The sequence below is a fragment of the Hyperoodon ampullatus genome (genome assembly GCF_949752795.1).
Source record: "Hyperoodon ampullatus genome assembly, chromosome: 7".
Lineage (NCBI taxonomy): Eukaryota > Metazoa > Chordata > Mammalia > Artiodactyla > Ziphiidae > Hyperoodon > Hyperoodon ampullatus.
Genome location: NC_136920.1, coordinates 90661059 through 90732708, shown reverse-complemented (window position 1 = coordinate 90732708; position 71650 = coordinate 90661059). Strand labels below are relative to the sequence as shown.

Genomic DNA, 71650 nt, shown 5'->3' with positions numbered 1-71650 from the left:
TATGGAAACTGTAAATACACGGTTGAAACATTTTAGAAAAAGACCAGAGGCGGGGAAGGGAATGTAACACCAAACACAGATCGGTTTCTGGGAGAGAGCCTGGGCCCAAAGCAAAAATCATCACTGGGACAAAGAACACTATGTAGGAGCAGCAACCGTATCTGAGTCTTGGGGGCTCCATTCCCACCCCAAACCACAAAATGAGGGCCTTCAACACATTTAAGCAATCTCCACCCAAATTCCACACCAATTACATGGGGGACCTGCTCCACAGCCCTCCTCCTCTCCGCCACCCCACCAAAAATACTTTATTAATGAGAGGGCAGCATAAAGCCACGGGACTGCATCTGCTCGGGGACAATCCAGAGGGCAGCCTGGCACCAGCCCCAGCTGACACCCGACCCTCCTCCAGCGAGGACCCACTAAGCTATGCCTCCCTCTAATTACCAGGTGCCTGGCTCAGGGCCTGGCCAGTTATTTAGAGAACCAGCGCCCATGCCTCGCACAGATATCCATGAGGCCAGGGCTGCAGGCACCATCTGCTGAAAGCCTGCTGCCTGAAGCTGCCACCTCCTGACTCCACTCTCCTGGGACCCCTCCTGCCACCCCCGTGCCCAAGCTCGGGGCATCATGTCGCTTGCACACACAGCTGCAGAGTACATGCTCTCGGACGCCCTGCTGCCCGACCGCAGGGGCCCCCGCCTCAAAGGACTGCGCCTGGAACTGCCCCTGGACCGCATGGTCAAGTTCATAGCCGTGGGCTTCCCCTTGTTGCTGATGTCGCTGGCATTTGCCCAGGAGTTCTCCTCTGGTAAGTGGCTTCCAAGACCCTGAAGTGAGTCAGCCCCCACTGTCTAGATCACATGACTCGGGCCAGGCATCACCCAAAAGGCAGACTATCCATCCGTTTTGGGCACCAGCAAAGCAGAGGTGTTAAAAAAACTTTGAAAGTCATTTCTAAAATTTTCCAATAAAATATATTTGTCTTGGGCTTCCCTGGTGGTGCAGTGGTTGAGAGTCTGTCTGCCGATGCAGGGGACACGGGTTTGTGCCCCAGTCCGGGAAGATCCCACATGCCATGGAGCAGCTAGGCCCGTGAGCCATGGCCGCTGAGCCTGCGCGTCCAGAGCCTGTGCTCCACAACGGGAGAGGCCACAACAGTGAGAGGCCTGTGTACTGCCAAAAAAAAATATATATATATATATTTGTCTTAATTTCAGTACTTGTATGTTCTGTGTCATTGCAATGACTAAACTTTTATTTTGATTTTCATGTGGATGAAAGAGATTAGGATCCTATAATCTATCCAGGACTTATGACCTCTAAAGGTCTTAATTAGCCAAGCTTCAGATAACTCTCCTATCTTCTTGGAGTCTTCTTCCTACTCCCCACCTCCAGGATTATTGACTTGAGAACATATTAAGTGCCTGACAGAGTCTGGCGCATCATAGGTGCTGAATGAATCCACTCCTTCCTCTCCAAGAGCCCCAGCCCCATGCAAGAGCACTAACAAACACGTATACCCAGTGTTCTAGGTGCTAGATTAACACAGCAAATCTACCACCTCTATTAAAGACAACGTAGACTTTCCCAAGAACTGGGATTGCTGGCTTTCTTTTCTGGCTGTGTGCTGAGTTCACCACCTTTCCCAGGGAGGTGTGTCAGCCTCCCACTGCCTCTTCATCCACCCACAGTGCAGACCCAGAAACCTAGGGCCTGGGAAGAAGACAGTGCCTGCCAGATTCAGAAATGGCCAGAAAGCTCTTAGCTGATTGTCCCCTGGATCTCCATTCCTCCACCCCAACTCAGGGCTGCCTCAAAGCTGTGTTCCTGTTCCAGGGTCTCCCATCAGCTGCTTCTGTCCCAGTAACTTCAGCATCCGGCAGACTGCCTACGTGGACAGTTCCTGTTGGGACTCACTGGTTCACCACGAACAGGATGTGTCTGGCCAGCACAAGACGAAATCCCTCTGGCCTCACAAGGTAAAGTGGCAGGGGCTCTGTCAAGCCTGCCTCACGGCTGGGTGGAGGGGGGCAGAACTGCATCGATAGGTTCTCTCCTGCCTGCCTCTGCTTTTTTATTTTGGTCATTGACTTTCGCGTCTCTGGCATTCTTCAAATATCTGGTCATATTTGCCCACCCACTTTTATCTGATTGGAAGTTTTGTGCCTAGGGCTGAGGCTGTCAGTTCAAAGTAATCCCTTTGGGCCATTTCATTGGGAAAACCCCAGATATCAGTATCTGCAATCTGATATTCTGGGCTGGTCAGTTTTCCCAAGAATCATTCAATCCCTAATTTGGGTGGAGGCGGCAGCATGCAGTTGGTATCAAGCTCGTCTGCCAACCCTCTGGGAACTCAGCCGTGGGCGTCAGCATTCACTACTCATTCAGCTCACCCCCGTTCTCAGTAGGTTCCCCTGCCCTCAATGGACCCAAGTGCAGAATCTGTCTGGTTTAACGTTTCCAAAGAATAAACCACAAGGGCGGTCGGCTGAGTGCACCATGTTTCAGAAAGGATCTGTGGGTCTGTTTTCTCAATATCCCTGTTTCCAGCCCCACCTGCACCCCCATTTTCAGACACACCCGGTATCTCCCATCCCTGAGTCTTCCTGGTTCTGTGGTGAAAACAACCTGGCTGTACCCACCTCAACTCCTCATCCTCTCCACGGGCTGGTACCTTCTATCACGCAGCTGCTTCCCAGGTTTCAACACTTTGTTACTCTTGTCGCCTATTTTCTTTGTCCTTATAGGATTATGTCTTTTGGGTCCCTTTATTGTCATTCTAGTGGGGTTCCATGAGGGAGCAGAAGTAATATGTACGTCCAAGGCACAGTTTTAATCAGAAGTCACTCATAATGTTTTCTAGTTCTGACAATTTACAGGGCCTCAAAATGCCACAGTTCTAGGACCCAGACAAAACCAGAGACTTAATGGAAGGAGTTCATGAGGTGTCTGTCCCTGGAAGTGTTCAAGCAGGATCTAGATGGTAACAAGTTTAGAGTACTGCAGAGGGTATTCATATGTCAGAAAAGAGTCAAATTGTCGATCATCAGATGGCCGGAGTGCTCTTTAAGCCCAGATTCTCTGGCTCCACTTTAAGCCTACTGAAACAGAAGCTCGAGGGTGAAAAGCTCATTTTCAAGAAACATCATTTCTTAGACAGGAATGAAAACATTCTCATTTGCTCTCGTGGTCTAGTATACCTTTCCTAGCCTGCCTCTCTTGTTCAGAAACACACACACACACACACGCACACACACACACACAAATCAAATAGCCTCCCTCTCTCTTTTTCTTCAAACTCTCCTCTAAAAAAAAAAGCATCTATGGTTCAGGAGAAGTTATAGTCCAGTATTTCTTTTTTTTTTTTTTTTTTTTTTTTTTTTTTTTTTTTGCGTTACGCGGACCTCTCACTGTTGTGGCCTCTCCCGTTGCGGAGCACAGGCTCCAGACGCGCAGGCTCAGCGGCCATGGCTCACGGGTCCATCCGCTCTGCGGCATGTGGTATCTTCCCGCACCGGGGCACGAACCCGTGTCCCCTGCATCGGCAGGCGGACTCTCAACCACTGCGCCACCAGGGAAGCCCTCCAGTATTTCTTAAGGGAATAAGCTCCAAAATTGGATTGCCTGGTTCCAAATCCTGTTCACTCACCTGCTAGACATGTAACCCTGTATTGGGCACTTAACATTTTCATGCTTCAGTTTCTTGGTCTATAAAATAGAGATACTGATAGTACCTGACGAAGAATGAATAATGCATGTTCAGTACCCAGCAAAAATGTGGCTTAACTGAGCCTCTACGAGTAGGGTTTTTGCTGTGGGCAAAACAGTGGGTCCAACCTGTTAAGTGTGGTGAGTATGATAAGAAACATAAGGAAAAGTCCTTTATCTAAGGTAGCAAATAGTGTAGCGGAGGACGCCAGCTTTATGCATAGCCAATGTCAGTTTACACAAATACAGACCAGAAACAGCCCCCAAGGATTCCAAGACAGTGCCTGATGGCGTAGTTTGGTCTTACCAGGAATCCAAAGATGAGAAAAGGCCATTGCCCATGAGAGAAGGCAGGGCAGGCTATGTGGAGGAAATGGGACCTGACCTCCTCTCTGGAGGGTCACAGTAAAAGTCAGCCATGCCAGGGCCCCTGGAAGGACTTGGAAAGCTAATGGACTCTGGATGTCTGGAGCAGTCAGAGAAAGAAAAGTGGAAGATTGAGAATGAAGATGCTCTCCCCTAGCATGCCATGACTACCATTGGCCATGACCTCTAGTTAGCTACCCAGGCTAACATGCATGGAGAATGGGGACAGGAAGCTAGCGCTCCCTCTTGCTCTCTTTCTTTTCCTTCCTTCCTTCCTCCCTTCCTTCCTTCCTTCCTTCCTGTCTCTGTCTGTCTGTCTGTCTCTCTCTGCCCTCCCCTTCTGAGGCAGGAACCGGGGAATGAGAGCCCCTCACTCAGCACTCTGTCTGCAAGGTTGCAAGGCCTCGGCACCCTGGACCTCCCTCCTCAGCTCGCTCTCACCCTGCAGGCCCTCCCCTACTCCCTGCTGGCCCTGGCCGTGGCCATGTACCTGCCGGTTCTGCTGTGGCAGTATGCAGCCATGCCGGCCCTCAGCTCAGATCTGCTGTTCATCATCAGCGAGCTGGACAAATCCTACAATCGCGCCATCCGCCTGGTGCAGCACATGCTGAAGATCCGGCAGGAGGGCTCGGACCCGCACGCGTTCTGGGATGAGCTGGAGAAGTGAGTTGTCTCCTCCACTGCTTTCTGAAAGACGCGGTCGAGCCCTAAAATGGGATCTTGCAGAGTCATCTTTAAACTATCCTCTGCGCCATAGAGAATTCAGCGTTCTTAACACGTCACCGCATTGACTTTCTATCATCTCTGTACAGGGAGAGGGAAGGGACTCTGCCTCCAGTTTATAGGTGACTCCACTGAGTCACAAAGGGGTTAGCCTCTGAAAGACCACTTTTTCAGAACCCTGAATAGCTCCTCCCAGGCCTACAGAAAAAACATCCCAATCCTCCCAAATACTTTTCCTAGGCCCTCCACCACTGTCATCAACTACTTCCTCAGACTTCTGTCGAACAACTAAATGACAGAAACCTTCCACTCCACCTAGGCAGTCTCCTGCTTTCCTCCTGAACAAGCCATTCATTCATTTAAGCATTCATCTGTCATTTAGGAGCACCAGACACAGCTCTGGGTGCTGTGGATACGGGTGTGTGTGTGTGTGTGCTGGGGGCACGAGCTTATATTGTATTGAGGGAAAACAAACAGTGAATTAGCATAACACATAAGAAAGTTATATGGTAGAGGATAAGTGATACAAAGAAAACTAAGATAGGGGAAGGGGCTCAGGAAAGCTGGGAGGTGGAGGGGGGTGCAGTTTTAAATAGGGTGGCCAGGGCAGGCCCCCTCAGAGCACAGCTGAGCTAAGGTTAGAAACCATATTCTGCCTCAGGTTTGTGTACGTCTCTATCCTCTGAGAAAAGCTCCTCTCCTGTCTACCTTTCTGAACCCCATCTACCTTTGGAAGGCCAATCTAGGACATTATTCTCCATAGAGGTTTCTGAACACTCCAGCTCACACTGTATGTCTCTCTCCTAACTTTTACAACTACCGTGGTTTGTATCCATCATTTGAGCAACGGAACGAGCATTATTTTTATTCCCTGTTTGCATGTTTCATCTGCCCTTCCCTACAAGCCAGACTGCAAGCTTCTTCAGGGCAGAGACTGGACTACATCTACCTGAACACCACAGCTCTCAACAAACACTTGTTAGCAGATTTATTTCTATAAAATGAATGAACTGGCCTAAAAAAAAATCATACACAAAGGAAACAGACCAAGAACCAGAACGTGGTTATTTAGAATCCCAGTCCAGTGCTAAGTTAATAAGTCTTAATGCTTCTTAAGGATCCTACTTCAGCTTAGAGATTTAGTCTGCCTTCCCAGGCAGAAATCCAGAGTGATCCTTCATTATTCGCTGATCATTCACTGGGTTTACTGCATTGCACTCATGTCTTGGAGAATTAAGATACACTCACACACCTCTTTTGGGGGAAAGGAGGGGTTATGCTCAAAGAAGGCAGATATTCCTGTGAGCCAATAACGCCGTGTTGCATACACAGATGCTGTTACTTCCCCACGGGGCTCTCTCAGGATACAGTTCTAAATGGTCCCTCCTAATCTTGCCTCCTTTCTTCCCCTGCCCAGGGCTCGGAAAGAACGGTACTTTGAATTCCCCTTGCTCGAGCGGTACCTGGCCTGTAAGCAGCGCTCACACTCCCTAGTGGCTGCCTACCTCCTGAGGAACTCCCTCTTGCTCTTCTTCACCTCAGCCATCTACCTATACCTTGGCCACTTCCACCTGGATGTCTTCTTCCAAGAGGAATTCAGCTGTTCCATCAAGACAGGGCTGCTACATGATGAGACCCACATCCCCGATCCGATCACATGCAGGCTGACCTCTTTGTCTGTCTTCCAGATTGTTAGTCTCTCCAGTGTAGCAATATACACCCTGTTGGTTCCAGTGGTAATATACAACCTCATGCGGCTGTGTCGGTGGGACAAACGGCTCCTATCCATCTATGAGATGCTCCCGGCTTTTGACCTCCTCAGCAGAAAGATGCTGGGATGTCCCATCAATGATCTCAATGTGATCCTTCTTTTCCTCCGAGCCAACATCTCTGAGCTCATCTCTTTTAGCTGGTTGAGTGTCCTACGTGCGCTGAAGGACACGACCACCCAGAAGCACAACATTGACACAGTGGTTGATTTCATGACTTTATTGGCTGGCTTAGAACCCTCAAAACCTAAACATCTCACCCACGGGATGTGTGATGAAAATCCATAATTAAGAAACCATGAAGCAAGAAGTTTTATGGAAAGTAAAAATCTCTCCCCTTCTTCACAAGTCTCACACACTAATATACAAAAACACCCACTTTAGGATTGCTAAACTTGCATTTAGCTGAATCGAACATCCTGTATTATGCTATCCCAAAGGTGAGAAGATATAATCAATACATGGAAACAAATCTGAAAGTTGGAGCCGATGAGGCCAAAAGCTAAAAAAAATTAGATCTAGAGCTTAATATGAAGACAAAATATGAAGAAAAACTAAGACTAAAATTAAAATCTAGGGACTTCCCTGGTGGTCCAGTGGTTAAGACTCTGTGCTCCCAATGCAGGCGGCATGGGTTTGATCCCTGGTCGGGGAACTAAGATCCCTTATGCTGCACAGCATGGCCAAAAAATAAAAAATAAAAGTTACCATTATTTTAAAAAATTCAAAAAAAAAATTAAAGTGTAGACATTGCACAAAGGGAGAGGTCTGTACAGGCTATTAAATGGAGGCAGTTTCTTCTCACTGTATTTATGCCATGGTCTTTGTAGGATACACACTCAGTTTAGAGCAAGTGGGGTAATCTGGTAAGAAAATAAAGATATGAAATCCCTGGGAACCCTGTGGTGTGGCCTCAAACCTTAGGAATTCGCCCAGCTTGTCTTGTGGAAGTCACCAACCTTGCCCAGGGATCCTGTGGCCTGCAAGATGGGCCAAGAGATGCTGATGGCAGGAATTTGTCGTGTGCTCTTGGGGCTTAAGGACAGCATAGAACAAGGCCAGGGCCATGCATCAGCTGTGGGTGGAGCCTTGAGGTGTACAGATATGCTTTTTCATTGTGTAAACCAGGGACTCACTTCACCAAGGGCTGGGATTATGGGCTGCAGACTCCATAATTCTTGATGGGCCCAGATATGCTTCTAATACCCCAGGGGATGCGCTACCTCCACTTACAGCCAATCACTGATAGCAACCATTTAGAACTAACCAGGATAAACAGTAAAGTGTTGTTGGACTCCAACTCTCTCTTACCCATCTTAGCTTCTAACTCCTATTGCTATATTTGGAACCTTGATCTGACTCCAAAGGCCATGCTCGGACCACAGTACCATGCTGTCTCTCATTTGCTATTTGTAGAGCTGCACATTATGTATTTCTTCAGAGGATTTTTGCATAAGTCATTTAGACCCCCTTCATATAGATAAGTAGAAAAGTTAGGCAAAATCAGATTAGTTTACCTAAAACGAGCAAAGGGGTCAATATACCGACATTCATCAATGGCTTCCTGTTGTCGCTCGGTAAGAGCCTCACTCTTCAGTTGGTACACAAAACCTTCACAATCCAAATCCTGCCTGCTCCTTCAGTCTCTCCTCTTGCCTCTGTCCACATACATCTTCCACTCTGATCAACAACTTGCAGTTCCCACACTTCTCACGATGCTGAGCCTGTGAATATGCTGTCCCCACTGCCCAGGAGGCCCTCCTCTGTTCTTCACTGGGCCGACTGCTAGCTCTCCTTCAAAATCTGCCCAGGCATATTTCCTTCAAGAAGCCTTCCCAATCTCCTCCCTCCTTCCCTAACTAGGTGCTCTCATATCATCCAATACCTACCTCTGAGATAAAACGTATTACACGTAATAATATTAATAATATTAATATAGCCCATGTATTTGTCTTTTCCTCTTAAATAAGTTTCCTAAAGGCTGTGTCATCATAGGCACTAATAAATATTCTTCTGAATACATAGTGAATGAGTTGCTCAGGAACATTACATTGTCTGGAGAACACAGAACCAGCCACTAAAATACCCTGTATTGAAAAAGCTTTGTGCACAAACATGCACTTCACAGCAATTAATGACCAAAAAGTCAATCATGGAAGTAAATAATTATGTAAAATTATTATGCCGTAACTGGAATATTAAGCAGCCATCTAAAATAACATTTATAAAGAACTTATAATAGCACTACAAAATGACTATGATAATGGTAAGTGAACAAAAGAGGAAACATTATGTTCGGTATGATCTATATAAAATGCGTTAAAATATTAAACATACAAACTACTACATATAAAATAGATAAGCAACAAGGATATATTGTTTAGCACAGGGAATCACAGCCATTATCTTGTAATAACTTTCAATGGAGTATAATCTGCAAAAATACTGAATCGCTATGCTGTACACCTGAAACTAATATTGTAAATCAACCATACTTCAATAAAAAATTAAACATACATGTTAAAAGTGATTCACTTCGTATGGCAGCATTATGAATTTTAAAAAATCTTTGCACTGTATTTTCTAAATTTTGCATGAAATGTTTTAGAAATTGTAAGGAAATGTTTCTAATGAAATAAAGCCTGCAAGGACAAAATACAGCTGAACAGCAAATAAATCAGGCAGTTAGCAAATAAGGGTTAAAAAAAGAAGAAGAAAGAAAGAAAATCTGTCAATCAGAACTACCTATATTCAGGTTCCAAGGTAAAGTGCCAGTCTATAGTATGAAAGGCATGATTATGGATATTTTGTAAACTGAAAGTATTCCTGGCAATTTCCAAAAATGAATCTACATGGTTGCCTTGAGTATGCTTGCAAAAGCATACTGGAACCGTGAGTTCCAAAAGGACAGCTTTCAATATGAATGGACAAAAAGGACTCTCGTAGTCTTTCTCTCTGTGTTAAAACCATTTTGTCAAGACTCTTGTCACTGTTCTTACAATTCCAGAAATGAAGTACCTGGGTTATCGATTCTAAACCTCTTTTTTTGAACTGATTGTAAGTTACTTATTTTGGCGTTAGTTTTTTCTCCAGTAACTTACTGAACTTAGTGTTTTAACTCTGTACATATTTTCCTTAATTTCCGTATACAATTCTAGAAGTCTAAATTTTGAGTATATACAATGGTAATTATGTATCAGTAGAGTACCTTTCAGTTTATAACTATCCACCTCATTATTCTAAAGACTATATTCAGTTTTGAGAGGAAAAACCTGTGACCCAGAGGCTCACTCAACTAGTTAGTGGCATTGCTGGGAGAAAAATGAATACTACAAGCCTTCTGCCTTCCAGCCCAGCTCATTTACCAATACTGCATTCTAAAGAACTGTCTATTTATTTGATGATTAGACAGAACTTGGTTATAAAGTTAGAGCTATATACATATAAGTTCAGGTACAGAAACATATTTTTGGTTTCATTAGGCAAATATTTACTCAGTGCCTACTTAGTGCAAGCATATTATTAAAAGTGCCGGTTAAATCTTCCATCTTCCCTACTAAATCCTAATCTGAGAGCAGAGGACTTTTTTCTATTCACCACTGTAATCCCAGCTCCCAGTAAAAGGACAGTGTAACAGGCCCTCAAGAAACATCTATGCGAGCTGTATAAAGAAAGGAAGTAGGGAAAGCAGCAGTCCCAGCAATGCGTTGGCGTGCATCCTACAGTCGGGAAGGCCAGTCTGTATAAAGTGTGGAAAAGTGGTGCTGAAACGCAGTGGGTGGGCTTCGGAAGCGTGTATGAGATTGGCTTCGGGAAGATTTTTGTGCGTCTTTAGCTCAACAATAACACGCCTCAGCTAAACACACACAAGCGAGTCTCAAGGAGTCCTTTCCAGCCGCCCTCCTCCTCACCGGGTTCTCCCCTTCCCCTTCCCCCTTCCCCTCCCCTTCTCTTTCCCCCCTTTTCCCCTCTCCTCCCCTTCCCTTTCCCCCTCCCCTCCCCTTTACCTCACATTCCCCTTCCCCCTCCCATTCCCTTTCCTCCCCTTTCCCCTCCCCCTTCCCCTCCCCTCCCCTCCTCTTCTCTTTCCCTTCCCCTCCTTTTCCCCTCCCCTCCCCCTTCCCTTTCCCCTTCCCCTCCCCTTCCCTCTCCCTCCTCCCCTTCCTCCCCCTTCCCCTTCCCCTTCTCCTCCCCTCTTCCGGAGCCGAGGATCCGCCGGACCCGGAGGACCCAGTTCCCAGCCCCGGAAGTTACGCGCAGCCGGCGCCGTGATGTAAGTTCCGGTCACGGCTAACTAACGAGGCAGACGCGGAAGTGCAGGGAGGTGCCGGGAGCTGGGTTCGGTTGCAGGATTTGTGGCCAGCCCTGCGCCTCGTGAATGTTCTAGAGAGGACGATTCCTAGCGGCCCCATTCCACCAGCCCAGACCAGACGTAGCCGGCGCTAGGGGCCACTCCTCGGCCGAGGAGCTGATGCCGGCCGCTCCTTGGAGCCCCCGTAGCGGGGCTGGACCATGAGCCTGTTGGGCGGCCTGGCCTCCTCGCCGCGGGCCCCGCTGCAGTCCAGCAAGGCCAGGATGAAAAAGCTCCCGAAGAAGAGCCAGAACGAGAAGTACCGGCTCAAGTACCTGCGGCTGCGCAAAGCGGCCAAAGCCACGGTGTTTGTGAGTGTGACCGGCGCTCAGCCCTTCTCAGCCTCGAGCCTTTCCTAACTCGCGAAATCTTTCCCCGAACTGTTCCCCTTCCCAGAGTGACAGTATTAATATAGTGTTAGGTTTTACATTGTACATTACTTCTTGTTAGCCTCGTGCCTTGGACAAATTACGTAATTCCTGTAATCCTGTTTCCTCATCTGCAGATGAGAGCTAATAACTGCCTTGCAGACTTAATGAAGATTAAATGAGGAAAGTTAAGCGCTCGGTACCTAGAAGTTGTGCTAATAAGTTTTAGTCATTATCGTTATTACCGCAGAACTCTTGGAAATGCCTTTGAGCCTCCAGAGAACCCTGAGAATGAGGCGCTATTTTTAAAGTAGCAGCACTTAAGCCCCGAGAGATGATTTGCTCGAGGGCACTATGTCAGAGCCATGGCTCCAATGCAAACACCTGATTCTAGTTTCTTTAGTACTTCCATTACGCACCCTGTTTCCCAAGCACCCCGCATACCCATAACTGACCCCTTCCATGAACAGGCACATGAAGCTTTCAATATCCCCCCTTCTAACCTCTTTTGAGTCTTCCCGATCTTTTATTGTAGAGGCACTGGGTTTACTGAATGAATGAAATGGTTTTCCAGCCACAACTAAGTGTTACAATATTCTGGCTTGCTCAGGCTCACCTCAATGCTTGGAAATAGCAGGTGTCTCAAATATCTTCCCACATCTGAATCACCACTACCTTACCTCTTCTTCTACCAAAAGCTAGAACATCCCTCAGCTTTTTTGGAAGCATAAGGGAAGGTTTGGAAATCAGAGCATTCATTCCGAAAACATTTATTTGGCACTTGCCATGTACACTGGAGAGAAATAAGAAAAGCAGAATTAAGAGGATTTAGTATCTAATTATGTTACCTTTCTTTTATTCCCTAAATGTCAAAGGTACCTAAAGCTTGGCACCTATGTTGTTAGGATACTGGTTCCACCACGTCTATGCACAAGGTTTTGTGAAGAAAAAGGATATTGTTTTGATCATTCAAAGTTTGAGGTCCCAACTATGGAGCATCCAGATTGGAGCAGTCCCCTCAGGACTCATGCTTGGGAACTAGATTGAATCGTCAGTAAAGAAAGCTGATGCTTGAATACACATAAATAGGTTATGAAATTTAAGAATTTTATAGACTAGACTTGATTTTTTTCCATCTATATTTTCTCTTTAAGATTCATACTGCATGGGATGTTTTGGGTTAGGTTCACTTTGTAAGCTCCCCAAGAGTCAAGGCACTTGGGAATGGACCTTCCCCATATTTACAGGGGTTGAGTTTAAGCATCTATGATTTGAGCAGTATGCCCTTTTCTTTGCTAAAGGCTACCCTAATTAAGGTGACCATATGTCTTGGTTTGCCTAGGACAGCCCTACTTTGCCATATTGTTCTGGCAAAATCATTAATAGCTCCCCCTTTTCACGTGAAGGTGCCCCAGTTTCTATAAATTATCTAATTACTCTGCCCACATTAGAACTTGACCCTACCTTTACTTATAGGTTTGTTTACAGTTTCTCTGCAAGGTAGACTAGCACTTCCTTCTCACCCAGCAACACAGACTTCTTTGGTTTGGAATATAGCTCCTCTTCTTAGTATAATACTTTGATCTTTTATTCATTTTGTGTGACTATGTTCAAAATTTTCTTCAAGGAAAATGCTGCTATTTGTGATGAAATTGCTCGTCTTGAGGAAAAATTTCTTAAAGCTAAAGAAGAAAGACGGTGAGCTGGTTCATTTTGTGTTCAGAATTACATTTTTTGGTTATTGATATGGTGTTTCTGCTCCTAAGAATTTTCCTCCATCGGGATTTTTGTACTTTGCCCAGCCCACTGGCCACTAATCTGGTACAGAGAAAGTCACAACCTATGGTATTGGTTCCTGTTTACCCAGGTCGTGTTGGACCATGATGATGAAACAGCTCTATTCATCTCTCTGACAAAACCCTCTTGCCACATCTTATAAGTAATTTTATTATAACTCTGCAGTTATAAAAGCCAAGGGATAAAAGAAACTGCATTTCATTCTACATATCTTTATTCCATATGTAGTACTCCGTGAGTATATGTACATGTGCAGTTCATGGTATGTGCCCTTCAGAAGCCTAACACCTTCCAACATCCAGTTAGAAGAGCTCTCCAGATGCAAAAGAGATACGCTATAATCCTTTATCCTTAGCTTCTTGAAGTATTATTCTCTGGAGCTTTGTTTTTCCCGGGGTCCAATACGAACCTTATTTTTGTGAATGCAATCATCTTTGTATATGGTTCTGGCTTTTCCCAGTACTTGAATAAAATATGGAATTGTGATAAAACAAAAGCTCATACCTCTGCTCCCTTTCCTTCCCGACCTCAGGTACTTGCTAAAGAAGCTCCTTCAGCTCCAGGCTCTAACTGAAGGGGAAGCACAGGTTGCAGCTCCTTCCCACAGCTCCAGTTTGCCCCTGACTTACGGTGTGGCCAGCTCTGTGGGAACTATCCAGGGAGCTGGGCCGCTTTCTGGGCCTAGCACTGGAGCTGAGGAACCATTTGGGAAGAAATCCAAGAAGGAGAAAAAAGAAAAAGGCAAAGAGAACAACAAACTGGAAGGTACCTTGGGGAGAGGATATCAGTTGCCCCAGTGGCTCAACGACTAATGACGAAGACCTGGTACTAGCTGGTAGACACTCAGCCACAGAGATGACTTAAACTCTCACCTGGTCCTTAAGCAGCCCTGGTAGCCCTTGAAAACCAAGTGTCTTAAAGCCACTCCAGGTGGAGGAATTGCAGTTAGACCTGGTTAAACGTGATGGGAGCAGGCCAAGGCCTCCCCCTTCTCCTACACACCCGACTCTCTGAGTGCCTTCAGTTCAGTCTTTCCTAGAGGCAGGGAAATGGGCTTTGTGGCCTTTTGAGCACACAGATGACTTGGGAAATTGCTGACCTTATAAATGAAGTCAGAGGCCTTAAAAAGTATAAGGCTTTTAGATACTAAGCACTGATACCAAAATTGGTTACTGCCAGGTGGGTGGGTTAGAAGGATACTCAGGGCTTTGGGGAAAAGTCCCATGTGCCCATTCAGGGCGTGTATAGAACCAGGATTGGCTTATTGCTCTTAGCATCGTCCAGTTTTCCCTTCCCCTCAACACTGGGAAGGGCCTAAAGTGGGTGACCCCAGATTTGCGTTTCAGTTCTGAAGAAAACATCCAAGAAAAAGAAAATGGAGACAGGTGCTCGCAAGCTGGTTCAGCCCATTGCCCTGGATCCCTCAGGACGGCCTGTGTTCCCCATCGGACTGGGGGGTCTAACAGTATATAGCCTGGGGGAGGTGAGTGAGACCAGCGATAAAGAGAGAGGAGAATCAGAAATACGGGAGTGGGGTTGAGCCTTCCCTCCCTGTTCCCATTAGCAGCAGCCCCGTGCTGATCCAAACCAACCCCAGAAAATCTCCAGTCCCTAGGAAACCAGGTCAGTTTTGTCTGCTACACATCCTACGCTCTTTCTCTCTCTGATTTGAGTCACTGTTTGCAGCCCCAAGGTGGTTCTAAAGGCTACCACAGTACCCCGGATTTCTGCATTCTCTGGTGACCTCAGTGGCAGGTTGGGGGAATCTTTTTTTATAGATCATCACCGACCGACCTGGCTTCCATGACGAGGGTGCCATCTACCCTGTGGGCTACTGCAGTACTCGGGTATACGCCAGCATGAAGAGCCCAGACCAGGAGTGTCTGTACACCTGTCAGATCAAGGACGGTGGCACACAGCCTCAGGTACCCACTCCAAGAATAACTGCTGGTTTTCTTTTTTTTTTGAGGACCTTCTCTGTGACACGCACTTAATATATATTACCTATTCAGACACTTTACAAGGTAGATAGTGTGTAAGATGCAGAAAGTGATTGGCCCTGCATCACACCTCTGCTAATAAGTGATTTGAGCTGGGATGTGAATCTGCATTTGTATGATTGTCCTACTGACACCCATTCCCTTGAACCATGCTGGTGCTAATGTCAGTATGGTGACCACATGAGGCCTGATCAAGCTGCTTGTTTGTAAAGTGCAGGCCTACATTCAGGGAAGATTAGTTTGACACTCTGCCAACTCGGGTGGGACCAAGATGGAGACAGCAGAGAAACTGCACATTAGTTTCTGACTGCACGTAATCTTGAGGACCTGGGAGACCCGAATCCTAGTCGTATTAAGTATCTTTGTTCATCCTTCTCAGCGCTGTGGTTCAAGACAGTTCACTTTCCCAGTCTCCTCTGATCATTGGGGGAAAATAGACCATTTTCAGAGTTCCAGTATTCACTGTCTGATGATGTTACAGATCGCTGGAAAATGGGGTGGAAGGAGATAGAAGCAAGGGAAGGAACCTTTGAGCAGAAGCTGAGAGCCTGCCTGACACATGTGGATAGTATTGCATCACTCCTATCCTGGTTAGAACGCTGTCGGATGCAGCTGAGAGTTCGGATGACCTTGGCCATGCAGCATTTCTCTTTAGAAAGTGCTCTAACAGACTCGATATTGTAGCAATAATTATAACAAATCTATACGTTCAAGGAAGATCTAATCAAAATCCTAATAGAATGTAAATGGTAATTGACAAGCTGGTCCTTAATTTCCTCTGAAAGGCAAATTGCTAAAATATTTAAAAAAAAAAAAAAAAAAAGTCTTTGGGGTTTTTTTTGTTTCCTTTATTAAGCCACTAACCCATCCAGACATTATTTTCAGTTACATTGTGAGCTTTAATTTTTTTCCCCTAACATCAAGTGACACATTTAGTATATACTAAATACATATAGTACTTGAATATGTTTCCAGACGATTCTATTTCATCTATTTGTCTATAAATGCCAGTATGACTTTTAATTGCTTTAGCTTTATAAAATGTTTTATACTATAAATATGTTAAAAAAATATTGAACAATATATTTATAATCCTAGGGTGAGGTGAAAAGGTTTTCCTTAGCAAGATGTGAAAAGTAGAAGCCATAATGTAAAGTAGTAACAGATTTGACTATTAAAATTTTAAACACTTCTGAATGACAAAAACCACCATAATCAAAGTTAAAAGCGACAGGGCTTCCCTGGTGGCGCAGTGGTTGGGAGTCCGCCTGCCCGTGCAGGGGATATGGGTTTGTGCCCCGGTCTGGGAGGATCCCACGTGCCGTGGAGCGGCTAGGCCCGTGAGCCATGGCCACTGGGCCTGTGCGTCCGGAGCCTGTGCTCCGCAACGGGAGAGGCCGCAACAGTGAGAGGCCCACGTGCCGCAAAAAAAAAAAAAAAAAAAAGCGACAAGAAGAAAATATGTAACAGTGGATTAATATCCAGATGAAGTGCTCTTGTGGTCTAAGATAAAAAAGCAGTCAGATAAAACAGGCATTTCACAGAAACAGTGCAGATGGTCGATGAGAGCAGACCTTACTAGTAGTTAAGGGAGATGCAAATAAAACAAAGATCTTATTTTTTCTCATAGGCAAATATAAGATAGATAATAGCAAATGTTGGCCAGCATGTAGGAAAATAAGTACAAATGGCATTAGTAGGAGGGAAAATTTGTAAAGTTCCTTTTTTTGGAAGGCAGCTGGGCAATATCAATTTTAATGTGTGACTCCTTTGATCCAGAATACTTCTAGATATTCTAGTATGTCTTAGAGAAATGTGCAAATGTGAACACAAGAATTACGTACAACAATGTAATTGTGGCATTGTTTGCAATAGCAAGAAGTTAAAAGTAGCCTAAATACCCACCAATAGGAGAATGGTTAAAAATTAAGATATATCCACCTTGTGTAATATTATACGGCAGTTAAAAGAATGAAGTAGGGAAAGATCCCCAAACCAAAATACTACATTTTGGCCTTTTAATTGCTCTTTGCTCAAATAGAATATATAGTTTACACACAATATAAAAAATTGGAGTTGGCATGATCAATACCAAATAGAAGAGCAATCCTGAAATATTTAAAGATAATTGTTTACGGTTTTTTCATGAATTAGCTGAGAAATCAGTATAAACCATCACAATGTTAAACTTGCAGCATGTCACTGAAGTAACAAAACCATTGACTAAAACTACTCTCAAGATAATTTATTATTGACAAAATTGAAAGAGCTCTAAAATTGACACAGGAAAATTGAATCAAATGAAATAACCACAGAAGAAAACTAACAGCAGTAGAAACTGTACTCAGTAAGGTTTGCTTTTGGATTCTAAAAAAATGATCAATAATGCACATCACTGGGGGGAAAAAGAAAAAAAAAAAAATATATATATATATATACAGAAAATAAATTCTGTGTGGAATAATTTTATTAAACATTGAAAAACTGGAAACTGCTTAACTGAACTTTATAGAAGACTGATTAGGGAATTTAACTGACTAAATAGAACCTGTTACAGGAATTTTTTTTTTTTTTTTTTTTTTTTGCAAAAAGTCCTGAACTTTATAGAAAACTGGTCAAGGAATTAAGTTGGGTAGATAGCACTTGTTACAAAAATGCTTTCTTGGCAGAAATTCCTCAGTATTAGTATAATTTTGATTTAACAGTTTCTTTTTATAAATAGGATATTTTACAACTCAAAAAGTAAAGTGAAATGGCAATTTACATTCAAAATGGCCTATACTCTTCCTAGGCATTATAAAGTAAATCTAAGATTATATGAGAATGATTTCATTTGTTTTTAAAATACCATTTGTATTTATATTTACAAATGTAAGTAAGTGGATAAGAAAGCATCTGGAAAGGTATATAAGAAATTAAGTGTTGGCCTTTGGAGAGGAGTCAAGCAAAGAGTATAAAATTAAACAGTCAAAAGCCTTTCCCTGTTTTCTTGGCTTGGAATTTCTAACAGCCCTCTAGATGGTACCCACCTCCTACCTGGTATACTCCTACCTGATATACTCAGCTTCAGGTTCCAGAGTGAAGAAAGAGTAATAGCAGTAGCATGACTCTCTCTACCACCTTTCCTTGAAGACTGACCTCATTGCTACTTTGTATTTCTCAGTTTGAAATTGTTCCTGAAGATGATCCCCAGAATGCCATTGTCAGCTCTTCTGCAGACGCCTGTCATGCAGAACTGCTCAAGACCATAAGTGCTGCTATGTAAGTTGACCAACAGCTTGGAGACAGGCTAAAAAGATCACTTTGGGTACACTGAGGCCTTCTCTCTTGCTTTTAATGAGTAGAGATCCCTTATTTTATAGAAAGCTATCCTGTGTCCTTTGAATGTCTTAGCAGCTACAGTCTTCAGAGTATGCACGTGAGGAAAGCTTATTCCGTGTGTTCATGCCCACATTCTCATCTCCCTCTCAGCTCTCAAGCTAAAATTCTCCCTCTCCTATTTAGGGGGAAACTAATGCCCAACGTGCATCCATCTGGAGCTGACTTTTTTGGGTTTTCTCATCCAACCATCCACAACCTGATCCAGAGTTGTCCAGGAGCTCGAAAATGCGTCAAGTAAGTGGGGTCAAATCCATTGCCTTGAAAGAAGCCCCATGATCAGTGGGCCAGGGACCTAAACTGGCGGTCACTGCTCTGCTCATTCATCTATTTAATGAGCTGCTTCTGTGCACAAGGCACAGTATTGGTCCTCTGCGGCCCCTGGATGGCGAGCAGGAGCCAGTACCCCACTGCACTGAAGTTGTTATCACCTGTGTGCACCATGACAGCAAATGGATTGGGAAGTCCTGCAGAATAAGTGTCACTAAAGAAGGCTGTCTGGGTGCTTTTCATTTTTGGTTAGTTAATACGTTTTTCAGATATATATGGGAGAGACCTAAAGAAAAAAATACCTGATCCCTTTGGAGGGAAGAATGGGTTGTATGGCCAACAGACAACTCAGTAATGATCCCTTTGGAGGGAAGAATGGGTTGTATGGCCAACAGACAACTCAGTAATGATCCCTTTGGTCCTGCAGTTACCAGTGGGTGAAGTTCGACGTGTGCAAACCTGGAGACAGTCTGCCACCCCAAGGACAGCTAGAGAATGATGCAGCTACAAGCTTTGAAGCCTTTCAGAGACAGACCTTCCATAAAGATCATAATGATCCCATTCTACAAGGTATCTTTTATTTTTTCCCTTCTGGTTTGAAAATTGGCCATTTTTAGGCAACCCTCCCCTCTTCATTCATTGCTGAGTATCCCATATCTGGGCAGTGAGTGATAGAAGCTTCCCCTGCTCCAGCCATGGGCAGCCCTCGCAGAAGTCACAGGGCGTGGCTGAGATCATGGTGAGGCGGGGCTCACCGAGAAACTAGGGCATCTCATTTTCTAACCTAAATAAGACCTAAGCAGAATACAAGGGAAAGTTTACTGTGGGACTGAAATTTCAGATGTAGTAAAGGGGATCAGGTCATGGCCTTGGTCCTGCCTATGTTCCATGGATTCCCTCCCACAAATGAGTGGAGTGATCAGGGGATCTGGCATAGGAGTCATTTAGGGAGAGCTCTGGACTAGAAATAAGAAGATAGAATTAACTTCTCTGTCTCTGCCTACTATGCTGTGTAACCCCAGGCAAGTCACTTGATCTATTTCAGCCAGTTTTGTTCTTCTCTTTTAATATTTTATTGAAGTATAGCTGATTAACAATGTTAATTTCTGCTGTACAGCAGCGATTCAGTTATACACATATATACTTTTTCATATTCTTTTCCATTATGGTTTATCACAGGATATTGAATATAGTTCCGTGCTGTACAGTAGGACCTTGTTGTTCATCCGTCCTGTATATACTAGTTTGCATCTGCTAGTCCCAAACTCCCAATCCTTCCCTCCCCCTTGGCAACCAAAGGTCTTTTCTCTATGTCCGTGAGTCTTTGTTTCATAGATATGTTCATTTGTGTCATATTTTATATTCCACATATAAGTGATCACATGGTATTTCTTTCTCTTACTTTGCTTAGTGTGATAATCTGTCCATCCATGTTGCTGCAAATGGCATTATTTCATTCTTTTTTATGGCTAATATTCCTGTGCGTGTGTGTATGTGTATATGCCACATCTTCTTTATTAATTAACCTGTCAATGGCTTGGCTATTGTAAATAGTGCTGCTGTGAACATAGGGGTGCATGTGTCTTTTCGGGTTATAGTTTTGTCTGGGTAAATGCCCAGGAGTGGGATTGCTGGGTCATATGATAATTCTTTTTTAGTTTTTTAAGGAACCTCCATACTGTTCTCCATAGTAGCTATATCAATTTACATTCCCCCAACAGTGCAAGAGGGTTCCTTTTTCCGTATCCTCTCCATTATTTATTGTTTGTATATTTTTTGATGATCCATTCTGACTGGTGTGAGGTGATACCTCATTGTAGTTTTGATTTGAATTTCTCTAATTAGAGATGTTGAGCATCTTTTCGTGTGCCTCTTGGCCACCTGCATGTCTTCTTTGGAGAAATGTCTATTTAGGTCTTTGGCCCATTGTTTGATTGGGTTGTTTTTTTGTTTTTGAGTTGTATGAGCTGTTTGTATATTTCGGAACCTAAGCCCTTGTCAGTCGCATCATTTGCAAATATTTTTTCCCAGTCCGTAGGTTGTCTTTTCATTTTGTTTATGGTTTCCTTTGCTGTGCAAAAATTTATGTTTGATTAGGTCCCATTTGTTTATTTTTGCTTTCATTTCTATTGCCTTGGGAGACTGACCTAAGAAAACATTGGTACGATTTATGTCTGAGAATGTTTTGCCTATGTTCTCTTCTAGGAGTTTTATGGTGTCATGTCTTATAATGTCTTAAAGCCATTTTGAGTTTATTTTTGTATGTGGTGTGAGGGTGTGTTGTAACTTCACTGACTTACATATGGCTGTCCAATTTTTCCAGTACCACTTGCTGTATTTCAGCCACAGTTTTCTTCATTGTAAAAGTAAATATCTGTCCTGTCTTACCAAACAAGGGCAGAACTGGGCTGACAGATGCAAAAGAGTTGAAAGAATTAAAAGGACATGTATGTGTCTGATCAAGCCAGTCTCCTGAGATTCCCAGGCAGCAGTGGAACTTAAGGAATTTTTTTTCTCCAGGATCCTTGGACCTCCCAGAGCTTCAGCCTACAGCCTTTGTGTCTTCTTATCAACGCATGTTGCTGACACATGAACCCTTGGTAGATACTCACCTACAGCACTTGAAGTCTCCGTCGCAGTGTAGCCCAACTCAGTCTTCAGATTGAACAAGAAGAGATCGATAACCACATCATTTTCATCAGGATGGATTTTTTAACTTAAACTAAAACTTAAGACTATATGGAAGAAGGCAGCGACTCAAGTGAAGAAGGTAGTAAATTAACACATTTTGTCGCAGAGGTTCCCATGGTGACAGCTTTCCTGGGAAAAACTTCAGCTGCTTTATTTTTAGTAATAAATTTTTCTTGACAGTTCTGCTTATTTTCATCTTGTAATCAGGATATAATCTTTTGGCTTAGCTCTGCCTGAGGTAAACTTAAGTCCTTTGTAAACCAGAGGGAGAGATGGCTGCTGACTCATGAGGAAGGTAGTAAGATTCTGACAACCTTGCACCCTTGATTCTGATCTAGGTCAGTGAATATTAAGTCGCAGCCCCTGCAACCAGCTGCTGCTTTGTTTTCATGTCAGCGTCACCACAATCAAATCCTGCTTATCCCCAAGCTGCAAGGTCCAGTCCCAGGCCCATGTTCATCTTTTTCACATTTCACAAGGGGATCAAAAAATCCTCTCTAACCCTTCCTACATTCCCTTTGTGGCTCCTTATTGGAGAATGTGCTTTTAGCTAAACCACATGATAACACACATTTAGATAGAACGTGATTGGTTCCCATCCTCCGTAACAGACTCACCCCAACAGTTCGTTAGTCGTGTAATGATGTAATTCCGCATTCTGTATAACTGAATTTTTTGGACTCTACTTACAGCATTCAGGTAGAGGCATACCACAACACCTAATCCCAGCCAGTACAACTCCACGGTGCCTTGTGGGATGCTTTGCTGCCCACCCAGCCCGGTACCAGGGCTGGCTGGAATGGGAAGGAACAAAAGGACCCCGGAAGTAGAAGAATGGGGAAGGTGGTGAGAACTGGATTGTCACTGTGCTACCATCCATAGCTGCTAACGGAGGAGGAAACAAATGGGCCTAGCATCTTACAGGACTATATCTGGATGGCAGAGGGAGGGATCAGATGCAGCATTTAGAGCATATCACACTGGCCACTGCAAAGTATCAGAAACTAAAGTAACTAACATTAATTTTATGATTCTTAATTATAGTCTTACAAGTTTGTATAGCTTTTACAGTGCAAAAAAAAAATAGTAAAATTTGGATAATAGCAAATCAGGGATAGAAAGGAGATTACTCAAAACTGTTAATGTTTTTCTTTTTTCTCTGCATAAGGTGCCTGAAGCCATTTGCACTTACACAGAAATGGTATATGCTGCTTTTATCACATAACCAATATCTTTCCATTCTGTTACAGCCTGAGTTAATCACAGATTCAAAGTAAGTGTCATTCTAAGAAGGACATTAAAAAAAATTTATGTAACTTAGTGCACGGTTTACTTTACTAAGTATTCATTTTGTAGCTTTCCTAGAACAGTGTTTTTCAAACTACAAATCTCAACACACTAGTTGTTAAACTTAGGCAATCAAGACCCACATCTTTTAAAATTAAATTAGAAGACAATTAGAACGTATTGGAGTGCATCACATGTCAAAGGTTGAAACTGGTTTCAACTATAGTGTGTATATAGGCCTTTATATTACCATTCACACAATACACATGGGGATACATGGAATGATGTAAAATGTTTTTACTATGGATCATCATTTTAAGTAACCTGAAAAACACTGCCCTAGCTAGCATACTTAAAAAATCTTTTCATCTATTAGATTGTTAAAGATTTCTTAAGTTTGACAACATCCAATGTCAGTGAAAATGAGGGAGAAAATGGGACTATGCCTTGGTGGAAATGTAAACTGTTGAACCCTTTGGGAGGGTTAAGCTGCAGGTGTCAAAATGTTAAACATATTTATCCTTAAACCCATTATTCCATATTAAGGACCCTAAGGAATTAAGTGCGGTATGGTGTTTGCACGTAACAGTTATCACAGTATTTGTTTAAAACCCTCTGCGTCCACTAATGGCAAATTGGTTAAAGAAAATATGGAGCTCCCACAAACTGAAACAAACTAAATCTGTTTTCACTTTACATAGGAAAATTATTTTGCTAGAATAAGTCAAAACGCAGATTAAAAAATAATATACCATGTAGTAGTATGTAAAATGTGACCTAAACAAATCAAGTGATGTTCACCAAGATGTTGTGTCTCCAAATGATGAATTTTGTGGTGATTTTTACTAACTTATACTTTTCTTTAGCATCCAAGTCTTCTATAGTGATTATGAATTCGATTTTTTTCAAACAGTAAAAAGTTATTTTCATTTGGGAAAGAAACTGAATTCCCACAGCATGTTTTAAATTATTCAACCATTAAAAATAAACTTTCATATGACTTTTCATTAAGATATCCACCACCTAAACCTAACTTTTTACACTGTGTGCCCTAGCTTACTGGGGGTGAAGGGAACCTGGGCCTGGAGCGCTTAACTGTTTCTAGCTTCTTCCAAGTTAGAACAGCCGCCACGCGTGTTGAGTGTTGTGGTGAGGAGGAGTGGACAGCAGATTGGCTTTTCCGCAGGAGTCTGTTACCGGGTCCGTGGTTCCCGTTAGGCCGGATGAGTAAGAGGCCAAGGTTTGGGTGTTTGTTAGGAGCCAACGGTGCACTGGGAAGTCCTCGAAGGAGCAGAGTTCCTCGCAAGCTGCGTAGCTGTTTCGCTTTTTACTAAGATCCTGGCACTGACGAAGCATTCCTGCTCTTCAGTTACACCAGGGCCCCTTGGGGACACGTATGGCGAGAGAGATGCTTATGCTTTCGTTCTCATTTTTCACATTAAGGGAATGGAAACTACCCACAGATAAGTCTCACTCCTTTCTCCGCTTCAGAGGACAATTTGCAAGCCCATTCATAACCCAGTTTTGACTAGAGAGGAACGTGTACACGTGACTAATTATACTTTTATTTCCAGCTTCTTAGAGATTACAGACAATTGTCAAGTGCCTTTAACTGTTCTTAATCAACCAATAAACAGCATTATGATTCTTAATAGTATACACAAAAGCCCTCTTTCACATTTGCCCCATCTATTTTTCTAAATGCTTATCGTGTAGCTTTACTTTCAGCCTCACGTTGTTCTTCCATCTGGATTGTCCTTTTCATAGTTAAACCTCTTACCTTTAAAGAGCCTGATATCTCTGTTTGCTTCTCAGTGACCTCTGCGGTCACATGGCCTCCCCATGGGCTGCTCCACCTCACCTTTCTCTTCCCTCCTTGAGGCCGTCCCTTAGCGCCTCCCAAAATGCCTTCACATGATTCTGGTTTCTTTCTGTTAAATATTCACATTATCATTACTTAGACTAAAGGAATAGAATTGTTTTCAGCTTGGAACAAAATAGGGCTGAAATCAGTTCTCTGAAAGATTGTGGTGTAGTGGAAGAAACATTTCAGTTCCACATGAGGAAAAACTGTTGGGAAGTTTAGAAGGGAAACTTTATACAGAAATTTGATAACCACCTCTCATATTTTATAGAAAAAAACATAAATGCTAGCCGGCCTGCATGGCCTTAAAATCTCTTCCAACCCTGAGTTTCCACGGTCTGGAGGTAAGGGGACAAAAGTGTTAAAGACATTTCACTCCCAGTAATAAGGGAAGTGAATGACATTGAGATTCAAGTTGTTTGTAGTTTGGAATTAGTCTAATATGGATACCTGGCCCAACTGGAGGACAAAAGACAAGCGTTTCATTTGCCTACCAGCTCTGGCATCTCACAATATGGAAACAGCCATGTGCTAGCCGGGCGCTGTCAATGAGGCAGTTCTGTTCATTTCCATTAAAAAGCAATAGCTGTCGTTTAAACTCCTAAATGCCCAAATCTAAAGGATCCACACTTAACGTCTAAGATATGATCATACTGCAACGGAATGATTTAGCAACCTTGCGATACCCAGGAATCTGGTTTGTAATGAAAGCAGTGAAGGGAGGAGCTGGCAGGGCACTGGTGGGGTGGTACAGGGGACACTGCTTATATTCACAAGGCCATGGGGTCCATGCATAGCGAACAGCAACCAGGCTGTCATGACAAGACTTGACATTCAGGGCGAGTGTCTGGGCGGAGAAAGTGTCCATAGGAGCTGGAAGCCACTTGCACTGATGGTCACTGCAACAGGAGATCTAACAGGAGAGTCATAAACAGGAACAGTTAGGACAGTCAGGAGGATATGCCAAGAGGCGGGACTACTCTTCAGACAGACTGAAAGAGGAGAAGCAGCCACTCGCAGCCACAGACACATTTCCTACAGTGACCAGAACAAACCTGAGTCCAGGTTGGGTCTGGCCAGCACAGCCACAGATCCATAATAAAAGTTCATGTGCTAAAATAAATAGCTTAACTCAATAAGTAAAACATTAAATTACTGAGGGAGACAAGGCAGCATAGTCATGAAACATTCAGGGAAGGCTCCCCTGAACAACCTTCCCGTGATCCTCCAGCCAAACAGCAAAGCAGGCAGGAATTTGGGTGAAGTGAGCCACCGCTGTGCTGCTCTCTGGCTCCCAAAGGAGCTGGGGAATGAAGAAGGGGCACAGAGGAACTGGATGGTGAGCTGGTCTCAAGTCAGAAAACAATCCATCTGGTGAAGGGAGCATGAAATACCCAGTTCCCAAGGTTCAGTTCTGTCCTGGTCCCAGCTAAGATTCCAGGTCCAGACGATGGGCAGCCTGCCAGCTGTTGACTAGAGAGGAGAACTCAGAACACAGAGACTCCTTGGAGCTAGGATTCACCTAAAACCCTGCATGCAGAGAAGCTAGGTGGAGTAGGTGCTGAGGAAGCACCTGAGGCAGGTGGATGCTCTGGTTAGGATTCCAGAGGAGGAACAGTCCTAGATAAACTCCTGTGTAATAAAGTTTGTCTTCTACATTCTTTCATCCCCCCTCCAATGCCCTCTTTTCACTCACCGCCCACCACAGCCTAACAACTTCGGGGCTCCCAAAGACATTTAAATGCTCCACCTGGGAATGCCTCCACCACCAACCCCGACCTTAGAAGACTCCTAAATAAGCTGTTTAATCAATAGCCCCAGTTCCACAGTGGAATGATCCTCACCAGGTATTAGAAGCAAGTACAGAGTTCCGTTACAGTAATTCATACTAAGTTGCAAATCACCAAGCTTCAACCTCTTATTAAAGGAGAGACTCAACTCAAAAGAAAATCAGAATTTAGGATAGTGCAACAAAGAAAAGATGTCTGCGGATGAAGGAAACGTTCTGGAGCGAGGGTCCTTTCAATAGGTGCCCACAGATAAAGCCACGGGCCCTTTCCCACGCAAAGATGGCTGCTCTGGGGGGGGGAAACGCAAAAGGAGTATCATTTCAATGTGGGCACGTCTTCCCTTCCTTGGTGGTCTCATCAAAATTGCCTCTAAGTGAATGAATCAGTAGCTGCTTTTTTGTTGCTCTGAGATAAACTCAGCACCTGACCAACCAAAACCTGCCTCGTAGTCATGTTATAATTAGAGGTGGGCCTCGGTGTGGAGGAAATCCCGACTCCCCCCCACAGGATGAACCCCTACTGTTTCTGCAGTTCTCACCTCAAATATCTTGTTGTGCCTCTGCACCTGGACTGGCTGGGAATATGTGAGGTTGAGCAGCCCCATGTCGCCCAGGAGTTCTATCTTCTGAGGCAGTGGTCCTTGAAAGGTCAACTTCTCCCCATAGGCCACGGCACGGGCCCCCAAGTGCAGCCTGTAGGCCACCGTCTGCTTATCTCGAGGGTGTGTGCTACAGGATAAAGAAGAGGTAGAGAACTTTGGGTTTGGGCTCAACAATAATCACATTTTTTAAAAAAGGAAATCTTATACAAAGCACCCTTTAAGAAGGTGAGAATAAAGTTGACTGAATCTAATAGCCAGTGATCTGTGGCGAGTCAGCCTAAGAGAAATGGTGAGTTGTAACCACAGATGGGGCTCTGGGCCTTCTATGGGTCGGAAACCTTGAAATAACCGAGGACTCGGAAGGAAGGAATAAAGGGAGACAGGGAGGGAGGGAGGGCAGGTATTGGAACTAACCTAGGAGAGCTCTCGTAAGACTGCTGCAACCACTGAAAGTCCTGTGTTTCATCTGAATCAGCTGTTCATTACTTGGTCCCCTCTAGGTTTTATTTGTTCATTCAATAAACATTCATTCTTTCAAAACTAAATAAATATCCCTAGGGCTTCCCTGGTGGCGCAGTTGTTGAGAGTCCGCCTGCCGATGCAGGGGACGCGGGTTCGTGCCCCGGTCCGGGAGGATCCCACATGCCACGGAGCGGCTGGGCCCGTGAGCCATGGCCGCTGAGCCTGTGCGTCCGGAGCCTGTGCTCCGCAGGGGGAGAGGCCGCAACAGTGAGAGGCCCGCGTAACGCAAAAAAAAAAAAAATTAAAATAAATAAATAAATAAATAAATAAATAAATAAATATCCCTAGTGGTCCAGTGGTTAAGACTCCACACTCCCAATGCAGGGGGCCCGGGTTCGATCCCTGGTCAGGGAACTAAGATCTCACATACTGCAGCTAAGCCCGCATGCTGCAACTACCGAGCCCACGCGCACTCTAGAGCCTATGCACCACAACCAGAGAAGCCCGCGCGCCGCAACAAAGACCCAGCGCAGCTGAAATAAAGAAAGAAAGAAAGAAAGATTTAGAAAGAAAGAAAGAAATGTTCATTCAGGCTCCTGCTATAATCCAGACACTCTGTGTTGGGCTCCATTTCACACTGAAATCCCCTGGTATCCTACAGCTAGCGGGTGGTAATCATAGGGGCTGTTTACATCGGGGTAGTCATCCAGATAGTCCCCCTCTGAGTCCACAGTAGCATTCCATTTCCTGCTCTCGCTGAAGACAGGCATGGCGATGGGATTTGCTTTGGCCAGTGCCATGTGAGCAGAAGTGACTTACGTTGCTTTGGGTGGAAGCATTTAATTGCCAACGTGAGACCGTAGGTGCATGTGGAAGCACAGATCACCCTGGAGCCTCTGTTGCTCTGGATCTGTGAATGACTATGAGAGCAAAGCCTCTCTGTTGACCTTATTTGGACATGGAGTGTGAACAGGAAATAAGGTTCCGTGGCATCAAGGCACTGGGATGGTGAGGGTTTTTGGTTACTGCAGCACATCCAGTGTGAATGATTGATAAATCATGCTTCTAATGTCCAGTCCTCAGGCCCCCCCACAAGTGAACATCAGAGTGAAGGCCACAGACAAAGAACATATATTATTGTTCAAACAAAGCCCAAGAAGCACCCACCTGCCAAAAGGCGAATTCCTATCACAGAGATCCATAGCTACGGCCATGAAAGTGTTGGGCATCCTTAGGTTAGGGACATAGCCGAAGTCTGCTGTTTGATGCCAGCGGATCTGGGGAAGTCCATCATTCGGGGTTGCACCAGACAAATATGAAGATAACTAGAAAGTAGACATTGTGCATCAGCATTTTATTTCATCAGAAACCTACACTGCAATAAAGCTGGAAAAACATTAAAATTTTTTAAAAAGAAACCTAGAGCCTTTCACAAGACCCTGCTTCTGCTTCACTGACTCCCGTGCTCATCCAACACGTACTTACGGAGCCTCTCACCCTCGTGGCTGAACCTCTCATCCCCCTCGCCGCAATGGAACTCTGCCACCCCTCTCAGCAAGAGGTGGGGTCTATTTCGCCTCTCGCTGAACCTGGGCTAAGCCTGTGATTTTCTCTGACAAACAATGCAGCAGAGGTGATGGTGTGCAGCTTCTGAGGCTTTGCCTCAAGAGCCCTTGCCTTCAGATTTCACTTTCTTGGAACCCTGAAATGGCCATGTAACCAAAGTCCAGCTACCCTGCTGGAGAAATGTGGAGAGAGCAGCCTTGGAAACTGGAAGGTCATGAGGAGAGAGGTGTTAATATCCCAGCCGTCCCAGCTGAGGGGCCAATCATGTGAATTCTAGATCCTTCAGTTCAAACTGCAGCCACATGAGCAAGCCTGGCTGAAGTTACAGAGCAGAGATGAGCCACCCCAGCTGAGCCCTCCCTGCCTGGCCAACCCATGGGATCAGGGGCAAACACAGTGGCTGATGCGGTAAGCCCCGAACTTCTGAGGTAGCTTGTTACAAAGCAGTAGGTCGGCCACTGACAACTCTGTGTACAACACAGGGCAAAGCCCTGTAGGGAAGCAGGGAGGAATCCACCCTTGAGTGCGCGGCACATTGCACCAAGGACCGCAGTTCTTCACACCTTCCGAGAGCCACACCCTCTTGCCATACGGCTCTGTGGTTTCTCCCACTAAGAGAAGGAGTACATTTCCCCACCACTTGATTCTTATTAAAATCTCTTATGCAAATTGTCTTTAACATATGAAATGATAAAAGGCGCTGAAGCTGCACAATGAAATGTCATGAAAACTAGAAAATGGCAATAAAAAGATCCAGTAAGTGACCCTACTACTTCCCACACAACAGCCAGAAGAAGAGTGAATGCGGAGCCATGTTCACCAACCAGCGCCATGAGGAGGATCATGGCAACAAAGTCTAGGGTGAGTTACTAACCTGAAGCGCTGAGGGGAAATGCTACCAAGAGCTGCTCAAGCCTAGGAAGTGGTCTCAAAATGGCAGTTTGCTGAGAATTCCTGCAGTAATTCTCCACTATTTCATCGGCTGCACTACTACACACTGGCCTCATGGGGGCAGCAGCAGACTCCACACTCGCATGAAATTCCTGTTTTTCCTGAGATAAAGCAGGGCACTTGCTCAGTCTCCTGCAGTGATTAGTAGAAATACTAATCACTGCTAAAGAAGGCATATAACAGCCAAAGAATATAAAAGTGGGCACATTTGGAGGACTTGACAATAGCATCTGCAGTGTGTTCCACCGTTCCTCCAAAACCCTTTTTAAAAAGCACACGCCTGGGCTTCCCTCGTGGCGCAGTGGTTGAGAGTCCGCCTGCCGATGCAAGGCACGCGGGTTCGTGCCCCGGTCCGGGAAGATCCCACATGCCGCGGAGCAGCTGGGCCCGTGAGCCATGGCCGCTGAGCCTGCGCGTCCGGAGCCTGCACGTCCGGAGCCTGTGCTCCACAACGGGAGAGGCCACAACAGTGAGAGGCCCGCATACCTCAAAATAAAAGCACACTTCTAGGGACTCCAGTCCCTCAACTCCGGCTCCTTTTCCTCTCTCCCCGGGCCTCCGCTCACCTCTCTACTCAGACACAGGTGTCTAGCCCTGCTCTCTCCACGGAGTTCGTGTCCTGCCTCTAACTGTGCTCTAGTTACTGCCACCACCGTTTCACACTCAGCCCTTCCATCAAGTCAATTCATCTTCCTTTACACACCAACTGTCCCTCCAGATTTTCTGACTTCTCTCATTAATAATATAAACACTGACATTTTCTAGCCTGTGCCAGGCTTTACATGGACTAACTCATTTAATACTTAAAATAACAAAAAGGTTCAATATCTTGTTCGAAATCACATAGCTAAAGAAGTGTCAGAGCTGGGATTCGAATCTCCAGACCATGCTCTGAGCCATTATGTTGCCGAATTTGCTATTTCCCTTTGAAGTTAAACATTTATATTCCCAGTTTTCCACAACCAACCAACCAACATACTGTTGTTGATGATGATAAAGTTGACACCCAAGGCTAAGGGACTTCCACTAAACCGCATGCACAAGTGCAAGGACCAGGTCTCTCTGCTTCATGCTATATTTCTAGTACCTCACACAGTTCGTGGCATGTAATAAGCACTTAAACATATTGTTGGCTTGAATCGGTTGAAGTCACATTCAAATCACCACGTACACAGGCTGAGAGACAAAAAAAATAGTTTCCACCAACAGTAATACAGAACTGGTGACAGGAGTTGCTATTTTGAAAATAATGAGCAGAATATTCTCGTTCAAAGTCAAAACAATTGTTAGAAAGAAGAAAGTGATTGTGAAGTAATTGTAAGTGGAAAGAAGGTCTATAAAAATCTTTATCCAAAAAAAGGTACATGAAATGGGATGAGGTAGAGGAACAGGAGGATGGTGAGAGGAAAGCATCTCGGGGACACTCAGAGGCGGACGCCTCAAAGTAGGTGCGTCCAACTCAAACATTAAAGCCTATTTTGTGTTTATGCTGTGAGGTGGGCCTCGGGTTTTTTTTGGGTTTTTTTTTTGCGGTACGCGGGCCTCTCACTGTTGTGGCCTCCCCCGTTGCAGAGCACAGGCTCCGGACGCACAGGCTCAGCAGCCATGGCTCACAGGCCCAGCTGCTCCGCGGCATGTGGGATCTTCCCGGACCGGGGCACGAACCTGGGCCTTGTTTTTATAACACCTTACTTGTTTAATTCCTATGTTCTAGACAAGTCAGAACTACTACCCTGCTAAGACATCTAGGTCTCGGAGGGGTCACGTGAACAGGTGAGGCAAGGCAATTATGAACTTTGTAAAATATGTTTATTCCTTTTAGACAAGGCTGAGAGCAGAATCTTTCTGACGAGATACCACTAACTGAAAGTATGGCTTCTCTTGATATACTTTTTCATTTGTGTGTCGGGCCATATTTAATGAGTGCCGACCAATTAGGTCATACTGGGGCTATAAATGTGATCCAGGAAAATGTGGTCATGTGCACAACGTACATACAAGTAAAAAGGGGAAGTGAAGGGTACTAAGCAATCACCCATATGGGGAAAGACTCTGGGTAGTCGCAGAAACTTCCTGATATCCAGGCTAACGGATGATAAAAGTTAGGTAGGAAAGTGTGGGAGAGAAAGATTGTTCCAGGCAGAGAGCATGCGCAGTGGGCTGGGAGTGAGTGAAAGAGCGCGGTTCATTCTCAGGGGTGGGAGGGTTTGGCAAGTTCGGGAGGGTGTGGGGAGGTGGACACTGTCACACATGGTTGCTAAGAGTATAAATGCATACAAATTGATATATTTCCACAGAAAAATTTAAGGACATGTTCAAAGCCTTAAAAAGTGTGCAATTTAACCTAGTAATTTCATTTCTGGGAATTTATCTTATGGAAATAATTAAGCATGTGTGCAATGATTTAGCTACAAGGAAAATAAACATGCCACTGCTTATAAAGGCAAAACGTTTAAAGCAATCTAAGCCTATCTATGGAAGACTAGTTAAATTACAATACAACCATATTTCTGAACACCCTCCAATCGTTATAAATTGTGCTGGAGATTAATATTTATTGGCATGAAAAATGTTCACAATATGACCTCAAGAGAAAAAGCAAGATATGATACAATATTATGGTATGGATCCTATTTCAAAAATATATGAGCAGAAAAGGTCTGCTTATTTCTGGGTTGTGGAATTATAAGTGTTTTTAGCTTCTTTTTTTTTGCCTTTCTCTTTAATATTTCTTTAATGAACATGTAATGCTTTTCAATAAGAAGACATATTGGTTACTTATTAACTTTTTTTAAGATGTAATTGTCCCATCAGTAAACTGAGATGAATTAAGTTACGTTCAGTTCTTGACCAGCAGGCAAGCTAGGAGGGCAAAAAAAGGAAGACGGATTCCAGGGAAGAGACCTCAACAGCACCTCCCCACACCAAAGCCCATGAACCCTCTTCCTCTCAGCACATACCTGGACAAATCCAAATGGGAAGAAGCGCTCCGTCTGCCCCTGGGAGCCATCGTGGAAGGTTTGGCGCCAGTCTTCAATGAGGGCAGGGAATGTACAATTGTACAGGTCCCTGTTAAAGTTTGCATTGGACTCCCCTAAAAACAGTCCAAACTGTGAGAAGAGTTTGGGGTAGATGCAAAGGCAGCCACACACTGCTCCCCAACCTCTATGCATGCCTTTAGGTAGCGGGCCTTCCTGAGGTCTCCCTGGACTGGCCTTGTGCTTGCTCTGGCCAATGGGGCATCAGCAAACACGATGCAAGCAGAGGCTTGAAAAGCAATTCAGCTCTGTGGTTTGTTCTCTCCTGATACACTCGGAACCCTGACACTGCCATGTAAATGATAAATTAAGTCTGAACTAGCTTGCTGAGGGATGAGAGGCCACGTGAGAACCGGGAGGCCCCGGCAGACAGACAGCCCCAGTCAAAAGACATGAGGGAGAGGCCAGGCTAGGTCATCCAGCCACCAGACAACCTGCCAGGTGGCCAAAGGCACATAAGAGATCCCAGCAGAAATTAGCCAAAGCAGCTCAGACAGAAAAACTACCCTGCTAAGCCAGAGAATAGTGAGCTCACTAACATTATTACTGCTGGAAGCCACTAAGTTCTGGGGTGGTTTCTTATGCAGCAACAGCTAACTGATACAATGGAAAACCAGCAAACTGAACACTCACCCTGGTACCATATCACCCCTTTCAGAGTCATATTACGGAGCGGATGGATCATGGCATTCCAGAGAACAGAGTAGTCACTGGGACCAGTTTCAAGATCAGATGGCATGAACCTGAAATCAGTAAGACGCACAAGTGTCAAGAGAGAGCCGATGACTGATCACATGATGATCCCGGAGCTGGGCATCTATCCAGCTTCACTAGGGGCAAACTCCTGATGAAAGCAACACAGAGCTCAATTCAACCACTCTGTTCCCATGAAAGCATGAGGACAGTCTCCAAACTTCACTCCAGGTTCTTCCCAGAATAACTGTCATCAGTCAGCTTTCTGTGAGTTCAGACGGGGCCATCCCGGTTTCCATCTAGTGATTAAGACCAGGGAGGAGGAGCGTTTCAATGAGTCTATCGCACAGGCAATAAGTCTATTTAACTAGTACTCAATGGGTGGACACTTGAGATTGCGTTAAGCTCTTTGCTTTTATAAGCAATGCCATGATTATCTTCCTTAGAGCTAAATCATTGCATACAGTCTTAATTATTTCCTTAAGATAAATTCCCAGAAATGAGATTGCCAGGTCAAAAGGCACATTTTCTTAAGACTTTGAACATGTCCCTAAATTGTCTCTGTGCAATACTTGTATGAATTTACACTTGCAGCAGCTGCATATGAGCATGGCCACTTCCCCTTGCTATTGTCCCTGCCATGTCCCCAGAGATCTGGGAAGCGTGGCTTTAGATTCCTCCAGCTCTACCGAAGGCAAGTCTTTCTGTTCCAAAACTGGAAAACTTCACTTCCCAACAGGCAGGCCTTTACCCAAGATATACCAACAGCTCAAGTCCATGCTCTTCCCAGAACTGATGAGACAAGGTCGGTGAAAGCAGTTCACATATTGTTCATCTCTGTTTTAACATTAGTGTCAAGATGTTATTAACCAGCCTTTTCTCTCCCTTCCCCCACCTCCAAATATTCTTTGTGATCCAGCCCTTCCTGAGCGTGCTTTCACCATCAGTCTTCTAATACACTTCTCTGATTACATGGGTACTTGTTCTTCCAAACTGTTAGACTGTGTTTATTCTCACAGGCAACACAGCACAGTGGTTAAGAGCACAGACACTGACACCAGACTTTATCATTTCCTAGTCGTGTCCACAAGCAAGTCACTAAACCTCTCTCAGACTTAGTACCTTTTTCCATCATATGTTAATAGTATCCACTTCAAGAGAGTGTTGTATTGAGTGAGTTAATATATATAAAGTGCTTACAGCAGTATCCAGAATTTAGAAAGCTTCCATTAAGTATTAGCTATCACTGTTATTAAGGAAAAGGGTCATAATTCCTTCCTGACATATTCTCAGATGATTGTGGTGCTGATGACAGTGAAAATAATACTTGAATAAGTTACAAACATTTAATACATATTTATACATTCAACACATTCTTAACTCCCCAAAGGAGACCATGATCTTTCTCTCTACAAAATTTCCTGGCTGGCTTTCTCCCAGACCAGAGGACGCTTTCTTACCCTTGCCTCGGGACCCCACAGGCTTTCAGCGACCTTCCAGATGACCAGGCTTCAATGGGCGTCCCGGCCCACGAGGAGGAGAGCAGCCCCACGGGATACCGCAGAGTGTCATGCAGGTAACGCCCAAAGAGCCAGCACACTGCTGACATGTACGTGAAGTTGCCATGGCCCAAGTTTTCTGTTCGGAGAAACAGTTAAACAGTCATGGAAAAAGTAGATGGATAGGGACTGCAGCTCCTAGGTGGGTCCAGGTGAGAAGAATGGGTGTGGGTCAGGCCTTGCATTTCTTTCTGAGACTCTCCAAGAGTAGGATAAGATTGAGAGGCAGCTGTCTCGCTAGCAGAAAGCCAAAGGCTCTCTGGCCAGGCAAGCAGGCATCCCACTGCTTCCCCACCGTGTGCAGGGCCCTGAGAATCTAGGAAGATTAATACTCCTCTGCAATCGGTGAGGGGCAGAAAGGCCGCTGGCCCCCATTCCACCCTCACCTACGTGTTCCTCTTTCCCAGCATCCATCCCCACTTAGCTCTGTGGAAGGGAACAAGCAAGCATGGGGCAATGTCAAGAAGAAAGGTATATTTTTTCTGGGTAGTTTTATACCCAATTTTATAGCTATGGTAATGAAAACAAGAACAAACAAGTGATGGGGAGTTTGGCCAAAAGGGAAAGTAACAGAAACCAAAACCAGTGTTTAAATGTTCAGCATCGGGACTTCCCCGGTAGTCCAGTGGTAAAGAATCCGCCTTCCAATGCAGGGGACAGAGGTTTGATCCCTGGTCAGGGAACTAAGATCCCACATGCAGCGGGGCAACTAAGCCCACGTGCCACAACTACTGAGCTCGTGTGCCTCAACTAGAGAGGCTGTGTGCCGCAGACTACAGAGCCCACGTGCCCTGGAGCCTGCGCGCCACAACTAGAGAGAGAAAACCCACACGCCACAACCAGTGAGAAGCCCACATGCCACAATGAAAGATCCCGCATGCCACAACTAAGACCCAACAAATAAATAAGTAAATCTTTTTAAAATAAATAAATGTTCAGCATCATCTAGCTCATTCGTCCATAGAGCCCTGTAACCAAGACAGACCAGAAGAGGCAATTTCCATGTTAGAAGAAGGCTGGTGAAGAGGGGAACGTGAACACACGCAGCTGATGGGATCAGTCCAATCCAACAGCTGTTAAAGAACCACTTTGTGTAAATCACTGGCCTGGCACGTGAAAGATCAAAACTCAATACAGTTCGGCTCTCAAAATGTGGATAGCGTAACAGTAGGAATTGAAATCAGTTTCAAATCAGTTAAAATGGATTGAGCACCCGCCAGGTGACAGGCGCTTCTAGATGATAGGGGTACTGTAATTAAAGGGACATGGAGAGACATGGAACCTCTCCTCAGAGGTCTTATATTCTACAGAATAAGACAAATATTCAGCTGAGTACAAAAGATGGCAAAATATGGTTTAGTGCTTTAAGAGGTATAAACAAGTGTTAAGGGGTTTTAACAGCAAGAGAAAGAATATGAAATGAAAGGCAGACCATTAAATGCCAGGTGAGGGCGGACCTCCTTCCCTGTTCTCCGGGCATACTCTGTGCCTGGTGTTTCCCTCACCCCACTAAACCATCAGGACTTCTATATTCTCCATGTCTGGCACCCAGTGCAGAGTCAGTGAATGTTTGTTGGCTGGTGTTGGGTAGCTGTGGGCAGCTGGAATAAAGGTGACTCACTGATGGGCAGGTAGAGGGAAGACGTAGTTAAGCAGGAAGGGGAGGGAGGTCGGGCAGCCTTGAAAGACAGGAGTCCAGGAAGTAGAGCTAGCATTCTAGGCAGAAGAAACAGTATGTACAAAGGCACGTAAAACTGGACAGGTTTTGTTTTGTTTTGTTTTGTTTTTATGGGTTAGGGTAAGGGTTAGGGTTAGAGTATGGGTTAGGGTATGGGTTAGTGTTAGGGTACGGGTTAGGGTATGGGTTAGTGTTAGGGTACAGGTTAGGATAAGGGTACAGGTTGGGGTACAGTTTGCCTCCTCTCTACAGTTAGCTTGGTCCAGATAGGGCCAAGCTAATCACAGGAGTCTTTAAAATCAGAGACCCTTCCCAGCTGCAATCAGAGATATGAGGGCAGTAGAAGAGGCTGCACAGACTGGAAATGTGAGAGGGGCTTGACCTACTAGGCTCTTCCCCACACACCTGCATGGCCTCACCTCTGTCAGGTTATTACAGAAATGCTGCCTTTCTCAGCTGGGACCTCCGTGGCCACTCTAAGTGGGAAACCACCACCCCATCCCAGCCCCAGCAGTACTGGCCCCCTTCCCTGATGTATTTTATGTACTTATTTCTGTCTCAGCAAGCACCACCATCTAACCTATCCCTTGATGCTCAAAAATTTGAGTCTCTGAGTTCAGAGAGTGAAATGGAGCCGACAGCAAGGTATAATACCTTATCCAAATCTAATTGATTCCTGAGTTTTGGATGACATGCATTAAGAGTTCACAGACCAAAGGATTCATTAAAAATCTACCCAAATCTATTCAGTTTCTGAGTTCTTAAAGGGAAAGTTCTGACAGTGTGATACTGAATAGTATCAATACTTTGTATAGAATTTACAAATTTTATTATTCATTTTTTGTATTCCCTCGCTAGACTGTAAGCTCCATCCAGGAGACCAGGCGTGCCTGCCTGCTTTATTCTCTGCTATACCCCCAGCATTCAGAATAGCGCCTAGCTCATAGTGGGCATCCAAACATTGGCTGAATGAATTAATACTTGAAAATGTGGGAGCAATTGAGGTTACCAAGGTAAAGCATGTACAGGTGAAAGAGAAAACAGACCAGAAAGAGGACAAGGGACCACGTCTGGAGGAAGGGACTGAAGAAAGCAAAGAAACAGGCAGGGAGAGGACAGAGAGGGAGAAGGAAGGAAAGGAAGCGCCAAGCAAGCTCAGAGGGAGGCGCAGCTTCCAAAAGCAGCAGTCAGCAAGGCCGATGCTAAGGGGTGTCCAGAGTGCACTGTAGAAGAACAGCCGTAACCTTGGGGGAAGCGGTTGTTGACCTGGACGCAGAAGCCAGATTATAAAGGGTTAAAGAGTGAACACGTTGGAAGGCAATGAAAAGAATGAAAAGGTGATCTAAAAAGGTTTAACAGAGCAAAGGAGAGAGGTGAAGTACCAGGAGAAGGGGGTGTGTTACGCTTTGTTTCGCTTGGTTTTGTTAGAATAAAAGAAAAGCAGAGCTCTGAGGGCGGGGACTGTGTCTGCCCCTTTCACAGCTGCACCCTTGGGGCCTAGATCAGAGCCTGACGCAGAGCAGCCTGAACTAAAGATTTCGTGCAGACTGGACAGTGGGGTAAAAGGACAGAGCCTGAGGGATAAGAGAAGGCCCTGGAGAAGGTAAGAGCCCGCATCAGAGGCAGGCCTGAAAGGAAAGAGTCAGCTGTGTTCAGACACAGAAACAAAGCAAGAAAGAGAAGAGGAGAAGAGAGCGTCAGGCACTGAAGAGATGCTGGCGGAGCTTGTGCTGAGTGGCCTCAATGGGACCGACGAAGATGGAGGAAGAGCCATCTCCTCAGAGCAAGGGGGCAAGATTCACTGTGGAGTCTTGGGAAGAAATGTATGAAACAGGTACCATCAGGAATGGGGGAGGTGTCAGTAAGAAATGAATAAAAGGATGAAAGAGATCAGAACCAAATTCACGATCACAGATTGCAAGCAGGGCACCAGCCCCTCACAGAAGAGATGGCACATGTTCCGGCAATCACTTACCCAAGGTGGGCTTGGACCACTGCAAATCAACCTTGGCAAGGTCCTCCAGCTCCTGCTGAGCCCGGTTGAGAGACACGGAGAGGATGTGGACAGACTGATAGGCAGCTGTGTTCGACAGCTCGTTTGTGGCATTAAATATCTGGAAAAGAAGCAAGAACGTCATTTCTCACACCAACCTAGTGGATGGTCAGTGATGCTACTGCCTGCTGGTAAACACCGCCAAGCCTCCGAGCTCCTTCTGAGCCTTCAGGAGACCAAAACCAAATGAATAATCAAAACCAACGATGGGCTGGTCCGGATCGCCTTGATCCACAGAGACCATGATAAATCATGTCCCCAGAGAAGGTGGGAACACAATGAAATCTGAGATCTCAAGGACAAGTCTGTGTTAGATGAGAAGAGCTGTGGATGGGTTTAGGCTAAAGAAGGCCGATATCTTGAAACGAAAATACTTCTATTCAGAAAAAGTAGCTGTTAACATAAAGCCATAGCATTAACTTTTTTTTCTTAAATGGAGCCAGAAAGGCCGTGGGGAGGTAAGTTTATGTAATCCATAGCCCACTCGAGATGTATATTCAAAAGAAACACACCCGAGAAACGATTTTTGAACTCCTGAAACATCCTGAAATCAGCCTCAAGATGCTTATCTTCTCATCTCAGTCCTGGAAAATCACCCAAGAAAAGCACGGGAGGCCTGGCAGAGTGAAAGGGGGTGTTCAGAGTGATTGCTGACAACAGTCCCAGGAAACCAGACAAAGAAAAGGGTCCGTCCAAAGACACAGCACTTTTTTCCAAAGCACTTTATGAAACCTCACCAGTTGCCAAGAGAGTGACAGGACTGGCTTAGGGTTCCTCTGGACACGAATGTGTGCTACACCGACTGGTTTCATTGTTAGTCCTATGAAGCACCATTCCTCTCTGGGCTTACATGTAAGTGCTATCTCCTTCAATCCTGATTTTTCAGTAGTTATGTTTCTCTTTATTTTAAAAAGAATGTATCATAAATATATTGTTTTGCTTTTTAATTAGTGTTTGTTTTTTCTGGTCTTCTCTCCATCCCCCTGGACAGTCTGGTCTTTCCAAAACAAAGGCCTAACAGGAGCCTCCAGAAGGCCAGTTATCACTGGCCTCCGGGAACAAGAGCTCCAGCTGAGACAGGACTGCCACAGCCAGAGGCACAGGAGGCTGGGCCGCTTTCCACTGGCTGCTGGCCACAGAGTGTGCAGCTGGCTTTCCCTCCCACCTGCCACAGAGAATACAGCTGGCCTCGCTGCTGCAGCGTAGGAGCAGCCAGAGTGCCTCCATAGAGCATTTCATTGAAATGCACTGCCCCTTGAATCGCCTTTTGACTTGCCGCTGAGCCTGCTGTGGCCAATAAGATGGCCAGATGCAAAAGAAATGGCTCTTTTGGTCCCACTGGGAGCCGCAGCCTGAAATGCTCCCTGGGTAATGGCAGCTCTAGGCTGTCAGGGTTACTGGTCTTCCACACATGGTCTCAGGAAAATTCCATAGGAAATCCAGACCTGCTTGTTCAGGATCTTCCCTGGCAAGTTTCATATAAAATAAACATTAAAGACTAAGAAGAGACTAATGCACTCACAGTATATTTTGGCAGGGAAGTTATTTTTCAGCAGCAAGTACCTGTAAAAAGTCGCCTCCCTTGAAATTCAGTTCTGCACCAAGCACTAAGGATCGTATGTTGCTTCCATGGAAACGGGATGAAACTGCTTCTCTCCACCCACACCAGCTTCTGCACCGACTGGGAACTCCAGTGCCTCCTCGCAATGAGACGCTAGTTTGGGGGGGCGGGGGGCAGCGCAGGGAACATGAGTCTTGTCTTTTCGACCCGCTGCTAACACTGTAGAGTACTGCAAGGCCAACAGAACTGGGGGGAGCGGGGCGGGGGGGTGGTTGGCATCCTCCTCTATCGTTACCAGCACACAGAACTGGATCCAAAGCATTGGCTGGAAAACTTCCATTTTCAAACTCACATTTGTGTATTATTTCAAGCCAAAGCTCGAAAGCCACAGAAAGTGTTAGCAAAAATGGGGGTGGGGGGAAATTCTTGCTGCATCTGATGACAATTACTTCTGAAATTGGTACCCTGTCCCAATATCACCAAGCCTTTTTGATGGAAGGATTTCCTTGGGGATATTGGCAGCAAACTTAGGAATAAAGAGGTTTCAGGAAGATTTTCATTTAAATGACACTTGGTTTCCCTGCTGATGAGAGGAGAAGCCTTACTCCATCTGCTGAGATCAAATTTCATCTCATCAAACACCTCAGTGTAATTATTTTTCTACCAAGTATTGAAATGAGGATGTAAATGAATACCAAGGTATTTGAAGTCATTAAGCCTGCAGCGACTGGGAGAGCCCTACCACCTCTCTGGGGACCCGCAGTTCACCATCAAAGCAGCTGCTCACTGGTGTTCATTTTGTAACCTTTATACTACATTCTTGAATTAATGAAGAAACGACAAGAATCTATTTCCTCAGAGAATCTTGGCATGAGGTCTGCACAGGGGAGCAAGGCATGTGTGTGAATGTGTGTGTGTATGTGCACCAAGTGCATGCACTGAAGGACACAGGGAAACTTTAAAGAATTTGGATCCTGTATGTTACTTTACCTTCTACCACAGTACAATATAGCAGATTTAGTTGAGAAAATAACTACAAATAAGCCAGTCATCACAACTCCTATGAATCTGGTATTGTAATGTGGCACCAGCCCTTCTCTTCTGGATTTTAATTCCCCTATTTGTAAAGCAGGAATGTGGGGATTGCTGAGATATTGAAAAATGGGCTTTCTATCTAATGTTGGCCATCTTCTTCCAAGCTAACTAGAAATATCCCAGTCTTAAGACATAGCCTGACTTAGGAGGTGACAGATGAACATTTAGACTTTCCTCCATTTATAAACATCTCACTCAGTGTTATAAATAACACTTGATTTTAAAATTCCACTTTACCCTAACAACAAGATGGGCACACAATCTGCCATTTCCCTCATTTGACTGTGAAGAGTGGTTGGTTATAGTGGAAATCTTATCTCCTCAGAAAAGTCACAAGGAGGGAGAGAAGGAGAAAGAGACTCTATGTGTGTACACGCGCATGTGTGCTGGGAGTCTTCAGGGGGAAAGGAGCAAGTAGAATCAAGGAGGAGTCATGTGAAGCATCCTTTTGATGAAAAACAAAGTTCTACCGAGTGTTTAGAGACTAGAAAACTTGGCTTTCGGTACTGTCAGCACCTAAAATTCAGTCTTGCAGACTAAGTGCGTGATTTAAAACAAACAAATAAAAAAATTAGCACTTGTCTTTTTCAGATGGAATCTTTTTTCTATTTCCCTGTATCTCAGAGCTTGTAGCCCTAGTTTAATGCAGAATATGCTTAAGAGTAAATTCCAGGCAGAAAGAATGTGTTCTGTCTTAACAATCAAAATCTGATTAAGCTTGACAGAAAATGGGATGAGATCCCCTGGCACAGACTGCGGCTGAAAACCTGACTGTACAGATACAAATAGATCTGGTCCATGCCTTTCTGTGCAAACAGAGAACTGTAATTAAAGCATTAAGGAAAATACTGTTTTCCTTAATGAGTTAACAGCAATCCCACTTCTATATAAAACCATGCTTTCTATCAAGAGATAAAACTTCAATTTTGCTTCTATTCACTTATGTTAAAAGGGAGCCCAGTTAAAGTCCAGTTTAATAAACATTTAAATTCAAAAGGTTTCTGTATACTTAAGTAGGACAGGAAGAAAGACTAAGTAAAATATTGGTTAGGAAGACATAAATGCAAGAATTTAGATTTTTAAATTAGAAAACTAATAATGAAAGGAAGTAGATATGTCCAGAGTAGAATCTTTTTAGGAGCATTATTTATTAATTGGTTAAAAAAAAGGAAAAAAAAAAAGGAAGAACGCATAAGGGGTAGAAGCTATAGAAGCAAAACAAGAAATCATAAGTATGTGCAAGGACTCAATTTTATAAATTTTTTAAAAAAGATTAATTGAGATCATGGTCCAGCTGTAGAGATTTTTAAATCTCAAATTTAAATATATCTCAAAGATGGAGAAGTAGATAATGGAAAAAAGGCAAGGAAATAAAAATCAACTTGAGGAGGAATTGAGTTTTAGAGAAAGAGCTAGGGAAGATCATAATCTTTTCAAGACCTTAACCTATTAAAGGAAACAAATGAAAGTACACATCAAAGTATATAAATGTATTAGTTCTGATGAATAATGCAAATTAAATCATTTATTCCTAAGATTCTTATTTATATAATGTGCCTCTTTACTGTAAACTGAGCCTTTGATAGATATTTAAGATATCAGGTGAATATCAATTTCTTGATTTTTTAACTTGCTCTTAAAAATTCTAGTTATTTCATGCTCATTATAGAAAAATCAAAAAATACAGACAAGCAAAGAAAACTAATCCCAATTTCAAATGTGCCAAAGAATTTAACTCACACTAACTTCTCTGGATGTCTGATACTGAGTAAAAAATATTTACTCATTTTTCAGCAATATTTTAAGCTGATAATCTTTAAATATGTCTATGAACTTGCTACTGTCCAGCCCTGATCCTAATATAAATGAAACAGCAATGGTCTTGCTTACTTTTATTTTTAAATCAGATAGCTTCCACTAAACAAACAAAGCAATGACAATTCTGAGGCCCAAAAGCAATAACCCCATCACACGGTACCTAGAAATCCACTCTATTTATTCTAGACTGTTTTTGTGTTCAATTAGAAAGTGGAGTTTTTGTAAAAAGAAATCTCAGTGCTAAAGACATTTAGCATCAAGGCTTTTGTGCTACCACCGTTGTCTTGCTAGGATACCAATTAACAATTAAGAAACTTTCTCCCTTGATAACTCTTTCAATGTCCATTTTATCCAGCTTTACTTAAGAGACCTCACTCATCGTGTGTCAGAGGGGCCCTATCCTCTAAAGCAATGGGGACAGGAACACTTCAAGATGAGTTTCATCACTGACAGCGTACTGGCAGGTCGGCATCCCCGTGTTCTGTCCCGCTTGATTCTCTGGGTACTGTATATGCCCCATCCCCTACCTGGGAGCTCATGTAGTGCTCTTCCTCCCGACATTCTATCAGGGTAAACAAGAGCCCAGTGAAGTCTCTCTATAGCTGCAATAAGGGAGAAAAAATGCTAGTTCTCAAAATTTAAGAACAATTAATCTTCAAAGGCCATGACTGAAACAGAGAAAAAAACTGACACTAACAAAAGAAATCCTAGGCTATGAAAAAGTTGAGCGAAAAGAGTCATCAATGGCTCTTATTTCTGTGTAAAAAAATATATATATATTAATTTGATATATGAATATATATATCAGTTTGACACATGACCCCTAACTGAAGTATCAAGGTGTCTGCATGCGGCTTACCTTGGGATGGTTCAACAATAACAACAACAAACAGATAAATCAAATATGGCAAAATACTTACAACTGTCAATCTAGGTGATGGATATATAGGTCTTTATAAGTCTCTTAACTTTTGTGTGTGTTTGATGTTTTACAATAAAAAGCTTTTAAAATAATGACATCTTATATTTAATGACATCACTTTTCAATTTATAAGGGCCTTTTAGAGACAAACAAAATAGTTTTATCTTCATAATGGCTCTGTTAGTTAGGTCAGATATAGTTGTAGTATAGTCATTAAAACTAAGCCTCAGAGATTTAACAAAATTCAACAAACTTTCATGATAAAAACTCTAAGACAAGTAGGAATAGAGGGAAATTTTCTCAATATGATAAAAGGCGTTTATGAAAAACCCACAGGTCACATCATAGAAAGACTGAAAGCTTTCTCCCTAAGACCAAAACAAGACAAGGATGTCTGTTTTCACCACTGCTATTCAACATTGTACTGGAAGTTCTAGCCAGAGCTGTTACACAAGATAAAAGAAATAAAAGGCATCCATACTGCAAAAAAAAAAAAAGGTAAAACTATTTCTAACTGCAGATAATACACTCCTATACATAGAAAATCCCAAAGAACCTACAAGAAAGCTACTAGAGCTAATAAACAAATTCAGCAAAGTTTCAGGGTACAACATCAAAATGCAAAAATCATTCGTTTCTAAACATGAGCAATGAACAATCCTAAAAGGAAATTAAGAAAGTTCTATTTATAATAGTATGTAAAAGAAAAATACTTCAGAATAAATCTACCCAAGTAGGTAAAAGACTTGTACACTGAAAAACTATAAAATATTACTGAAAAAAAAATAAGGAAGATCTAAATTAATGGAAAGACGTTCTATGTTCATGGATAGGAAGACTTAACATTGTTAAAATGTCAGTACTACCCAAAGCAATCTACAAATTCAACACAATACCTATCAAAATTTCAACAACCTTTTTTGCAGAAATGGAAAATCATATCCTCACATTTATATGGAATTACAAGGGATCTTGAATAGCCAAAACAATCTTGAAAAAGAAGAATAAAGTTGGAGCACTCACATGTCTCAACTTTGAAACCTACTACAAAGCTACAGTAATTAAAACAGTACGGTACTGCCATAAGAAGAGACATATAGACCAATGGAATAGACTAGAAAGCTGAGAAATAAACCCTCATATATATGGCCAATGGATTTTTGAAAAAAGTGCCAAGACCATTCAATAGAGGAAGGACAGTGTTTTCAACAATTGATGCTGGGAGAACTGGATATCCACATGCAAAAGAATGAAGTTAGACCCTCACCTTGCACTATATACAAAAAAGTGATTAAAACGGATCAAAGACCTAAACTTAAGAGATAAAACCAAAAAACTCTTAGAAGAAACATTGGGAAAATCTTCATGTCATTGGACTTGGCAACAATTTCAAGAAGATGATACTAAAAGCATAGACAACAAAAGAAAAAACAGATAAACTGAACTTCATAAAAATTAAAAACTTTTATGTATCAAGGGACACTCTCAAAAAAGTGAAATGACAAACTAAGAATGAGACAAAATATTTACAGATCGTGTATCTGACAAGTGATTAATACCTAGAAGATACAAATAAGTCCTACAATTTAACAACAAGCAACCCAATTCAAAAATGGGCAAAGGGCCTAAGTAAACAATTTTCCAAATAAGACATACAAATGGCCAATAAATACATGAGATAATACTCAACATCACTAGTCATTAGAGAATGCAAATCAAAACCACATTAAGATACCACTGCACACCTACTAGTGTGGCTATAATCAAGAAAATGGAAAGTAACATGTGTTAGAATACAGTGAAATTAGAAACTTTGTATAGTGCTGGTAGGAATGTAAAATGGTACAGCCATTGTGGAAATGGTTTGGTGGTTCCTCAAAAGTTAAATATAGAACTAACCCAGCAATTCCACTCATAGGCATATATCCAAAAGAACTGAAAGCAGGAACTGGAACAGATATCTGTACATCAATGTTCATAGCAGCATTACTCACAATAGCCAAAAGGTGGAAACAACCCAGGTGTTCATCAATAAATGAATGGATAAGCAAAATGTGGCATATACAATGGAATACAATTCAACCATAAAAAGGGATAAAAGTTTGATATATGCTACATGGATGGACCTTGAAAGCATGATCCTTAGCAAGATAAGTCAGACAAGGAAGAACAAGTATTGTAGGGTTCCACTTACATGAGGTACCTAGAAGAGGCAAATTCATAGAGAGAAAGCAGAATAGAGGTTACCAGGAGGCAGGAGGAAGGGGAAGGGGGGATTTATTGTTTAATGGGTACAGAGTATACATTGGGGATGATGAAAAAGTTTTGAGGATAGATAGTGGTGATGGGTACACACAGCACTGTGAATATATTTAATGCCACTGAATTGTACACTTACCAACAATGATACATATTATGTTATATTCATTTTAACCACAATTTTTTAAAAGCACGTTTTACAAAGTTTCACAAACACCAAGTGATTTGCTCCAAGCCATACAACTAGTAAGAGGCAAAGCCAACATTCGCTCTCAATTTTTAAATCTCCAGGACAACAAAAGACAGAGTATGTTAGCTGCCCAGCATCCAAACAAAATCTAATTGTTTTGATTCCCTAGGCTCTCTCCAGAAGCTCATCTTCTAAGACCAATCAAAAAGAAGAGTAATCTACTTTGCCTTCAATTTGATATGAAATCTCCATTACCATCAGATACTCTCTAGCTTCTGCCTTTAGCCCAGGAAGGTGAGAAAATAGTGCCCCACACACTGACACACTAGCCGTGACTAAGAAAGCAGGCTCTGGGGTCGCATTCATATCCTGGCTCCACAATTACACTGTGACCTTAGGCAGGGAACTTAACCTCAGATGGGCCAGTTTCCTCATCTGTGAGACAGGAATATCATATAAGTACTTACCGCATAAAGTTGTTAATCGAATTAATTAACACATGCAAAGAAAGCACTTAGAACAGATCTTGGCACACGGTAGAAAAAGAAGGCTTCTACCTCCTTCTCCTCCTTGCCCCTTTCCTCTTCCTCCTTTCTCTTCTCTGTATCAACATTATTAACACTGAGACTCTGCAAATTACCTGTGAAACAGTCATTTGCATGTTACTTTGCCCACTGCAAAGCCAGACATCTCCAAATAAGACATCATGAATTCTCAGGGTGAAGTTCTTCCTCCCAAGAATCTGCTGTGCCATCAATTCATAAGGTCCACCAGGCTTCACAGGATCCAGTACCACCATCCAGCTATTAGAGTGTGCTGAAATAATAATAAGGCTCCAAGAATTAATCAATCAATCAACTAAAGTGAAATTAAAACCCAATCCTATCATGCATCAGGCTCATTTGTGACAATTCCCAGCTTCTGTGATGAACTGGATTCAAAGCTCTGAAGATTGGCCAAATTTCAGACAGGTCAACAGAAATAACAAAAGCAGCAGTGTAGCTATCTTTAATCTGTACCAATCCCTCCTTACTTTTAATCAAAGCATTTACAAGAAAAATAAATCACCCAGTTATAATCCTAAACGAGGACAGACAAAAATACACAGAGATTAAAATTCAAGGGAGTTTAATACAAAAACATAAAATAGAAATTCTTCCTGTACCATCCAACTATCAATATTAACATAATCCTAATCTAACAGATTTACCCAGTGCCCCAAACTAACTTGTAAGTATCCAATCAAATGTGAGCACAGGTTAGAGAAAATCACTTATCATCTGAAACTGACTTGATGGTATCATCCTTGTCATCAACCCCCCAACTCCTCCCCCTGTTGCTCTCAGGGATAAATACCACCAGTGGTTCTGGGCTCTCCTATCAACAGTTAAACAGGTGACACATAAAGAAGTAGTAGGAGGCACATAAATTAATCTCTCTTTGAAGACGATATTAAGGCTTGCCCAATTAATTATTTTCACAGAGTTATCTACCAGACTTAAGGTTTGTGAACACAGTTTGGGAGATGAAAAGCTATCCAAGACCCTATTTCAGAAATTCATGGCATATTCCTTAGGAACCACCCCCCTACCACCTTCCCACCTCTCACCCACGCACACCACCACCGCTGCCAACATCATACTCGGAAACTTAAGAAAAATATCTTCCAAGTGGCAAAACTATGCCTAGGAGAACCAAACAACAGGAACAAAGTTGAAGAAACGAGAGGGAGAAAATAGACAAAATAGAGAGATGATTGTTTTAAAATAAATATTCTTGGACTTCCCTGGTGGCGCAGTGGTTAAGAATCCGCCTGCCAATGCAGGAAACACGGGTTCGAGCCCTGGTCCGGGAAGATAACACATGCTGCGGAGCAACTAAGCCCGTGCACCACAACTACTGAGCCTGCACTCTAGAGCCTGCGAGCCACAACTGCTGAGCCTGCGAGCCACAACTACTGAAGCCCATGCGCCCTAGAGCCCGTGCTCCACAACAAGAAGCCACCACAATGAGAAGCCCGCGCACCGCAACAAGAGTAGCCCCTGCTCGCCACAACTAGAGAAAGCCCACACGCAGCAACGAAGACCCAACGCAGCCAAAAATAAATAAATAAAATAAATAAATTTTTAAGAAAAGAGATTTATTTAAAAAATAAATATTCTTGCCATAATGCTGAAGAATATGGACTGATTTATAATTTGTGTCCATCGGATCAATGTAAATTCAAAGGGAAAGAATCGCAGGAGCTGGAAACGAGGCATCCTAAGGTTATTACACCAACCGGAAAAAATTATTTATAAAAAAACTAGCCAAGTGCCTACTCGTGCCAGACACTGTGCTAAATTCCTCTTAGTCAGTAACAGCTAAGAAGAGAAGTCCAGCCTCACGGCAGGAGATTGGTAAAGGCTCAAACCATAAAGGATTGCTCAGAGTCCTGTGGGAAACATCCAAAACCCTCAGGCATCAGTGAAAGGGCACAGGTCGCTCCTCTCAGAAGCACAACTGACTGAGCCTGCTACTCCCACCCCTGCGAGGTCAAGTAAGCCCAGGACTAAACGTTCGCTACTGCTTTTAACACCACCAATAGTCACAGACATCAACATATTAAATGCAGAATTCACCTAAAGCAGAAAAATCACTGTTTTGGAAACAGTGGGCAGCTAGTACAGATTGTGTCGCACAGGTGTGATGTGCTCCGTATGGCTCTCTCGTCTGAGCAGGCAGACTCTCCAATCTGTCCCAACCGCAGCCTTGCCAATGTCTTTCCAGACTTCTTGCACTGACGCTGCTTACTGGAGCTCTGTCCTCCTGCCACCAACATTACTCATTTGTGATGATGAGGTCAATCCCTAGAAAACCCAGGACAGGACTATTTTTGAGCCTTCTACTACAGTGCAAGCTATTCCTAGTCACTGCTGTTAATTAGGTATTTACATTTAGTCTCCATCCAGGCAATATGGCTGGTGTGGAAAAGCGCCTTCACCAGAGCTTCTGAAAAGCTTTGCTGCCCAGCAATAAAAAGACAAAGAAGGAAAGGGGGGCGGATGTTGGGGCAAAACAGGGCAACACCATCCTACACCCGGAGGATGAGCTCCCTCTAGAGACTAAAGCGTCTGAAGAGAACTAGGCATCGAGATCTGAGCCTTGTTCCCCAGGACTGCTCCCCCACAGGAAACGGCTCGACTTCCACAAAGACCTTGGAGAACTTCCTTCTGTTCTAGTCCTCGAGTTCTTTTAGTTTCTAGCTCTTTTCCTCTCCCACTTCATAAGAGAAAAACTCTGACACAAGAATGAGTGTTAAGTAAAGTTAACTGCCACGCAAGGCAGGGGAAACCAGCTCCACTACAGAGGGGTTATTAATGGTCAAATTAACTCAGAAATGATTTGTATAAAACAATGTGGATTTACTGCCATGTAAGTATCTATATATACAAAGGAGAGCGACCCTTGTGAAGACTGTTTTCTTAGACTCAAGGCAAGGGTGGGACATTTCACAAGGAGAACTGATTAGGCCTTGGCCTGTCCGTTAAGGACCGGCTGGTGAAAGTGGAGCTGACCACAGGCCAGTGAAGTCCAGTTATAGATTTCAGAAACTGTGTTGACCCACCAAGTCCATTAGGTTGAGTCCAAGCAATAAAATTGAGTGACGGGGCTTCCCTGGTGGTGCAGTGGTTAAGAATCCGCCTGCCCATGCAGGGGACACGGGTTCGAGCCCTGGTCCAGGAAGATCCCACATGCCGCGGAGCAACTAAGCCCGTGCACCACAACTACTGAGCCTACGCTCTAGAGCCCTCGAGCCACAACTACTGAGCCTGCGTGCTACAACTACTGAAGCGTGTGTGCCTAGAGCCCGTGCTCCACAACAAGAAAAGCCACCGCAATGAGAAGCCTGTGCACCGCAACAAAGAGTAGCCCCCGCTCACCACAACTAGAGAAAGCCTGCGTGCAGCAACAAAGACCCAATGCAGCCAGACATACATACATACATAGATAAATAAATAAATAAATATTTTTTTAAAAATTGAGTGACAAACCACAAAGAGTTAAAGTTCACCATCCAGCTGGCTTTTGCTGAGCTTGATGGGCCTTCTGAGCAACAGTTGCTCTGGTTCCTTCCTCTGGGCCCCAATCACTTGCTATCTTGTGACATCTCTTACCAATCCGGGCTCAGGTTTCTGTAAATGCTCATTTTGGTTGCATTCAAACCTCTGCTTCCTCCCGTTCTTTCTTCTTGTATCTAGGAAGATTCATGCCCTTCCTTCATTGTACAGCTACTGAGAGCGTTTACCAAGTGCCAGACACTCCATCAAGTAAATGGCAGAGAGTAAACCCCAGTCCTCCTGGGTTATACTGACAAGAAAGCCACGCAAATTGACTGGGGCTTTGTGTTTTCCGGCCCAATGGTTAGCGTATTTAGTGGCCTATTTCTCACTGTCCCTCTTCTCTTCCTCTTCCAGCCAAGAGCATAAGTAAAGAACTCTCTCCATGTTCTCTCCATCTCCCTGACCAACCCCACCTCAAAATGGGAATAATAAACAATCAAAGCCAAAAAATCAAAAGAATTTGTCTAAAGACATGATTAGTCACGATGTGCATCTTGCTATTTTTTCTCTTTGCTATTCACATCAGATGTTAATTGTTTTTCAGATTATTGTGCCAAATCTCAGAAACCAAGAAGAGAAAAAGGAAAATTATCCCACAACCTTTCCCTTCCCAAGAGGGAAAACCTAGAGCTAGAAGCAGCCCTAATCACCTCTTCCCCCACAGAAGCCTGGCACTTCACCAGCTGCAAACGGGTCCACTGGTTTGTGGAAGTGACCTGGAGCTAAAGAAGGCCTTACTGCCCAAACCGCCCCTGCCTGACCTGCATTATTCTGTATAAAGTTCAACTCCACCACCACCAAATATAAATGTAAAAGAAAAAAAAGCTTAACTATTTTTCTATCAATAAAACTGTTGATGCAAGTTACTTAAACTATAGCTTGCTATGGCAGACACACCCTAAGGTGACCCCCAGTTAGTCACACCCTTGTATAGTCCCTCCCCTCAAGTGCAGGCAGAATATATGATTTGCTTCCAATCAACAGAAAATGGCAAACGGGATAAGATGCCATTCTCATGATTAAGTTACATTACATGGAAAAGATGAAGGGGTCTTGCAGATATAATTAAAATCCCTAATCAGTTGACTTTAAATTAATCCAAAGGGAGATTATCCTGGGTGGGCCTGACCTAAATAAGGTGAGCCCTTTAAATAGGGTCTAGCAGTCAGAGATTTGAAGCAGCAGAAATGATGCTATGAATTCTACAGGCACAAGGAAATGAATCTGCAAGCAATCTAAGGGCGCTTGGAAGCGAATCATTCCCTAGTCGAGCCTCTGGATGAGAATGTAGCCCAGCCAACACCTTGATTTCAGCCTTCTGAAACTCTGAGAACCCAGATAAATGATGGTCAGGCTTCAGATCTACAGAAATTGTGAGATAGTAAAAGTGTGTTGTTTTAAGCACCTATGTTTGTGGTAACTTATTATGTGGCATAGAAAACTAGCACGTGCGCTAACACTGCAACCAGGAGATTTTTAATTTGGTAAGAGGTTTAGGCCTTTTGTATTTTCTATTTGCCTCAATCATGACAAATTCAGACAGATACACCTTCAGTTTATCACCTACATATGCATCCCCCATGTGTGTCAAAGTGAGAGGATATAGACTATTTGCCCCAATTTTACTCCTTGTGTCTGAGAGAATCATCATGCATCACTTGACAACATGGCTTGAACAGGCCCAGAACCTGACCATATTCCAAGTCATCCCTCAGGTTTTAATTTTCCCAATGCTTAAGTGTCAGTCTGCTGGACAAAAACCTTTACATTGTTAAATTCCACTTTGCTGTGGGCACCTAGGGGATTATAGGTAATAAGTTAAATATTAACAGAGACAGAGAGTCTGGCTGAAAGTCCCAGAGTCATCATCAAAATTTAAATAGAAGTCAACCCTTCAATATGCCCTATAGTATCTCCTTTGAGAAACATTTTCTTTGCTGTCCTGTGAAATTTCTTACATGTCTATCTCTTTTATTCCAAATAACATTTTATCCATTTTGCTTCATGGGCAGGACAGAGCATGCTGTCCACTGAAGTAGGTTTGTGGATCTGTATAAACCACAGTGCCTTTCTTCTCTCCCAAGCCAGCATGGAGAGCCTAACAAATAGATCTACCCGCCACCCCACCAATAACAATCTCTTTTCCTGTAAAATTACCTCAAGAGTCCACGAATCACTTGGCTCCCTTAAGTTGCTGCTGGATATTTTAACTCCAAACGAAGCATCACTTTGCAGTGAAGCAACTGAAGCATTACTTGAACCTAAATTGCTAAATGTGAAAGGACAGCATGAGACAGTGAGTTCTTGGAGGGTGGGCACATTCTTCCTTGTATTTTCTAGGCTTGCTAGCTCAGTGTTTTATACATAATAAGCCTCCGGTTGATGTTTATAGAATTGAACTCAAAATAAGAGGGGCTCATCCCCTAATTATTACCTTTTATTCCTTCTCGTCACCACCTACCCTTTTGTCTCGTCTCTGGACACTCCAACTATTGGCCCTGCAACAGCCATGAAAGGGAATAAACTAAAAATAATGCATAAGAACATTTTTAAAAACTGAAATGCTATGTATTATGTGCTTTCTCTATTTCTACGACACTATACGGTCTCTGTCTCCTAAATATTTACTGGTAATGCTATTTTTTAGCACTAAGGAAATCCTATTTATTGTTTTTAAACAATTACATCAATTATTTAGATCTCTAAATCAATGTCTTTTTACTGAGAGTACCACTATCTGTACTCCGTACTGCTCATTTCTGAGATAGACACAACACAAAAAGAAAGCACTGCTAGTCTCCTGAATTCTTCATTTTCGGTGCATCCTACAAGTCGCCAATAGCATTTAAATCTAACAGAGAACAACTTCTCAATCAGCTTAAGTTTCCCTTTCAGGTCTCTGCATTTCACCCAATAAGCTTCTTACCTTAAAAAGTCTTAAAACCCAAGAACTAGAAGCACTTACCTTGCATCTATGCCTGGTACTTAGTAGTTCTTAATGTTTGCTGAATGGAAATGAATTATTAAAAGTCTGCACCAGCATCTGGATCGCTCTGGATTGGGTATCAGTCCCGTATATTGACAAAACGAATCAGGTAATCCTTGTTTTCAGGGGCCAATAAAATTTCCACAAGCTTCGCTGTCACATATATATTCAAGTCCCTGTCAAACCACCAGCCTCCACATTAACTCCACCCCCCCAGAGAAACCTCCTCACCTGACTCTCACCTCAACATCCCATAGCTCCCTAGTTACCTCTAACTAAGACACAACCAGGTCTCCACTTGACCCAGCCCTGAACACACCTTCCTGCATCCAGTAACTCTGAACTCCTCCCCACGCTCTCTTATACATCTCTCTCTCTCTCTCTTTTTTTTTTTTTTTTTTTTTTACATCTTTATCTCTTCTAGACAGAGACTCCTTTTAGGACGTCTCTGCTCGGTGAAGCCTGCTAATTGCTAATTCTCACCTATTTGAGAATTAGCCACTATTTGGGGTCAAGCCTTCAATGTCTATTGCCTAAATATCATAACAGCCTGCTAACAGGTCCCACCGCCTCTAGTTTCATGCATCTCCTATCCTTCTTCCACAGTGGTGCCAGAGTAATCTTTCTAAAACACAGATTGGACAGTGTTATTTTGCTGCTTAAAATCCATCTATCCAAAGTACGGTGTATGCTCCATAGCAACGACAAACTAGCCTCCCTACGTTTCCAACCTTATCTCCTGCCTGCCATCCACCACCGGTCACACACCCCAGTGGTCCAGACAAACCAACCTGCCTGTCATTCCTCCAGTGACCCAGGCTCACTCACGCCTCCATGCCTTTGCCCAGGCTATTCCCTCTACCTGGCTCGCCCTGCTCACCTTTCAAAATAAGCCTTAGACTAAGTTAATTTTCCCTCTTAAGCACTCCCATAGCACTCTATACTTCCCAACTGTGGCACTTACTACACTTAACTGTAATTGCTTCTTATTTTTCTGTCTCTCCTCAAGTCCATAAGCTTCATTAGGGGAGAGACCACATCTGTTTTGCTCATCACTGCATAATCAGTACCTGGCACGGTATCTGGCACTTAGTAGGCACTCAGTAAATATTTGAGTGACTGACTAAATATTATAATAATAATAGTAACAAAACTAACAACAGCTAACCCTTCTTCAGTACTTTTTGTGTGCCAGGCACCGTTTTAAGCACGTTAGATATGTTAATTCATTTAACCCTCACAATAATCCTAAATATTATCACTGCTATACAAATAAAGAAATTGTGACACAGAGATGTTAAATTACATGTCCAAGGTTATATAGCCATTAAGCGACAGTCAGGGTCTGAATGGGGATGGTGAGTTCCAGAGCCTAGGTTCTTAACCCCTCCTCAATACTACCTCTCTTTTATATATGATTCAGTTCAAATGTCACCTTCAGTGGAAACCTTCCCTTACCATTCAATCTGAGTTAGATGTTTCTCTTCTGTATCCCATGATACCCCATATCCACCTCCACCAGAGCACCTATCACACTGCACTACATGGCTTGGTGTCTATTCCCATTATTCCATGAGCTCCTTGAGGACAGGGACTTTGACTTGGTCTTATTTTTCTTTGCATCCTCAGTGTACATGGTAAATACTCAGAGAACTTTTATGGATGGATGGATCGATGGATCGATGGATGATGGATGGATAACCTGAGCTAGACTATTAGCATTCATTTTCAGATCATCCAGCAGGTGGCAGAAGAAGACAAAAGCTGAGCGGAGGATGGCCTGTCTTACCTTTCACACTGGTCACTTTCTTCATGATGGTTTCCTGATCTCGGGACAGAGTCACTGTCACTGTGGCTCCGGATACTCCATAGCCCCAAATCACTGCCCCTGCAGGCTCCTTCTGCAGCACCATGTAATTATCGATGTAGGAGGCAAAGCGAAAACCAACATCTAAAAAATTTAGCAAACACTTAGGAGAGCATCGTTGGAGAGATTCATCACCAGATTGAATCTGGTTAAATGGCAAGGAACATACAGTCTTAATACATGAGAATTTGAAGATAACCAGTCCTTTTAATTTTCTAAAATGAGAGCTTATTCCTCCTAATTAGCTAAGCAACATAACAAGAACAGTTTCCAGCAATATGCATCACAGTACAAGATGACCAATAAGGAAAACTCAAAAAGCCTAGGGCAACCCATTTACCACAAGCCTCCTCCCCTTCAAAGCTCTTCATCTTCCTTTGCTCTCAGTCTTGGCCCAAACGCTTGACTCCCTCCTCCCAAAATCACCAAAATGCTCTTTTTATGCACCTCACAGATGGTATTTATGAGAAAAATAAACCACTTCCTTTCCCTCCTTCCCATTACCACTCCCGCTCCTCATAGCTGGGAATAAAGAAGGCTGCCTCTCTTCAACACAGCCTTTTCTAAACTTTTTCCCCACTCTATCTCCCCTTTTCCATCCTCTCAGTGTCAATTTCCCTCAATAATTCTCCGTATCGTGTTTTTTGACAACCCACTGAAAATTCTAAATAAACATTTATGAATATCTGCAACAAGTCTGCTTCCTTCTAAGGTAAATTCAGATAAATTAAGATGCAAAAAATAACGTCAGTGAGAGACAGAAGGTCAAAGTGTCTGAACAAAAGGTCTTTTGTTGCAATTCGCCCATTTCACAAGCTAAATTATACAAAAAGAGAACGAGCACTTGAAACCGTGGATTCTATTCTAGACAGTCACTAACAAGACTGAATAAGAATTCACTTTAACGATATCATTCCTATTTTTAACATCCAGCCTATATCGAAGTATTTTATTAATAACAAGCATCTATCCAAATTATCTCAGTGGGTTCCTCATCAAAACTTCGTAAGGGGGAAAAAAAACTTTTTTAAGTTACATCCCAATTTGTCTGAACAAAACAGACAAAACTCCCTAGAAGAAAATAATTAACAAAAAAGATTTTTAAAAAGGGTTTTAAACAAAAATGATTGGCAGGAAAGAGAATCAGAACTAACAAAGTTGACATTTTCCCCCCTGGAAGCTACAATGATGACAGCCCCTTAGGCTATACTTAACAGGGCAGCACAGCTAATGGGGTCTCCTACACAGACTTGGTGGCCTATTTTTCCTGCACTTCGAATAACAACCCAGTCCCTAGACATCCTCAGCTCTCTCTTAGGAGTTTGTTCCATCATAAAACCTACATGACAATCAAAGATCATCCAGAAGACCCACTGGGCTGGAGATGCACAGCTACCAGGAGCAAAACGCTATAAGAAGAGACTACAACAGCCCAGAATTGCATAAGCACGTTGGAGGGAAGGGAAGAGGCGCATGTGTGGGAAGGCCTTGTCTTGGGTAAGTGTTTTATATGGAACAAAACCTGAAAACCAAAGGCCTAAGAGCTGAGCAGAAAGAGCATGGGGTGAGGAAGGGATTGAAGAAAACTGGCTGCCGCAGGCATGAGCCCAGGCGAATAAGGGGCTCTGGAGGTGTGCAGCCACCTTCTCAAATGTTGGGGAAAATACTTTTCCCAGTCACTCTGTTTTCGACAACACACATTCACTGAACCTCTTTGTGCATGGCCCTATTCTGAGTTAAAGAATTTTAGCGGTGGAAAGAATCTTTTACACCCTGGGGTATAATCACGTTATTTACTGATCAACAAACTGAGACCCAAGTAGATTAGGTAATTTTTTTAAATAGTTTGCACATTAATTCATTCAACAAATACTTAAAGATGCCTACTGTGTGCCAGGCACGATTTTAAGCATTGAGGATGTAACAGGGAAAGAAAGAAAAAAAAAAAGCAGGCAAAAATCCTTGCCAGCAGGGAGCTTACATTCTCCTGGGAAGAGTAACTGTGTCAGGCAGAAAGCTAAACACAGTACAGATGTTAAACTTCTTTGGCCTCAAATCACATAGGTAGTTTAAGACAGGACAAGAAATCAAGCCACCTGATTCCAAAGTCACTGCAATTTCCACTGTGCCACAGTTAGATACTGGTGGTAAATCAAAGACAAGTCATATTCCCTGTTCTTATAAAGCTCACATTCCAAGCTGATAAGAATAGACAGTGGAACATTACCAAGGAATTGAGCAATGGACCAAACAGGAGAACAAGAAATGAGGTGGGCCTGGTAATTGTTTTTTTCAAATAAAAGACACAACATTTGATTTTTTTTTTTTTAGGTCTTCAATGTTTTCTTTGGGTGTTGGAGTAGAAAAACAGGAATTAGTGTTTTGGGAAGTTAAAAGTAGACTGACAAAATTAGGACAGTGGTTACCTCTGGTGAGGAACTGGTGGATGCACTAGGGAGGAATACCCATGGAATCTCAATAAAACTGGCAACGTTCTAGTTCTTAAGTTGGGTGAAGCGCCTCTGGGTGTTCATTTTATCATTGCTACATACATGTTTGCACATTTCAACTATTACGTGATAAACATGAGCACAGGGGGAATGATTTGAAGGAAAGAAGTCAGGATATGCAACCAAATAAGGGAAGAAAATTTAGAGCATTAATAAATTAAAAAATAAAGTCATTGTTAATGAAGGTGATGTAACAGTATGACCCAAAGGCAAAGATAAAATAGTGATGTTAAAGTTAACAGCCTTTAACAAAAAAATTAATAGAATAAGGGCCCTATTCTCCTCTTTCCCTTCTCCCCACCTCATATACTGGACTCAAAGGTCACTAAGTGGGGATGAGTCAGGAAATGATATAAAGTGCTGCTAGTTTACACTTTTGTTAAACGCTGAAAAACCACTTAGGGGCTGCAGTTTGTCTGCATCTGGGTACTTTGCAGGTTCTTAGGTAGTGCAGTCATTTTTCTGCACTCTGTTCTCCCACCTCAACTTTCATTTCTTTTCTGTGACCCAGCATCCAGTCTGGGGTATTCAAATGACACGATATGAGCTGGACAATAGTCAAAGTGGGTCATCCTCCTCCCCAATGCCATGCATATTATCCCACCACCAGTGTCTGCGAGCTGCAGCAGGAATCAAAGATGAGTCTTCCATACTCTGAGCTAGTGAGGGGGTTGTATGTCTTAGCCCTAATCACCACTTAAACTAGGAAAATTTAATTCCCCCAAGCAACCCAGCCTGAAGCAAACCCTCCCCAGGGGCACCACTGAGGGGGCAGCACTGAAATGTTTTGGATGACTCAGTCACCAGTTTCCAAATATTATCTAACTAGCTTCGCCCCCTCCCCTTCGAGCTCCCCTGCAATTATTCAGACACTGAGGGCCTCGGTCTGGGCACATTTGGGCCTCCCCTCCTTAGATAAACCCAACTCTCCCGCTGCCCCACATGCTGCATCATAGGGGCGGTGGAAGGGAGTGGAGGAAGCGGACATGCCGGGGCCCCTGCCCAGCGGACACCCGCAACAGAGGCCTGGGTGGTGGAACCCGGCTCCTACCCGGGGTTCCTTCCCGGAGCTAGAGAGAAGGGCGCGGGGGGGCGGTCCTGCGGAGGACGCGGGATCTCGGAGCCCGCGCAGGCTGACGGACGGGCAGGGGTCGGGCCGAGCCCGGCCGCCTCACCTGCACTTGCGTCGGCCCGCAGGAGTAACGGCAGCACGAGCCCAAACAGAAATCCCGGCGCGACCATGTTTGTGAGGAGCCCTCACCCTAGCGCAGGCCTCGGGGCGGGGACGCCGTCAGGGACGGGGCCGCCATCATGGACGGGGCCGTGGGGGCGGGGCCTGCTCAAGGCGGAAAAGGCCTGACTCCGCCCTTCCCAGGCCCTTCAGTCCGCGAAGCTGTCCGCGGCCTTCGGGAGGGCTCGTGCCTCTCCTCGGCCGCCGTAGTTGAATGGAAAAAAAACAACAAAACACGGTTTCCCGGCAACAAGAAGACACAACCTGAACCATCGGCTCCAGCTCTGAGAGACCTAAGAGGTGAGGCGGTTTACCCCATTTCCTTTCCGAAATCGAGGCCTCGCCTTTTCCCTTCGCCTCTCATATTCTCTCAGGATCCCCGCCGCATTTCGGGAAGCCTTCGGCAGACTGGGAGCCAAGCAGCAAGTCCGAAATCCCAGATCCTCGCCGTGCCGCCCCCGACTAGACCTGTGTTCCCCCTCCGACCGCCCTCCACTCCCCACGTTAGTTCAGAGTCTTTTCCTTTTCACAACCCTAGAATGACTCAATGCCTCATTCCCTGTTCCCTCAAAAAAGGAAGGAAAAACTCTATAGATTCGGCCTCATTAAACCGACTAGTCCCCCACCTAGACCCCTACCACGGCTTCCGGCCTTATTCGGCATTGACACTCTCACAAACAGGCCAGGTCCCTGAGTGTTGTTTGCAGACTCAGTAGCCCAACCCGCTGCTTAGCAGCTATCCTTATCTGACCCTTGTATTCCAAGACAGGAAGAGAAGACCGGGTCGAGACAAAACCAGAAAATGTAAGCATCCCCAAACTTTGCAGGCTGGAACTGCAGAATCATGACCTTGCCCCCAGCCGCTCTGCCCCCACTGCCCCTTCCAGAGTATATAGATGCTTCAAAGAGGCATTGTAGGTCATGCTTCAGAAGTGGAAGCTAAGGGAACGACTAAGTGTGAAACTTATTCACTCGACAAATTAATTTCTATAACAAGGACTAGGTTTTTTTCTCTCTTTTTTTAATTTTAGACCTTAAACAGGGTCTTTTCGGCAATTTAAGATGAATTTTTAACAATCATTCTCTCTAAATTCCTGTGGGATAGGAAAAATTGCCATTTTAAAGACAAAGAGGGAGGGAGAGGAAAAAGTACTTTGTATTACAGTGAAAATCTCTGATTTTTGTAATTTTTAAAAAGTAATTTCACCTATTAAATATTTTTAATATTCTAATAATGGAAAAATTCAAAACTCTTTGGAAGAAATGGATGGACTTGGGCTGTGTTGGGGAAAAAAAGGATTGAAGTCCAGAAATTTGGAGTCTCAGAAGTAATTTGTTGTCATAGTTGTGATTATATAAGTAAAATCAGACAAATTTAAAGACAGTATTCTTTAATGAATCTCTAGGTACAATAGGCAGTTCTTCCCAAGGAGATGTCGATTCCATTCTCCAGCACCCACTACCGAATTCCACAAGGATTTCGGAATCTTCTTGAAGGGCTCACACGCGAGATTCTGAGGGAGCAACCAGACAATATACCAGCTTTTGCAGCAGCATATTTTGATAATCTTCTAGAGAAAAGAGAGAGTAAGCTTTTTTAAAATCGGAATTTTTAAAAAAATAAGAGACTAAGCATTTGATTATGGTGAGACCTGCTTAAGACCATTTCTATTCCACAGAAAGCCTTTATGGGGCAGGTATCTTCAACTAACAGTTCTTGCTATTTGAAACAGCATGTGCCTTTTTGACAGGCTCTCTTAATTCACATTATTGAAGATTACTGTTTATCACTCAGACCTTCTTCTTTGTATTTCTCAGGGACACGTGGGGTGGAAGGGGACCTCAGGAGAGCACCCACTCTAGCTGTCTGTTTTCCAGCATGCTGTTCCTATGCCTCACAGGCGGTTGACTGTCTATTCTTCCTGGGAGGAGAGTTTATGGTTTTCTTTACATTTTGACTCTTTTTACTTGAAAGTATTATTAAGTGTTGTAAAAAAATAATTCTATACTCCTTAGATTCAATAAGTTGGTATTCACAGGGGTATATGAAACTGTTCCTCAATAAAGGTACAGAGAAAAACTGCTTTGAAAAGTGAACTTCCAGCTTGGGAAGGTAATTTATATTCTTTTTCTATATTTCCAAGGTCCCATCCTGTCCAGAGACTAAGATTCCTGCCAACAGTGACTCTTTGGGTGAGAGCCAAAGCAGAGTTTCTTCACTTCCATAAATAAAATTTCCAAATTCCCAGCCTTGAAGGTTCATGACAATCAAGACCTGACCCACTGGTCAAAATGAGAATTATTACAGCTATAAGTTTCTATTAAAAACCTTGACTATAACAACCATTTTGTTTAAGCTGTCATCATTACTTTTGATTACAGTATTCCAACAGAGTAGTAAAGGTGACTAGAAATAGTCACAAGCAAATAAACATTCCATTTTTAATCATTTTACAATTTATTGTTACTTGAGGAAGCAACCCAAATATTCATCATAGAGGATTTTTTGAATAACTTGAGTACATCTACACTACTGATTAATGTATAGCTGTAAACAAACAAACAAAAATGGAACAAGGAAGATCTCTATGATGTTATGCAGTGACCCTCAAGATATATTAAGTGAAAAAAGTAAGGTGGAAAAAAATGTTTTTAGTATACTACCAATTATCTAACAAAGAGGTGTTGATATGAATACATAACCGTTCATTTATATTTTTTAAATAGAAGAATAAATCTTTAAAAAATTAACATTTACCTCTAAAAAAAAAAAGCAAAAAAACATTCACCTCTAGCAGAAGAAGGAACAGAGAGCAGAGGGAACAGGATAGAAGCTAGACTTGTCTGAATACATCTTAAATTCAAAATCATATATGTTTCACATAGTTATAAAATAGAATTAAAATTTTAAATTGTTAAGCAATTTCTAAATTTAGAAGCAAAGTGAAACAAATGAACCTAACTAGTATTAAATGGGTAACATAACCGCACAAAAAAGAATTATTTCAAGAGACTTTATAACACAGTACTTTGTGCATTCCTGGTGGATATAGCCTAAAAACAAAATGAAGTTTTAAAAAAAAATCTTAAATTGTTTTCAGTTATCACTGAAAATAATAACATTTAATAATATTATAGTGCAGTTTTTCTGTAATTTTTTATATATTGTAGAACATAGCAAATAAGTAACTATCCTACTGTTATTAGGAATAGGATTTTTAGTGTAAGAAAAATGACATACAAATATAAAAATGAAAGAAGTTAATAAAATCCCATCATTCTAAATTTGAATTGAAAAATATCATCAGACTTCATGATATATTTTCTCTTTGAAAAGTGAAAGTATATTTTCTAGCTCTCTGTATTTTTTAAAGGCCTCAAAACAATGACCAACCCAGTACCAGTGAGCACCTAGTCCCTAGACTTTGGCCTCCAGCTACCATCTTCCAGGAACCAGAGCTTCTTGGAGAACTAACCAATCCCATAAACTGGGCAGGAAATATACAAGATGAGCCTCAACACCTTGCCATACCAGAAAATAAGAAAACTATCAAAGATTATGAGTTGTTTCCAAAGGACTCAGGAACATCTGAGCACCTGGATAAGCTCCTACTGGCCAATTTTGGACAATTAGAGCATCAAGAAGATTAATAAATGCAGTGGATTGAAATTCATTCAATTTGTTAAATATTCATTAGTTCATAATTATTTACTAAAAAAAAAAAACAAGAAATCTCATTGAGAGGATCCTAAGGAACCAACTGATTAATCTGAAAACTGGTAAATAAAGGAAAAGAATCATACCTTTAACCTGCCTTTTATGTAAGAACTGTATTTCAGGGTAACCAAACAGGGAAAGTATTTTTTATTGAGTCCTCCAGAAATAAAGAAGTAATGATCAAATTAGAACATTGCCATTTTGCAACCCTAAAGAAATGACCTAAGCAGTCATCATCAATGGGCCCATAAAAATTGTATAAAGAGAAACAACCAGATATTATATATCTCCTGGCAGAATTATACCGCACTACTTATGAAGTATTCTTGAAAAAAAAAAACTCAAACCTGAATCAGATAAGACCTATAGATCTAACTAGCAATCTACAGGAAATTCAAAGGCAGAGGAACTTGGTAAAAAAAATCATAGTGGGAATGAAATCAGAAATATCTAAACTGTGGAAAACTCCAAAGGAAAAATGACTCAATTTCCTCAACAAATAAATTGCAAGGAAAAAAATGTGGGGTGGGAGGTAGGGAGGTTTCAATTATAAGAGATTTAAAAGACATAACAAAAGGCTGTGTGTGCCCATTGTTTGGGTCCTGGTTTGAACAAATCAGCAGTAAAAAAATAAATAAACAAAAATATATTAGACAATGGGAGAAATTTGGATAGTTGATGATATTAAGGAATTATTGTTAGTAGTTTTAGGTGTGATAATGGTATTGTGGCTTTATATCTTAGAGACGCATACTGAAGCAAGTATTTGTAGATAAGATAGTAGGATGCCTGGGATTGGCTTGAAAATAATCAGAAGAAAGGGCAGGAAAGTGAGTGAAGTTACAAATAAAATAAGATCAATCATGAGATTATAATTGTTGAATCTGAGTAATGTGCTCATGAAAATTTGTTATTATTCTCCTTTCTAAGTCTGAAATTCTTCATAATGAAAAGTTAAAGAAAAATTCTGCTTAAATACTTCTATGTCAACTGACTGCATAATATACCTAATTTTTAAAAACTTCTCCCATCCTTCACTTTTCCAAACTTCCTTACTGTTTAACATTTATTTTTTTTACATTTTCCCCCATGTTTGCTAATACATAATAAGTTTCCATAATTATATAATGATAAATTTCTGTACTTATATTTAAGTATTAACATTTGTTCTCTGTCTCTCCCATTTTACTGTAAACTCTGAAAGCAGCAATTAGGTTTTTTAACTGCCTTTCTAAATATCCTCAAGGGTTCATCTAATGTTTAATTCATCATCATATATTTAATAATCACTGGTTATATCTACAGCAGTAGGCTGTGTACAACGTCAATAAAATTTTCGACTGGCAGTAAAGGACCTATAATTTGAAAAAGAAAACATTTTACGTTACTAGTCTACATTTACTTTAATGAACTCAAAGTAAGTCTGAAATTATTATATTTTTGTTATTTAGAAACCAACTTTGATCCAGCAGAATGGGGGACTAAGGTAGATGACCGCTTCTACAACAACCATGCATTCAAGGTATAGTCCCGTGAAGCTATTGGATTTGGTTAATTCTTCTCCTTGTCTCCAATACAGAGATTATTGGGATCTCCCAAAATCATGAATATTGTGAGAGGCATCACAAATATCTTATGAAACCTTTTTGATTGTGCTGTTCTTTCTGGCAAGAAATTCTTTTCTAAGGTATCTGAATCGTGTACAGTACTTAGCTTAAATTTAGAGATGATCAACAGGAAGTATGTACTTGAAAGTGATAGTATAATTACTTTCATTTGTTGTTCCAATGTTATTGAGTATCACAGTGCTTATCAATAGCAGATACACAATAAATATTGGTTGAATTAATGAATGATATTTCATAAAATAAAACGCTGTTTGTCCAATTAGTTCATTATCATTGACGTCTTACAAAAGACTGATTAGAATTAAAGATGATAATGGTGTAGAGTCTTCTCTATTAAGCCAATCTGTTCAGAGAAAAAATCCATCTTCTCTTTAGCAGCATTCTCAGAGCCAATCTTTCTCAACCAAGACATCTCAAAATAATTAAGCCCTAAGCCAAAGGCATCCATTGCACGTAAGGAATCAATGTCTCTTCTTTGTATCTAGAATGATTCTATTTATGTACCATCCTTTGGAAAATTGAGAAAAATAATCACTTCAAGAATTCTGTGTTCTATGATCCCAATGAGGAACACCGGTTGAGAAAGGCTGTGTGTGATCCAGCGTCATTGCCTCCAACTGGCAACTTGGTGGAAATTCAATCTCCAGCTCTACCCCAGGTCTACAAATCAGAGGTTAAATTTTAACAAGATCCACAAAGTAACTTGTAGGTACATTAAAGTCTGAGAAGCAGTACTCTAGGCAAGTATGATAATACATTAGCCATGAAGCAGCAGCAGATATTAGAATTAAAAGGAGTTAACAAAGGTCAAATTTTGATGGTGTTGCACAGTAGATTTGGGGGATTTCCTGAGGAAATCCCCCTGTCACTTATTCCATGAATTCAAGTGAATTTCCATCCATCTGTGCCTGCCAGATATGAGGGTGTTCTGTTTATTTCCATTTAACTAGATTCTCTGTGTTCATGTTTTATTGAAATAAAAGGAATAATGTTGAAAAATTTTAAATCTTATTCACGTAGCAATTTTAGAGTGGTTTTTCTTCTCTTTTGAATTCTAACGGCTTTATTTGATTAGCTTATATGTCCTTAAATTTACGTTTTATGAATTAAAGAAGCTCTTCCCATAAGGTTGTGAGTTAACCATGCTTCTATTCTGGAGTAATATTTCAGTAACCATGTCAAAATAGATGGAGCTGGTTTCCCTTTTTTCTATTTAAATCCTTCCCTACAGCAAAATTTCCTTCTTTGACTCAGTTTTTAATCTACAAACATCATTAAAAAGTCAACTTGACCTCATACTATGGAATACAATAGCATTTATTTCATTCCTGTTTGAGAAACTATTGGCACCTCTTTTTTACTCCTTGTTCAGGATTCATTACAGCATCATATAAACTTTTAGTATAAGACAATGGTTTGTTTTTAATATAAAACAATATTATACACATTCCAAAAGCAAAAGATCAAACTTTTTTTAACCAATTCCTTAGTCTTTAATATTTGTTTATGCATATTCCCTTGAGAGTTTTCTTTTATCCCTTTTCCCAACCTACTTTCCTTGTTAAAAAATATGTGTTTAATTCCCACCACTTATCAATAACTTAAAGTAATATTTAATTACCTTTAAGCAGTTTGATCCAAGACTTTACTGTTTTGGAAACATTGTCTATTTGGCCCTCTCCTCTCTAGGAGCAAGAACCACTGGAGAAATGTGAGCCTGGAAAAGAAAAGTCTCAGACATCTATGAAAGAGGTGACAGCCTTAGTAAGTTATATTTTCCACGTACTATTGGATTCCTACAAAGAATGACATCCCTCAATTTCAAATTATCCTCCAAATATGAATCCAGTCTGTTATCCATATTGCTAAAATCATGATTTTGCTTTTTAGATAGCTAGCACCAGTGATATACTAACTGGTGGATCAGTTTTAGCCATGCTTCTTATAAAGGAAAACTCATTCTTCCCCTTAAAAATAAAATCTTATTTTCCAAGATTATGGAAGAAGATTATGGATGGGAAAATCTCCCCAAGGGGAAGAACAGACAAAAATCACAGCCTCAGTCTTTCTTTAAAATTTTTTTATTGAGGCGTAGTTGCTTTACAATGTTGTGTTAGTTTCTGCTGTACAGCGAAGTGAATCAGCTATATGTATACATATATCCCCTCTTTTTTGGATTTCCATCCCATTTAGGTCACCACAGAGCACAGAGTAGAGTTCTCTGTGCTATACAGCAGGTTCTCATTAGTTATCTAGTTTATACACAGTGGTGTATATATGTCAATCCCAATCTCCCAATTCATCCCACCCCTTCCCCCCACTGGTGTCCATACATTCGTTCTCCACGTCTGTGTCTCTATTTCTGCTTTGCAGATAGGTTCATCTGTACCATTTTTCTTGATTCCACACATATGTGTTAATATACGATATTGGTTTTTCTCTTTCTGTCTTACTTCACTCTGTATGACAATCTCTAGGTACATCCACGTCTCTACATATGACCCAATTTTGTTCCTTTTTATGGCTGAGCAATATTCCATTGTATATATGTGCCACATCTTCTCTATCCATTCATCTGTCGATGGACAGTTAGGTTGCTTCCATGTCCTGGCTATTGTAAATAGTGCTGCAGTGAACATTGGGGGTGCATGTGTCTTTTTGAATTATGGTTTTCTCAGGGTATACAGCCTCAGTCTTGATCCTTCGGATTCACCTTCCAGTTCAGGAACTTTTCACTAATTGATGCTGTCATCACCACACAGTGGTAAAGGTTCAGATATAACAAAAGGAAGCTCATGGGGAATTGCGTACAGCCAAATAAAATGGCTTTACACAATGAGTCCTACTCATCTTCCATGCATTTCGCTCTACAAAAATGACTTCCTGCCTGACAGCCTACATCCAAGCAACAATGGGTTAGGCTCAGTCCACTCTCAAAGATGCCTGTATTCAGTGGTGTGCTAAAGCCAGCTCTTAAGAGACAATCGTGCACATATGTACACAACCCCATGTTCAATAATATCACTTTGATAGCTTGAAATCAGCCACAGTGGGAGTATTAAGATCATGATAAATACTACAAATCAGGACCAATTTTTTTTTCTGGAGAGCCAGTTGTTAAACATTTACCAGCATGTCACTGCCTATATGCTTCGTAGTCCAGATTCAAGAGGACCAAGCCTAGTGAGAAAGAAGAACTCACAGTCTACAGTGTTGAAGGCCAAACTTCTGAGTTTCTTTTCATGTATTAATGTCCCAGTTAGTTACCCAATAATTGACACCCAAAATGGGAAATCCCCCTCCAGGAATACCTTACTTCCTACCCAGTGGGTCATAAGTTTACCTTATAACCTTTATAAGTCATCTCAGAATTATATCAGTGCAACTCAATCAGCCTAACATTAGCATAAGATGCAGTGGGAGGTCAGGAAAGAAGGAAGGTAGTGTCATTTCCTTACATCTTTAATAGGTGCCCTTGCACAGGTTTTTATGACTTTGAATTGAGAGCCCATTGATTTCCAACTTCAGCATAATTCATTTGCCCACATTAGGGCATCATCTCAGAGGATTTTATACCAATCTGTTTGCATATTAAAGTTTAAGAGCTAGATTTGCCTCTTTGTCATGGGGGGAGGGGGGGTTGAACAACCCAAAGGTCCATTAGTAGGAGAATGAATAAATAAATCAAAGTATATCAGTACAATGGACTACAATGGTATCATTAAAAAAAATAGGAATGGGCAGAATTATATACTGAATAACATAGAAAAAGGGAAAAAGGGAAACAAGATACATTGTTACATGGGAAAAGTAGCTGCAGAACATTGTGATTAGCATGATCCCATTTTTTTAATAAAAAGGCAAACATATACCCATATGAATACATTTGTATATAGAGAAATTTTAGAAGGATATATATACTCAATGCATAATGATGGGTTACCTTTTAGGTATAGGATTTGGGAAGATGGAGAAAACTTTCACTACCAGTGGTATTTAAGTTTTTAAATGTATATGTATCACTTTCATAATTAAAAAAATATATTAAAAGCTATATATCTATTGACCTGTACACTTAAGATCTGTGCATTTCACTATCTGTAAATTATACCTAAATATTTTTTAAAAAGGAAGCTGTGTACAAAAATTCAACCAACCATGTTAAAACTGATTTTATTGGACTAAATGGATTCCTCTTTGGCATTTCACTTTAAATGTACGATTTTAATTAGCTAATCATTGAGAAATTAAAAATAATCCATTTTGTGTAATCATGATTATTTTGAAACAGCACATTTACTATTCTTCTTGGCATTTTTACCCTGCTTCAAGGATTCTCACTTATTTCCCCAAAAAAATGTTAAATAGGAAGCTGTTGAATAGTAGCTGTTTTGCGGGGAAGAAGTTGGCAACGATCCTTTATTGCAGAGACATATCAAAGAGTGACAAAACAAGATGTCTGATATTTTGGCATTCACTATTTGGTACATATACAACGTGATGATATATAAAATTCCTTCAGGAATCAACCCATCTCGATTGTGACATCCCTAAGTTGATTAAGTTTATGCACTTATTTTTATAGCATCAAAATACGAGATGCTTAAGAACTCTCTTACTTTTTCTCCTTTCTGAGAATGAATCTTCTGAAGAAGACAAGGACATGGAGGAAAATGCTGCTCTCAAAATCCAAGCAGCCTTCCGGGGACACTTAGCCAGAAAGGAGGTAAAGAAAATGAAATCAAGTGATCTTCAAGAAAAAACAGAGTAAAACGAGTGAGGAGACTGGCTTTACCCCCAGAAAACACGAAAAAATCCAAATCCATCAACCTTGTTGTGACTGTCTTTTTTTTCTTAATAAGTGAGATTTGATGTAGTGAAATAACATTTGTTGCTGTTGTGAAAACCTGTCGTGAGCACTTGTTTAATAAACGTGCCATTGAACACATGCCTCTTGAAGACTTCTCTGAGATCATGAGTCTTATTTATACTTCTCCCAAGTCTACGTCTAGAGACCCTTGGATTTAGAATTACAAAGCTGGAGTATCTGAGTTTTCAGAGATCTCAGAGGCTGTGTGATTTAACCATTATCTCATGAATAACTCCTCTCTATCACATCCCTGAAAAATAGTCCTTTGGCTCCTCTTTCACTCCCAGTAGTAGAGAATTCCACTGCTTTTCAAGGATAGTCCATTTAGTTTTTGAATAACTCAAATTATTAGAAGATAAGTTGAGTCAAAAATCTGTCTCCCTGTAAGTTTCACCCATTGGTTTTCATTTGTCATGTATGCAATCTTTTATTGAAAAAAAATGTATTGCACACAATTCATGTGCTGGGATTTAGTAGTAAATATCTGCTCTTACACTCATGCAGCTGACAGTTTTCTTTTTTTTATTGTCTTGCTCTCCAGAACCACACAGAATAAGACTAATGCATAACATTTGCAAAAAAGAAGTTATCATAACATCATAAATGCTCTCTTCTTTAGCTAAAACTTCCCAAGTTTCTTTAATGTGTAAATGATAATACCTATTTCACAAACTCAGGAGCCTATGTCTTTTTTTTTTTTTTTTTTCAGTGAACCATTCAAGCTGCCAGTGCCTTATTTTTAGAAAGTTCAGTTTTCCCTTTTTGAGGCTTCCCCACCCTAGAATATCCAAGAAACTGCAGGGTTCATGTCTTAGACCAAAAGATGCAGTTCCCTTCCCAAAACAATATGGAGAGAAAATGGAGTCTTAACATTTAATTAATGTTGTTGCCATCTACGAGCAACAGACTGAGGTAATGTCCTGGCTGGTTAATATTCCTGTCTGCACCACAATGGATGTCCCAGGCTTTGGTTCTAGGGTGACACCTCTCTTAGTTCACAGTCACACAGCCATTATTCCCCAAAGCTCAATAACATGCTTGGGCGGCTCAGACTTGAAGAGCTTCTAAAACCAGCCATATGTTATGCACATCAACTGCATACACTGAGATCCTTGTCTTAAGCTCAGACATTCTCTTTTTGCAAAGCAGAAAGGTACCCCATTTGAGTTACCCGATTGCCCTTTCCTATCAGAGCCTTTATTAGGCTGTACAACAGAAGTTCACCCAAGTGATCTTCTTCACCCAAATACAGTCGACTTATGCCAATGATTTCCAGGTTGTGACATTCATCCTCTGATCTCCACTCACCTCCAGGCAGCCATCCCTCTTCCAAGGTCTTACTGCCAATAGAGAGCTATGTGCTAGCTAAACACAAGTCTCTAATACCCAATGGACCCCTTCCACCCATCCTTAACCCCCTTCTCCCAGGCTTAGAGAGAAAAAAATCAACTGGCTTCCAGGATTCCAGCTGTTCATTCCTTCATTCCATTCAAAGCACCTATTCCAATCCAACCCCTTTCCACCCCAAACAAAGTCATCCTGCTTGGGAGATTATCAAGGGAACTCCAAATTAGGCAAAGACTTGACTTCCCTGTCCTGGAGAGAAGACCAGAAGAGAAAAAGTTTCTTTCCCAGTGAATATATAGTGGGGCAAAAAAAGATACCAGTTAACTTTTTCAATAATTCTAATATACATGTGAAGTGATTAAAACTGTGCCTTCCATATAGTCAGTATATACACACACACACACAAACACACACACACACACACACAAATCTAGGGATGGTGATATTTTTGGTGAAGGAGGAAAAGAAAGAGGAGAAGGTAGAAGAGGAATGTGTGTGGTGTGTTAGGACCATACATATGAATTAATACTTTATTTGCATGTGTCTGATTTTCCTCTTATCTCTCTGGCTGCTCCTTCT

At 42.3% G+C, this 71650-nt stretch overlaps 4 protein-coding genes across 4 annotated transcripts; 3 read left to right on the top strand and 1 right to left on the bottom strand.

Moving 5' to 3' along the window:
• Window positions 1-630: 630 nt before the first annotated feature.
• PANX3 (pannexin 3) lies at window positions 631-6857 on the top strand (the record flags this gene model as incomplete). Its single annotated transcript, XM_079708244.1, has 4 exons — window positions 631-811; window positions 1840-1982; window positions 4526-4740; window positions 6218-6857. The coding sequence occupies 4 exons, from the start codon at window positions 631-633 to the stop codon at window positions 6855-6857; spliced, it is 1179 nt and encodes a 392-aa protein (XP_079564370.1).
• Window positions 6858-10923: 4066 nt separating this feature from the next.
• On the top strand, window positions 10924-21606 carry TBRG1 (transforming growth factor beta regulator 1). Its single transcript, XM_079707995.1, has 9 exons — window positions 10924-11231; window positions 12916-12986; window positions 13618-13850; window positions 14432-14568; window positions 14864-15010; window positions 18249-18346; window positions 18590-18700; window positions 19161-19303; window positions 21254-21606. The coding sequence occupies exons 1-9, from the start codon at window positions 11082-11084 to the stop codon at window positions 21397-21399; spliced, it is 1236 nt and encodes a 411-aa protein (XP_079564121.1). The 5' UTR covers window positions 10924-11081; the 3' UTR covers window positions 21400-21606.
• Window positions 21607-25212: 3606 nt separating this feature from the next.
• On the bottom strand, window positions 25213-59519 carry SIAE (sialic acid acetylesterase; the record flags this gene model as incomplete). The annotated part of the gene is made up of 10 exons (XM_079707840.1): window positions 25213-25488; window positions 26904-27093; window positions 28596-28753; window positions 32906-33039; window positions 33617-33726; window positions 35137-35314; window positions 38889-39027; window positions 47452-47627; window positions 55690-55851; window positions 59453-59519. The coding sequence occupies 10 exons, from the start codon at window positions 59517-59519 to the stop codon at window positions 25213-25215; spliced, it is 1590 nt and encodes a 529-aa protein (XP_079563966.1).
• Window positions 59520-59671: 152 nt separating this feature from the next.
• Window positions 59672-69813, top strand: SPA17 (sperm autoantigenic protein 17). Its single transcript, XM_079708138.1, has 5 exons — window positions 59672-59808; window positions 60915-61095; window positions 64678-64748; window positions 66544-66618; window positions 69491-69813. Exons 2-5 carry the CDS (start codon window positions 60942-60944, stop codon window positions 69623-69625), a joined length of 435 nt encoding a protein of 144 aa, XP_079564264.1. The 5' UTR covers window positions 59672-59808; window positions 60915-60941; the 3' UTR covers window positions 69626-69813.
• Window positions 69814-71650: the final 1837 nt, after the last annotated feature.

Excerpts from the sequence above, each read along its gene's own strand:
- SPA17 (XM_079708138.1), top strand. The coding sequence starts at position 60,942 with ATGTCGATTCCATTCTCCAGCACCCACTACCGAATTCCACAAGGATTT. Across the intron at positions 61,096-64,677 it reads TCTTCTAGAGAAAAGAGAGA|AAACCAACTTTGATCCAGCA; the intron begins GTAAGCTTTTTT and ends TTTGTTATTTAG. Across the intron at positions 66,619-69,490 it reads TGAAAGAGGTGACAGCCTTA|AATGAATCTTCTGAAGAAGA; the intron begins GTAAGTTATATT and ends CTCCTTTCTGAG.
- TBRG1 (XM_079707995.1), top strand. The coding sequence starts at position 11,082 with ATGAGCCTGTTGGGCGGCCTGGCCTCCTCGCCGCGGGCCCCGCTGCAG. Across the intron at positions 15,011-18,248 it reads ACGGTGGCACACAGCCTCAG|TTTGAAATTGTTCCTGAAGA; the intron begins GTACCCACTCCA and ends TGTATTTCTCAG. Across the intron at positions 18,347-18,589 it reads AAGACCATAAGTGCTGCTAT|GGGGAAACTAATGCCCAACG; the intron begins GTAAGTTGACCA and ends TCTCCTATTTAG.